Here is a 72,089-nt window from a genome sequence, read left to right on the forward strand (position 1 = left end):
ACTTAACAGATCAATAGAAAAAAATTAGAATTAATTGGAATACTTGTTTAGGAGATGAGATTTATTGATGAATATCCTTTAAATATTTAAATAAATAAAAATAAAATAAAAGGTGATCAAGACAAAGACTTCAAAATTGCTTATAACCACATAATCAAAATGAGGCAAGTCACCATAAAACACAGTGATGCTCCGATGGAGAATGAAGCCGTGGCACCATAACTTTTGAGAGAGAAAGAGAGAGAGATCATGGATGTGAAGGAAGTGCTTTCTATGAAGAGAGGAGAAAGTAGCTATGTCCAAATTCTTTATTAACGGTACATAATTCTAATCAAGAATTGAGACATACAAAAATATTTAAAAAAATTAAAATGAATCTAAATTATAAATTATTTTTTCTAGTATTTTTTGTATCAGAATTTTTAATCTCTAGTATTAGTGTTTTGTTTTCTCTGTGCAGCAAAAAGTGACTTCCATAACAAAACCCGTGTTAGAAAATGCAGCCCAATCTCTGTTCTCAAAATCCTTGCACCTAAATGGAGTTCTCAATGTGGCCGACTTGGGCTGTGCAGCGGGTCCAAACACCTTCTCTGTAATTTCCACCGTCAAGGAATGCGTGGCGAAGAATTGCAAGGAATTGAATTGCCAAACACCAGAACTTCAAGTTTACATGAACGATCTTCCTGGAAATGATTTCAATACCCTCTTCAAAGGCCTGTCGGAGTTTGGTGGTGGTGGTGGGATATCATCACCCCATGTGAGGGGTGATCCTCCATGTGTTGCAAGGTTGGCCATGTTAGGAAGCCAACACACATGAGCTGGCCATGTGAAGCCAACACACAAGATAGCTGGCCATGTGCTGGCCAGCCCCTCCATCCACCTCTTCTGTAAGTGTATAAATGGAAGCTGAGGGGAAGGTTTGAGGGAGAGAGAGCAGAGCAAGCCAATATGTGAGGCGGAGAGACCGTCTCCCTCGGTGTGAGCGAGGGAGACGGGTGAGTGTGTGAGTGAGGAGAGTGTGAGCTCCTCCTCTATTGTAATCTTTCTGTAATATCTCCATTGTTATAGTGATAACCGGCTACTCTCCCGTGGACGTAGGCATTGAGGCCGAACCACGTTAAATATTGTGTCTCCTTGAGTGTGGGTGTGTTTTTCTGCATGGAATAATTTCTATAAGGTCTTGGGCGGGATCCCAGATCCCAACAAGTGGTATCAGAGCCTCGTCGGCGGCGTTTTGAAACAAAACCAGTGCGATGTTTGAAACTGCCCAGAAATCGTATTGCTCGAAATCAGATTTTGAGCATACCAGGAGCAAGGGCTCGACGAGAGGAGTCCAGAAATATAAAGCAGACACCCAGAGGAGTAGCCACGCGCCCTCACGCGCCTCCTGAAGAAGGCGCGTGAGTCCCAGTCTCGGCACGCACCCCCACGCGCCGTGAATGCTGTCGGCGCGTCGGCCTAGTCTCAGACACGCGCTCCACGCGTGGACGAAGGAAGAAGGTGAGTGGGAGCAGCGCCTGTCCACGACGCGCACGCCATGTGGGCCCACGTCAGCAGCGACGTGTCGGCCACGTCCTCAGCCACGTCAGCAAGAGTTGCCACGTCGTTGCCACGTCATCAGCCAGGTCACCACTACGTGGCCTGCCACGTCATCGACACGTGGCCGTAGAACATTGCCACGTCAGCACAGGTGTGCCACGTGTCTGCCACGTCAGCAACTGTGTTGACCAGTCAACCAGAGGCAGGGAGGGATCCAGTGCTACGCGGCAAGGGTGTAGCCGCAGGGAGGAAGGATCCAGTGCTTCGCGGCTAAGGTGCAGCTGCAGATCTGAGGCGTACAAAATGTTTTGGCTAGATCGAAGCCATTTGGAGTCCGTTCTTGGTGATCCAATAGTGGTTTCCGACTATTTGGAGTATTCCGGACACATCTGTACTGTCAGATTTTGGAGACGGAGTTTCTATAAAAAGAAGGCAGATTAAAGTGGCAGACGGCGTCAGGGGTAGTGGACGAAATATTCTGTTAGTACACGGAATATTCCCTGAACTTCTGAAAATTGCAATTTGGCCCAGAATCTTCAGAAAATTGTGGTGTGGCCCAGCTTTCGGGGATAGTTTTCAGTGAGGTCCCCGAAAATGCAGCAAAGATTGGTTCTAGCTAAACGGACCGCTCCAGACGCAACCGCGAGGTCAGAATAGTGAAATTCTGAACGGTTTGGAAAGATTTTCAAAACATGGGTGTTTGCCATCTTCAATACTCGAAGGAAGGTTGCCGGATATTATGGAATGTTGCGGATTCACTGAAGAGGTTAGAATGGACAGATTCTGACCAGATTGGACAACCAGATACAGATTGAGATAGATCATTGAAGACCAGAGGAGATCAGGCTTGATCAAATGGCAAATCAAGGGAGATCAGGATTGGTCAGGGGTGATCAGAGGATTGCAAAGATGATTATCTCCGGAGTTCGTTGGAGGATCTGGTTCAATCAAAAGAGAAGACCATTCATCGACGGATAGATGATTTGGCAACCAGTTCAGGCTCAGGGAAATATTGTGGCTGTTGGAGCTACTGTATACGAGTAAGTACTGGTGGTACGTGGACGTGTAGAACAATAGTTGCAGAGGAGCATACTAAGCGCAGAAGCACAAATGCAGACGTGCAGCAGTGCAAGGGTATGGTAGAGTATCGTACAGAGGCGCAAGAGGAGTATGCAGCAACGGGTTGTTGAAAGTTTACAGGAACTTCCAGACAGAGAAATTGAGACAGGTAAAACGCAAGAGTGCGTACCAAGGAGTGGCAAGTCTTATTTCTCTATGGTGGTTTCTTTAGTTCCATGGCAGTAGATGATAGAGTTGATGCAGATCTCTCAAGCAAGCTTGACGCAGGGAGACTAGAAGCCATGGGTGCGAGCACTATGCACAGAGTTGCATAGTGGTAACTTGTACAGACCGGTGGAAGTTGTCTTGGCAGAAGGGCTAACTGTCAAACATCAGTACGGACGTCCAAGTGAGACAGAACCGAACATCAGGGATTGCAGCACAGACAACGGGCGTATGAGATCGCTGGGAAGTTGTTCTGAAGTGCAGAAAGCAAAGGCTGGTTGTTCAGAAATAAGCTCCGAGCAAGGAAAATTGAGGATGTTGATGTGTCAAACTCTGAAGTTTTCTAGTTGCTCCAGTGTTCATCATGCAAGGAGTTGCACGGTAATGCAAAGGTATCCCGAGCAGGGGGTGCAGGACATCCAATCAGGGGGTGTCGGATATCTTGGTTGCGCAAGTTCAAGCATAGCGTCTCAGTGAAGGCATCCGAGATAGGAAGCGTGGAAGAGATCTGTAGGAGATAGGAGCAGCGGTTCTCTCCAAATCAGAGAGTGGTGTGAGTTGAGTTGAGGATGTAGGATTCCCTCCTCCTCTTGTATCTCTGGTGTATTATCTCTAGCTTTCAAGGGATGCAGCGTCTCAGTGAGGAGATGCAAACTATGTTGAATTTGGGCGTGACAAGATTAACAGCAATGTGTGTTGTGGATCACCTCACATGGGTTGAGGGGGTGATTTGTGGGATATCATCACCCCATGCGAGGGGTGATCCTCCATGTGTTGCAAGGTTGGCCATGTTAGGAAGCCAACACACATGAGCTGGCCATGTGAAGCCAACACACAAGATAGCTGGCCATGTGCTGGCTAGCCCCTCCATCCACCTCTTCTGTAAGTGTATAAATGGAGGCTGAGGGGAAGGTTTGAGGGAGAGAGAGCAGAGCAAGCCAATATGTGAGGCGGAGAGACCGTCTCCCTCGGTGTGAGCGAGGGAGACGGGTGAGTGTGTGAGTGAGGAGAGTGTGAGCTCCTCCTCTATTGTAATCTTTCTGTAATATCTCCATTGTTATAGTGATAACCGGCTACTCTCCCGTGGACGTAGGCATTGAGGCCGAACCACGTTAAATATTGTGTCTCCTTGAGTGTGGGTGTGTTTTTCTGCATGGAATAATTTCTATAAGGTCTTGGGCGGGATCCCAGATCCCAACAAGTGGTATCAGAGCCTCGTCGGCGGCGTTTTGAAACAAAAACAGTGCGATGTTTGAAACTGCCCAGAAATCGTATTGCTCGAAATCAGATTTTGAGCATACCAGGAGCAAGGGCTCGACGAGAGGAGTCCAGAAATATAAAGCAGACACCCAGAGGAGTAGCCACGCGCCCTCACGCGCCTCCTGAAGAAGGCGCGTGAGTCCCAGTCTCGGCACGCGCCCCCACGCGCCGTGAATGCTGTCGGCGCGTCGGCCTAGTCTCAGACACGCGCTCCACGCGTGGACGAAGGAAGAAGGTGAGTGGGAGCAGCGCCTGTCCACGACGCGCACGCCATGTGGGCCCACGTCAGCAGCGACGTGTCGGCCACGTCCTCAGCCACGTCAGCAAGAGTTGCCACGTTGTTGCCACGTCGTTGCCAGGTCACCGCCACGTGGCCTGCCACGTCATCGACACGTGGCCGTAGAACATTGCCACGTCAGCACAGGTGTGCCACGTGTCTGCCACGTCAGCAACTGTGTTGACCAGTCAACCAGAGGTAGGGAGGGATCCAGTGCTACGCGGCAAGGGTGTAGCCGCAGGGAGGAAGGATCCAGTGCTTCGCGGCTAAGGTGCAGCCGCAGATCTGAGGCGTACAAAATGTTTTGGCTAGATCGAAGCCATTTGGAGTCCGTTCTTGGTGATCCAATAGTGGTTTCCGACTATTTGGAGTATTCCGGACACATCTGTACGGTCAGATTTTGGAGACGGAGTTTCTGTAAAAAGAAGGCAGATTAAAGTGGCAGACGGCGTTAGGGGTAGTGGACGGAATATTCTGTTAGTACACGGAATATTCCCTGAACTTCTGAAAATTGCAATTTGGCCCAGAATTTTTAGAAAATTGTGGTGTGGCCCAGCTTTCGGGGATAGTTTTCAGTGAGGTCCCCGAAAATGCAGCAAAGATTGGTTCTAGCTAAACGGACCGCTCCAGACGCAACCGCGAGGTCAGAATAGTGAAATTCTGAACGGTTTGGAAAGATTGTCAAAACATGGGTGTTTGCCATCTTCAATACTCGAAGGAAGGTTGCCGGATATTATGGAATGTTGCGGATTCACTGAAGAGGTTAGAATGGACAGATTCTGACCAGATTGGACAACCAGATACAGATTGAGATAGATCATTGAAGACCAGAGGAGATCAGGCTTGATCAAATGGCAAATCAAGGGAGATCAGGATTGGTCAGGGGTGATCAGAGGATTGCAAAGATGATTATCTCCGGAGTTCGTTGGAGGATCTGGTTCAATCAAAAGAGAAGACCATTCATCGACGGATAGATGATTTGGCAACCAGTTCAGGCTCAGGGAAATATTGTGGCTGTTGGAGCTACTGTATACGAGTAAGTACTGGTGGTACGTGGACGTGTAGAACAATAGTTGTAGAGGAGCATACTAAGCGCAGAAGCACAAATGCAGACGTGCAGCAGTGCAAGGGTATGGTAGAGTATCGTACAGAGGCGCAAGAGGAGTATGCAGCAACGGGTTGTTGAAAGTTTACAGGAACTTCCAGACAGAGAAATTGAGACAGGTAAAACGCAAGAGTGCGTACCAAGGAGTGGCAAGTCTTATTTCTCTATGGTGGTTTCTTTAGTTCCATGGCAGTAGATGATAGAGTTGATGCAGATCTCTCAAGCAAGCTTGACGCAGGGAGACTAGAAGCCATGGGTGCGAGCACTATGCACAGAGTTGCATAGTGGTAACTTGTACAGACCGGTGGAAGTTGTCTTGGCAGAAGGGCTAACTGTCAAACATCAGTACGGACGTCCAAGTGAGACAGAACCGAACATCAGGGATTGCAGCACAGACAACGGGCGTATGAGATCGCTGGGAAGTTGTTCTGAAGTGCAGAAAGCAAAGGCTGGTTGTTCAAAAATAAGCTCCGAGCAAGGAAAATTGAGGATGTTGATGTGTCAAACTCTGAAGTTTTCTAGTTGCTCCAGTGTTCATTATACAAGGAGTTGCACGGTAATGCAAGGGTATCCCGAGCAGGGGGTGCAGGACATCCAATCAGGGGGTGTCGGATATCTTGGTTGCGCAAGTTCAAGCATAGCGTCTCAGTGAAGGCATCCGAGACAGGAAGCGTGGAAGAGATCTGTAGGAGATAGGAGCAGCGGTTCTCTCCAAATCAGAGAGTGGTGTGAGTTGAGTTGAGGATGTAGGATTCCCTCCTCCTCTTGTATCTCTGGTGTATTATCTCTAGCTTTCAAGGGATGCAGCGTCTCAGTGAGGAGATGCAAACTATGTTGAATTTGGGCGTGACAAGATTAACAGCAATGTATGTTGTGGATCACCTCACATGGGTTGAGGGGGTGATTTGTGGGATATCATCACCCCATGTGAGGGGTGATCCTCCATGTGTTGCAAGGTTGGCCATGTTAGGAAGCCAACACACATGAGCTGGCCATGTGAAGCCAACACACAAGATAGCTGGCCATGTGCTGGCTAGCCCCTCCATCCACCTCTTCTGTAAGTGTATAAATGGAGGCTGAGGGGAAGGTTTGAGGGAGAGAGAGCAGAGCAAGCCAATATGTGAGGCGGAGAGACCGTCTCCCTCGGTGTGAGCGAGGGAGACGGGTGAGTGTGTGAGTGAGGAGAGTGTGAGCTCCTCCTCTATTGTAATCTTTCTGTAATATCTCCATTGTTATAGTGATAATCGGCTACTCTCCCGTGGACGTAGGCATTGAGGCCGAACCACGTTAAATATTGTGTCTCCTTGAGTGTGGGTGTGTTTTTCTGCATGGAATAATTTCTATAAGGTCTTGGGCGGGATCCCAGATCCCAACAGTGGTGACAAATGCGATGGAGTTTCGTGTTATGTAATGGGAGTACCGGGATCTTTCCATAGCCGCCTTTTCCTCGGAACAACCTGCATTTGGTGCATTCCTCCTACAGTGTCCATTGGCTCTCTCAGGTTTGTACCAATTGTTTCAACCGGTCAATTGTGTGACGTTCCCTACAAGATTTATGTGGTTGCTTTTAGGGTAAATTACAAACACACTAAGTTTAAAATATAAATTGCTCTTTTTAGTTTTGAAAATTATATTTTATCTCTAAAATTTTTAATTTCATAACAAATAGTGTTTTTTATTAATAAATGATTAAGTTAATTAATAATTTTATATGATGTTAAAATTTTATTTCAATTAATAATTCAAGTAATTTTAGTATTGTACAAGAGAGTAATTAGAAATTTTTATTTTTTTCAGTTAATTTTGTTAAATAAAAAATTCTAAAAAAAGAGTTTTTATAATTTTTTAAATCACAAGAAATAATTTGTATTTCAAATAAATCTCAAGAGGTGCATTGTAATTTATCCATGTTTGTAATAATTTTATGGAAATAATAACACATTTGCAACCATGACCAAGTGAAAAGAAGTCTAAACACACACTCTTCCAAAGGGACAAAAATTAGAGTTTCTCTAGGGCTATAAGTTAAAAAAAAAAAATAAAAAAAATAAAATAAAATAAATCGATCATAGAAGGAGACACTAAATTTATTTGGATAAACAAGATTTTTCATAAATGAAGGATGAGAATTCTTTCACGTTCAAAATTTGAAGTTGACTGCCAAGTTAGTGTCTGTTAGGCCCATCACGAATCCAATTTTAATAATTTGAACAATTTATTTTGTAGGATTCTCCGAACATATCAATTCTAAAAAAATTAAGTAAATTCGATAACTATAACATTTTAATTTTATCACATTTTTGTTCAAAAACATGAAATGGTCTGTTTTTAAAAATATATTTATCTTTCATTTTTTCGAAGACAAATGCATTAAAATGAGAGGGTACAATTTTCATATTGACCTAATTTTTTTCCCATAAATGATATATATGAAATGCTATACAAAATAAACGGTCGAATCATCGAGATAAAACCTATGATGAGTCCCATGGGTTCTAACACGACAGTCACGTTTAAATTTTTAACTAAAAAGAAATCCAATCTTAAACAAATCTTACCTACCACTAAGAAGTTCTGTAAAATCAAAATGAAGGTAAACTCATATGACCCATATGCTTTTGATGTGTAAATAAGCTTACACTAACCATTTCAATGGTTATTTTGGTGGAATAAAAGGCACCAAAAGGACTCAGCAGAAGGCTTGGCATTAAACAAGGGGAAGATTTACATATCAATGACAAGTCCTCCTATTGTAAGAGAAGCCTACCTTTCTCAATTTCATGAAGATTTCACAAATTTTCTCAACTCTAGATCTCAAGAGGTGGTTTGAAATGGTTGTATGGTGTTGATACCTCATGGTAGGCAATGCCCTGATCCTTCAGACATGGAGAGTTGCTTCACTTGGGAATAATTCGCTAAAGCCATTTCTGAATTGGTTTCACAGGTAAAATTGCAACTACTACTCTCAAACTCATTACATCTCTCTACTTTTTCAGAACTTATCCAATCCTAGTCTTATCTCTTTTAGAGACCTCCCAAAATGAGTCTATACATGGGACTGGTTTAAGGATTGCCACAAACCAAATAGACAATTTTTTCTGGCTGAAATAGCCACAAACCAAACAAAGCCAGTCTAGATTCTAGAAGAATCTCCACTATAGGCAATTGGTTTTAGATTTGATGCCTCCAAAATTTCTAACATGATATCAGATTTGGGTCATGGTTAGTCTCTAATTGTAAGCCAGTTTCTCATTAGCCAAATCTTTGTCCTGGTCTATTTCTCGTCTGTTTTCTCTCTATTCCCTCCACATGCTATTAGGTTACACTTGTGGAGGTGTTAGAAATTTATCTCACATAATCTTTCTAAGCCACATAAGTTTTGTCTATATAGTCAAGTGGTCTTTGCATCTATAACCAATTAGTTTTGGGGTTGGATATATTCTTAACAAACTTCATGCTCAAGGTATATTTCATCAAGTATTTTCTTACCAATGACAAATTTGTGTAACACTATATAAAAAAAACATATATACATAAAGTAAGTACAAAACAATGTGACAAATCTTTCTTTCTTTTTTTTTTCTTTATTTATTTATTTATTTATTTTTATAGCTTTATTTAATAAACAAATCACCACTGTGAGATATGTAAAATATCTGAATTGATATTGCAAAATGTTATCTCAGTTGATTACAAGAGGAATGCTTACTTGTAGAGAAAGCACCGAAAGAGAATGTCGACATAATAATGAAGCATAATAAAAAGTGGTGAGTGGTGTTTCTTCTTTACCACCGAAAGAAGAAATGATTCCTATCCCCTATGCTCTGTATCTGATCATATACTATTATATATTATTATTATACTATATCTGATCATATACTATGATATATTATTATTATACTATATACATATATATTACATGATATTACATTATATATTAACAGCCCCCCTCAAACTCAAGGTGGAAAAACATTGACCAACTGGAGTTTGGAGACAAGTTCAATGAAACGGCCAGGAGAATGAGCTTTGGTGAAGGTATCAGCAGGTTGATCAACAGAAGAGATCGGATGGAGATGGACAGTACCACGAGTAACGTGTTGACGAATAAAATGATAGTCAATCTCAATGTGCTTGGTGTGATCATGAAAAACATCATTGTGAGCAATTTGAAGAGCACTGTGATTGTCACAAAAAAGGTCAGTAGCACCAGATGAGGTAACACCCAGATCAGCAAGAAGCCAACGAAGCCAGAGAAGCTCCTGAGTAGTATCAGCAAGAGCACGATATTCGGCCTCAGTATTGGAACGAGCAGTAAGAGATTGTTTCTTGCTGCGCCAAGAAATAAGAGAATCACCCAGAAAAAAACAGAACCCAGCAGTAGACCGGCGGTCAGTAGGATCTCCAACCCAATCAGCATCGGAAAAAGCACGAAGCTGGAGAGAGGAGCGGGCGGAATAATGAAGACCATGCAATAGGGTGCCTTTGAGATACCGAAGGATACGAATTAAGGCAGCATAATGAGGTGTACGAGGAGCCGACATAAACTGGCTGACAATATGAACAGCATAGGCAATATCAGGACGAGTAACAGTGAGATAGACAAGACTGCCAACCAGCTGACGATATAGGGTAGCATCAGAGAGAAGAGTGCCATCAAGAGGTGTAAGATGACTCTGAGGCTCGAGGGGAGTGGAGGCAGTCTTGCAATCCGTAAGACCAGCACGGGTGAGAAGATCAGAGGTATACTTAGCCTGAGAGATAAAAGAACCTGTAGAATCATGGAAGATTTCAAGACCCAAGAAATAGCTGAGAGGACCAAGATCTTTCATCTCGAAATGATGGCTAAGAAACTGTTTAAGGAGAAGAATACCATCGATATCATCACCGGTGATAATCATGTCATCCACATAAAGTAAAAGCAGGGTGGTCCCGTGAGCTGTTTTCCGGATAAAAAGAGCAGTATCATAAGAGCTGGAGGTGAAACCACAGTCATGAATAGTAGAGCTGAACTTGGCAAACCAAGCGCGTGGAGCCTGTTTGAGACCGTATAAGGCACGCTTAAGTTTGCAGACTTTATGAGGTGGATAAGTAGACCCAGGGGGAGGTTGCATGTATACCTCCTCGAGAAGATCACCATTAAGAAAAGCATTGGTGACGTCCAGTTGATAAAGATCCCATTGGCGGGAGGTAGCAACAACAAGTAAGCTGCGAACAGAGGTGAGACGAGCAACAGGAGCAAAGGTCTCTTCATAGTCAATACCATATTCTTGGTTAAAGCCTTTGGCAACAAGGCGGGCTTTGTAGCGCTCAATAGATCCATCAGAACAAGTCTTGATTTTGTATACCCATTTGCAGCCAATGGCAGATTTGCCAGGAGGAAGATCAACAATGTCCCAAGTATGAGTTTTGGCTAAAGCCTGCAATTCAGTAGTCATAGCTTGCTGCCAAAGAGGATTAGAGCGAGCCTCATGATAGGAGGTTGGTTCATAAGTAGAAAAAGCAGTAGAACCAACAATAAAGTCACGAAGACGAGTAGAAGGTTGGGTTACCCGGCGTGGTCGAGCAGACGGAGGAGGAGCCAGAAGAAGGGACTCAGCAGGAGGGGGGGAGCCCAAGGAAGTAAGAGCAGGACCATCAGAGGGAGCAGGGTCATGGGACAGACTAGCAGGCAAGGCGATCTCGAGAGAAGCGGGCAGGGGCGGTGGAGTAGGCGGATCAGAAAACTCAAGAGAGGCTGGCTTGGGTGGTGGAGTAAGATCATCAGAAAACAGATCGGTGGAAGGATCAGTAAAAAAGAGAGAGGGTGAGGGAACGGACAAACGGAAGAGAGAGAGAGAGAGGAAAACATTTCGGTGGTTGCTGGGATGGGTTTGCACACATCCCCAGTGATGATGCGCCAAAGTTTCTTTCCTTTGAGAAACCCAGACATAGCTTGGGCCCATAAGACATAGTTAGTCCCGTCAAGAACAACGGAAATAGGATGATTAGAGGAGTCGAGGCGATCCATGAGGGCAAAATCGTACTTTCGAGGTAGAATTGAAAAAATCCGAGGGTACCAGTGAATTCAGAGGGTCGAAATCAGTAGGAACAGAGTGAACTGACCAAAAAATAGGACCAGAAAGGCACTAAATTGGCTTGTCAAAGTGAGTGGAGTAGTCTGGTCAACAAATCCGGTCAAACAGATGATGTCACGGTCGACAGGGTTGATGTCACAGGCGCGGCGCACGTTAGCAGAGAGGTGTGCGGCGCACGTTAGCAGAGGACAGCAGGCGGTGCACAAAAGCGATAGGGCTGACGTCGGTTGACGTCAGAAACACGCGGCTCACGTTAGCAGAGGAGGCCGCGGCGCACAGTAGCGCGGGACAGTGTATGAGGCGCGTAGAGCACGTCGTAGAACGAGACTGCGTGTGGCCGGAAGTTCTGGCGGCGCGTGGAGGCGCGTGGAACGTCGGCTGGTGATGAATTTTGTGGCGGTGGTTTCGTCGTGAGGAGACGAAGAGACTGGTGTGATCAATAAGGAAAACAGAGAAGGTCGAGATGTGCAACAGTCTGTGATGCAGACGAGAGGCACAGCAGTCTGCGAAGAAAAGAAAAATGTAGAGACTAGGCAAAACACCTGTGCTCTGATACCATGTGAGATATGTAAAATATCTGAATTGATATTGCAAAATGTTATCTCAGTTGATTACAAGAGGAATGCTTACTTATAGAGAAAGCACCGAAAGAGAATGTCGACATAATAATGAAGCATAATAAAAAGTGGTGAGTGGTGTTTTTTCTTTACCACCGAAAGAAGAAATGATTCCTATCCCCTATGCTCTGTATCTGATCATATACTATTATATATTATTATTATACTATATCTGATCATATACTATGATATATTATTATTATACTATATACATATATATTACATGATATTACATTATATATTAACAACCACAAAAGGTAAATGTGGCAAATTTTGATTTTATCAATCTAACTAAAAAGTCCATCAAGGTGCCTTAGATTTTTTAAAATATCACCACCACCTCATTGTGATGATAAATTTTGCATCATTTCATCTCAAATAAAACAAATCCACAATTGTGACTCATAGTTTTAAAAACATTACTTTTAAGCAAATTACTTACATATCATTAATGGCATTGGAATGGAAAGTATAGCTCATGATCTCTAATTTTTTGTTCTTTTCTATAACAGGGCGTGATAGATGAAGTTAAATTAGACTCCTTCAATGTGCCCTACTACATTCCATCAGCAAAGGAAGTACAAGATGTAGTGGAGAGGCAAGGGTCATTCAAAATTGAGAATATTGACACAATTGCAGTAAATAATGTTGGAAAGGGTCTAGACAATGGTGATGTGTGGGTTAGAGGCGAAATCTTTGGCAAAGCGTGTTAGGGCGTTCACGGAGTCGATGATATCGAACCAGTTTGGAGAGGAAGTGTTGGACAAAACATACGAGAAATTTACTTGTATCGCAGTTTCAGATTGGGTGGGCATACAGTCAATAGGAGCTACAACTATTGTTGCTGTGCTTAACAAGATCACATGATAGTGTTTGGAGATGAAGTTGAGAAATTTCACAGTGATATATCTTTACAATAATTGATTGATTATTATTTAAGGTATATTACATCGACATTTTCCACGTAATGAATAAATTTCAATTAGTCTCATATTTTTTTTTTTTAATATAGGTAAATGTCACTTTAATTCATGTAGTTTCAATTTAAACAATTTGAATACTGAACTTTCACTTTTATTGCAATTTGGTTCATCCATCAAAATCACAGCTGATAATGCAGTCTGGTCGGCAGGGTATGGGTCGGGTTGATCTAAGCACTCCACGGGTTGGCTGTCCTTCGTTTTCCTGATCACACCTGCAACAAGTCCAGTAGGAAGGTTCCGAAATAGGGATGGTTCATTCCTATGGACCCTCCGACGATCAAATTAGATGAAAAAAATGGCAAAGGTAAGAATTTAGAGAAATTTAAGCATAGAGGAATGAAGAGAGAGAGAGAGAGAGAGAGAGAGAGAGAGAGAGAGAGAGAGTAATTTACTTGTTACCAAGCGTTCCTCGGAAGCTTCTTTATATCTCTTGTTAATCATTTCCTTGTTCATTTAAGTCCCATGGACCGAAAGTCTGCCATCTACTTGCCGTCGGCCATAGCTATTTCACTATGCTCCAGAGTGAGAGGTCTTATCGCATTTAATACCTTGGCAGTCTTATTTAATGCTTGGTGCGTGGGTTTAATAACTTTAAAGAATCTTTGTTTGTCACGTGACTGGACTCTTACTTGGCACGTGTTCAGCTGGTGCCTGGACTTGACTATTGTGGGTTTTCTATCAAGCTTGGTATTGGACCTGTTCTGGGCTTTATGATAATAATTAATCAAATAATTGTTTGAAGAACCCATAACAAGCATGGGTTGGGCCCTCCTGAGCCATGCCCATCAACCGCTATTGTTCATTTCATATAGGGCTAAGAGATGAACCACATTGGATCAATCGACAACAAAAAAAAAAAAAAAAATAAATAAACAAAAAAATAAAAATAAAAATAAATAAATAAATAAAAAAAAAAACCAAAACAAAACAAAGACGGTAGCCTGGGAATTAGTTATGACCATATCTTTCCTTTGATAAAAAAAACAAAAGCAAAAACAAAAAACGACAACAAACAGGATTGTAGAAGATGGATTTGCAGTTGGCATTATCCACATTATTTTACTTTGTTATTGTGAGTGAACCATCTTTTAGACAAAGGTCCAACCCTGATCCAAGGCGAGCAAGGCTGCCACCTTAGGCTCCCAAATTTAACTAAATTTAAGGGCCTCAAAATATTTGAAGTTCATGTAATAGTAGTAGCCCATATTAGAGACCCAGCCCTTAAATCTAAGGGCCTCAAAATATTTGTAGATCATGTAATAGTAGTTGCCCATATTAGAGACCCAGCCCAATGTTTCTTTAAGGTTCATTTGGGAAGAACTTTTTTAACATGATTTTTTAATTTTTTAGCTAATTTAACCTAATTAAATTAGTTTCGTTTAAGAACTTTTTAGGCTGTGTTTGGAAGGATTTTCAAACTATAATTCTACTCATACATTCTAATACCATGTTGGGATAGGATTTTCAAATTATATTTCCACAACAAACAGAAAACTTTGTGTTAGGCCGGATTTTCAAATTTTTTTTTTTTGAAATTTGGCTTAACCGATTATCCTGCTAGTTATTCGGCCGGTCAACCGAAGCATGACAATTTTTTTTATTTGTTTATTTTTTTATATGTTTAATAAAACAATATTTTCAGATTTTTAAAATTTTTTTTTATAAACTTTTAATAGATTTTTGAGTTGTGTGTTTGATTATGAGTTGTAAATTTCTGTATCAGATATCATATGTCACACCACAAATTTCTCACTCAATTTAAAACTCTTTTCAAAGCTCATTCACCAAACAAATTTTTCACACCCAAATCATAATTCCAGAACTTACAAACTCAAAATATAATTCTATTCTCAAATCATATTTATAAAACTCTACCAAATGCTACTTTAATTTTTTTTGACTTTTTTATAAAAAAAAAAAAATAATTATAATTTAAATATGATATTTTATTTTATTAACTTATTTAACATATTTTATCTTCTTAAATTCACAACACAATTCAGACCGAAGGGTCCAAAAAATTTTGGGGCTGAAAATTATAATATGAAATTATAATATGAAATATAGAGGGTGAAGTTTGTAAATAATAAACTTAATTCTCTTCCTCCACGATTTGTAAGTCTGGCTTAAGGTGTTGAAAACAAAAGGGCAAATCAAATGACGATGAAGCAATCGGCGTCGTGACTTTTATGGCATCGCATAATTGAATCACCAACTATTAGAGCAATTCTACCTATACTCTCTACTTTTTACTAGTTAAAGTATAAAAAAAATATATTTTTTATTTTACCTAATTATTTTAATTATTGTATTTTTTAATCATATTCTTTATTTTAACTGATCATTTAAACTAACATAATTAATTTTTTAAATAAAAAAATACTAATTGTTGATATTTTACTAATATAAATTTGCAAAAATAATAAATTTGTCCATACAAACATACAAAGCCTGTAGAATGAGGAGAAAAAAAAATACAAAATACAAAATAAGTTATTCCGTAATTCATCAAACAGAATTGAAAGAACATATAAAATTGTTATACACACACACACACATATATATATATAAAATATATAAAATTCCAAATCCAAGACATAAATATACAAAAATTTAAAATATATACATACATAATTGTTTGGAGAGCCTATGGGGCTTTTCAATTGTAGCCACAAAAAAAAAAAAGATGGTAAAGTAGCTAGCCTAATAACTAGCCCATTGGAGCTCAAAATTAGACTTACATTGGCTAAAACACCTAACAAGCCTTGTTTAAATATATACATACATACATAATTTTACGCTCTGATACCAAGTTGTAACGCTCTTAAAAAAAGTACATAAATCAGTCATTCACAAGATCTATAGACGTAATAGAAATGCTATATTTTCATTCATCAGAGTTAATATCACCAGAGATATTACATGCATTACACTTTCACAAATGATCATCCTGAAGCTATAACATGTAACTCTGAAGGTTAACAACAGAATAAGTGCCCTACGGGCTTACATCTTTCCAAGACTTTGCTTGGTTACAACAAAAGAAGAGTTCTAACTCTATACATATAAACCCCTCAGCTTGAATAAACATTCAGCACAAAAACGAAATCACAAAAGTGGAGCCTTCAGCCCCTAAGCCTCCCAAACTATGCCCTTGGAGGCGGCATGTCACCTATACTTGAAAATGGTTTCCCAAGTAGAGTAAGCCAAAGCCCAGTAGAGATATGCTAAACAATATATGAGAATTAACGAAAATATGAGCATCAGATAAATGTACAACATTCTTAACCAATACATATTCTTTTCAAGGTCATTCAACATAGATAGCCAATATCTCAATTCATTTCCATTCTTCTATTCCGGATAAATCAATTAACCAAATTCATTATTATCAAAGCAACCAATATGAGACTACAATTCATGACATTCATCAATCCAACACTTCTATTTCTTGCCATTTTACAGAACCACGTCCGAGGGAACTGACATCCATAAATATTTAAGATTTCGGGACTTTCACCCTGGACACTCCGGCCAACTTAATTATCAATGGAGTCCATCCCCTATCTCTTCTTAAACAATGAAGTACATCCCCTATCTCCTCCCAAACAAAGTTACATATACAATGTATTTAAACACTTTGTCATATACAATGACTAATCAAAACACATATTCAATGGTTTAATCAAACTGTTATATTCAATGACATAATTCAATTGATTAGTTTCAATCATCCTAATTCTCATGCAGTTTCTACAATAATCATAACTATCCTCCACTGATAGCCCAAAACAGATATATCTAAACAGATAAATAAATCTATCAATACATAATTTATCAAATTCCATAAAACCAAACTACACCATTCAATCACATTTCACCCAATTTCATAATTTCCAAACCAATTTCATTATTTACATAAATAGTTATTTCAACTCAACTTAGGGCAAAATTTCTCATTTTTTCCAAAATATCAACCCATAAGTCCAAACCTCACCATTTTAACAATAAAGAACATCATACACAAACCCTCAAGGTTATTTTGTAAATCAACATGAAAAACCCCTTTAGTTTAGAACCCAAACCTTAACTTTTACCAAAATCTTCTCAAATCCCACCATTTATACAAAATGACAAATATCTAGGTTAAAGCTCATATTAAAGAGTATAATATCCCTACCTCAAGCATAGATGAGAGAGAAGAGAGAAAGCTCAAAATTCGATGGCAACGAAACCACGTTTTGCCCCGATCAAAACGAAGCCATTGACAAGCTCTACACTTTATCTCAAAGGAGCAAGGTGAAAAAATCACTATAGGTGAGTAGATCTAGAAATTTAAGTGAAAAAGTTTGGGTTTAGAAAGAGAAGAGAGAAATCACGGTTTACGAGGAAGAAGGGAAGGAAAATCATGGGTGAAAAAAGGTTTGGACCAATTTATAGTAGTGAGGAAAAGCCCAAAGGTCAAATAAAATAATAGGCCTAAAACCCCCCTTAGATAGGGCCTATTCGGACCTCAAAAATCTGAAAAAAACATGCAGGGGTCGACCCTATCTTCCAGCAACCAACACACAGACATAAAAGGGTCGACCCTCTCCCAGTCTGGTGTCTACCCTACCTTCCAGCAACTAACACACAGACATAAAAGGGTCGACCCTCTCCCAGTATGGTGTCTACCCTATCTTCCAGCAACTAACACATAGACATAAGAGGGTCGACCCTCTCCCAATCTGGTGTCTACCCTATCTTCCAGCAACGCTCCCAGAAACTTCACCAATAGGTAATGGTCGACCCTTAGGAAGGCTAGTGTCGACTCTAGAATAGAATTTCCAAGTCTCCTAGGAACTTTTGACAAGAGTAAGTGTGAACAACCAAACCCAACAAGTTTAAATCGGATTATACTCCTCCAAAACCAATGTACAACAACACCAAAGATTTTCAAAATAAAAATAAAGGATTCGAATACACTTTCCCAAAAGATTTGAAAGATACATGTGCTACATTCCTGTTGTAAGAGAAGCCAACCTTTCTCAATTCCATGAAGATTTCACAATGTTTCTCAACTCTAGATCTCAAGAGGTGGTTCCAAATGGTTATATGGTCTTAATACTTCAAGGTAGGTATAGCGATCCCGGGTTTTCCTCTTTATGTACAGTATTATGGACTTAGGTTCCGCGGTTGAGTATTGTTGCATTTGTTTCATTTCCGTCCTTTAATTCCTTATATTTGAATTTTAGGATGTGTTGGGCAGGTTTGTATCAGGTTGGGAGTGTTTTGAAACAAATGGTTACTACCCAGATTTTGGTGTCTTCGCTCGAGCGAGCTCTGTGTTTTAGATCCTTTGCTCGAACGAGAGTTGGGTGATGTGTCTGGTGGCTCGAACGAGAAGTCTTGTGCTCGAGCTTGCGTCTGCATCTGGTTCTGGACCTGAAGGTTGCAATTCTTCGCTCGAGCGAGCTTTCCTTCGCTTGAGTGAATGAGGTCTATGTTTTGGGTTTCTTCGCTCGAGCGAGCTTTTCTTCGCTCGATCATGCTTCTGGGTTGCAGACCTGAAGCTTCGATTTGTTGGTTCGAGTGAGGCTTTCTATGCTCGAGCGAGGTTTCTTTGTGTCTGGTCGCTCGAGCGACCACTCCATCGCTCGAGTGAGCCTTGAATATATCAGTTGGCAGCAGCGGGTTACACTTCCCTTTTTCATCATCTTCATTTATAAAAACCCTAGACCAACTGCTCTTTCTCTCTTTATATACCTTCTCTCTAGGGTTTCATCTAGTTCTAGTGGTCTTCTACCCTAGTCCCTTTGGAAGAAAGGTAGAGCTTCACGAGGGCTTCGCTTTAATCTAAAAAGTTGTGGATTTGGAGCACTTTGAGTTTCACCTCTCTTCTCCTTTAAGCTTCGAAAATTAAGGTAGGGATAACCTACTCTATTCTATGAGTTTTAACATAAATTTTGGTCAATTTGATTAGATGGTGTTGCTTAGTCATTTTGAGAAAGTTAGGGTTTGATTTGAGATTATAAAAAAGAGGGTTTCAAATGTTAAAACCTATGTGTGTATGAGACATTAAAAAATGAAATTGTTGTTGTTAAATCGATGAAATTGAGCCTTTGGGCTAATATTGAGAAAAAGGGAAAAATTCCCTAATTATGTTGAATAATTAATTGAATAATTAATTTAGGAAAATGTGAAATTGAAGTGAAATTCATGATATTGGAAAATTGTGGGAGTAAATGGTGTAGTTGGATAATTTAATCACTCACCTATGAAAATGTCGATATTTTATCTGTTGATAAATTTATTATCTGTTTAGAGATAACTGCTTTGGGCTATCGGTGGAGGATAGTCTTGATTGTTGTAGACATTGTGTGATGATTAGGGAAAACTGAAACTAATCACATTGAATATGCCATTGAATATGACGGTTGGAATAATACAGCAAATGTGTGTATTGATTGATCATGGTATATGATAAGTGTTTAAATACATTGTATATGTATATTGTTTGTGAGGAGATAGGGGATGTACTCCATGGCTTGAGTAGATGACGAAGACGTTTGAGATGCTTGGCATCGAAGACGGGGCTTTGAAGGTGACCTTGGCGTCATTCCAGCTGAAGGGAGACGCGGGTCAGTGGTGGAAGTTTGTGCGAGGTCGTATTGGAGGGACTTGGGAGGCTTTCGTTGATTCTTTTCAGGAGAAGTTTCTGTCTCCCGCTGTCAGGGAGAAGTTGAGGGATCAGTTTTGTTAGCTCAAGCAGTTGAGTACATCAGTGGCCGAGTTTGAGGCCGCATTTACTAGCTTGTCTAGGTTTGCACCTGAGCTAGTGGCGTCTGGGGAATGCCGTTGTCTGGAGTTCGAAAGGAAGTTGAGGCACAGACTCAAGGTTAGGATTGCTGGGTCCATGACTCGGGAGTATGGACGGCTTGTGGATGTTGCGGCCCATATGGAGATTATTATGCACGAGGAGGAGGAGGAAAGGTTGAGGGGCTCCAAGAGGAGTCAGGATGGCCAGGGGGACGGTAGGAGGCAGTGAGGTTCTAACCCTCAGCAGTCCCAGGGTGCTTTTTTGAGATCTACCTTTCCAGTGCCGAGTTCAGGTTCTGGGAAAGGCAGTCAAAGAGACGTTACTTGTTACAAGTGTGGCCAGCTGGGCCACAAGTCTCCAGCTTGCCCGCAGAGGGGAAGTATGCAGAGAGCAGCTTTATATTCGGCTCGTCCTCAGAGCTAGAGTTAGGGCAGAGGTCAGTCGATTTCTTGTTACCAGTGTGGTCAGGCGGGGCACCTGAAGAGGTTTTGTCCGCAGTTGAGTGGCACATCTGGTGCATCTGGTTTGAGGCAGACTCAGAGCCATCAGCCAGCTCAGTTAGTTCAGGCCTCGAGGGCCAATCAGGGAGTCTGAGTCTCATCGTCTCAGTCTGTATAGCAGACTTTTGCTCCGAGAGGTGAGCAGGTAGATCAGGGGCCTACAGGGCGCGTGTATGCTGTTACCGCGCAGGATCTTGTACTGGCTCCATCTGTTGTGAGAGATATCTTTTTGTTTTGCAACTCGGTTGCTAATGTGTTGATTGATACGGGTGCATCCCATTCCTTTATATCTGCTGTATTTGCATCTGTTTTGGGATTGGAGTTGGCACAGTTAGCATCTCCTATTTGTGTTGTTTCACCTGTTGGGGGTGAATTGATTTTGAAACAAGGGTGTAGAGGCTGTGATATAGAGGTCGTCGACCGCCGGCTTCCATTTTCTTTTGTAGTTATGGCTATGTCGGGTTTTGATGTGATTTTGGGTATGGATTGGTTATTGTCATATCGGGCTATTATTGATTGTTACCGCCAGAGGGTCATTGTATGTACCTTGAGCGGGGATTGTTTCCATTTCTTAGAGGATCGGGTTGGTAGTGTTTTGCCACTAGTGTATGATCCGTGAGGGCGGAGTGAGCTTAGTTATCTTCTCACTAGCTGTATGAGTAGTGAGTATGATGAGACCCAGACTGTGTTGCCGAAAGTGGTTTGTGAGTACTCGGGCGTCTTTCCCGAAGATCTTGTTTGTTTGCCACCCTATCGAGAGGTGGAGTTTTCTATTGATTTAGTGCCCGGCACAGCGTCGATTTCCATGGCACCTTACCATTTTGCCCCAGCTGAGTTGAGTGAGTTGGAGATTCAACTCTAGGAATTGCAAGATAAGGGCTTTATTCGCCCTAGTACTTCGCCGTGGGGAGCACTGACCCTCTTTGCTAAGAAGAAAGATGGGGCTTTGAGACTTTGCGTTGACTACCGAAAATTGAATCGGGCTACGGTTAAGAACAAGTATCCTATGCCCCATATAGATGATTTGTTTGACCAGTTGAAAGGGTCCCGTTGTTTCTTTAAGATAGACTTGAGATCGGGTTACCATTAGTTGAGGGTCAGGGAGGAAGATGTTCCGAAGACGGCATTTCGTACGCGGTATGACCACTATGAGTTTCTGGTAATGCCTTTTGGGCTCACCAATGCACCGACAGTGTTTATGGATTTGATGAATCGAATATTCTAGGAATTCTTGGATCGTTTTGTAGTCGTTTTCGTGGACGACATCCTGATTTATTCACCTTCTGAGGAGGAGCATGAGGAACACTTGAGGGTGGTGCTTGAGTTGCTTAGAGCCCATAGGCTGTATGCCAAGTTTGGGAAGTGTGAGTTTTGGTTAACAGAGTTTAAGTTCTTAGGCCATGTAGTCTACGGGGAAGGGGTGTCTGTTGATACATCCAAGATTGAGGTAGTGCAAGATTGGGCACAGCCTAAGAGTGTTTTTTGAGATCCGCAGTTTTCTGGGATTAGCTGAGTATTACCACCGATTTATGAAAGATTTCTCCAGGCTAGCTTCACCATTGACTAGATTGACGCAGAAAGGGGTCAAGTTTGTATGGAGTGAGACGTGTGAAAAGTCGTCCCAAGAGCTGAAAGTTAGACTTACCACCGCTCCGATTTTGATTATTCTGGAGAGAGGTTTGGGCTATACGATTTATTGTGATGCCTTACGAGAGGGTCTGGGTTGTGTGTTGATGCAAGAGGGGAAAGTGGTAGCCTATGGCTCGTGGCAGTTGAAAATACACGAGAGGAATTACCCTACACATGACCTAGAGTTAGAAGCTGTGATTTTTGCCTTGAAGATTTGGAGGCATTACCTGTATGGTGAGAGGTTCGAGGTATTCTCGGATCATAAGAGTCTGAAGTATCTGTTTACACAGAAAGACTTGAACTTGAGGCAGAGGAGGTGGATGGAATTTATTGAGGATTACGACTTCGAGTTGCATTATCATCCGGGGAAGGCCAATGTTGTGGCCGATGCCCTTACCAGGAAATCCATTAGTGATGTAGCTTGTATAGCCATCCGAGAGTGGGAGATGTTGGGTGCACTTGGCGAGTTTGATTTGCTTCTGGGCGAATCTGTTGAGTCTGCGGCTTTGTTTTCAGTAGTTGTGCAACCTACACTTGTGAATCGAGTGTTAGAGGCACAGAGTGGTGATCTTGAGGTAGAATCCCTCCGGGAGAAGATCTCCAGTGGGAAGGTTGAGAAGGGTGTGACTGTGTATCCTAACCTGAGTGTGAGATACCGAGATCGTTTGTTTGTGCCGGAGTCTTGCCTAGAGGAGGTACTCTGAGAGTTTCACCATTCACGCCTTGCGGTGCATCCGGGAGGTACTAAGATGTATCGTGATCTGGGTCGCCAGTTTTGGTGGTGGGGTATGAAGAAAGATGTGGCAGTTTTTGTATCTAAGTGCCTTACTTGTCAGCAAGTGAAGGTCGAGCATCAGAGGCCAGGGGGTTTGTTGCAACCCTTGCCTATAGCCGAGTGGAAGTGGGAGCATATCACTATGGACTTCGTTGTAGGTCTTCCGAGGACTCAACGGGGTAGTGATACTGTTTGGGTGGTTGTAGACCAGTTGACTAAGTCGGCGCACTTTATCCCTATGCGCGTGAGAGATTCGGTAGACCATCTTGCCGACTTGTATGTTCGGGACATAGTGAGATTGCACGGGATCCCAGTGTCGATCGTCTCAGATAGAGATCCACGTTTTATTGCTAGGTTGTGGCAGAGTTTGCAGAGTGCCTTGGGCACTAGGTTGACCTTTAGCACGACTTATCATTCTTAGACTGACGGGCAGTCCGAGCGTACTATACAGATCCTTGAGGCTATGCTTCGAGGTTGTCCTTGACTTTAGTGGGTCGTGGGAGAGGCACTTGCTCTTGGTGGAGTTTGCCTACAACAACAGTTTCCAATCGAGTATTGGTATGGCACCATTTGAGGCCTTGTATGGCCGACCGTGTAGGTCTCCAGTTTGTTGGGCCGAGGTGGGTGATGCACCTTTGTTGGGCCTAGAGTTGGTTCAGGAGACGACGGAGAAAGTTGAGCTTATCTGTAAGAGACTTGTTATAGCCAAGAGTCGTCAAAAGTGTTATGTCGACCATAGGAGGAGGCCTTTGGTATTTGGGGTGAGTGATCATGTTTTTTTGAAAATATCATCTAGGCGGGGATTGATGAGGTTTGGTAAGAGTGGGAAGTTGTCCCCTCGATTTATTAGCCCTTTCGAGATCCTTGAGAGGATTGGCGAGGTTGCCTACCATTTAGCTTTGCTGCCGCAGTTGTTCGGAGTGCACGACGTGTTTCATGTTAGTATGCTTCGGAAATATGAGCCAGATCCATTGCATGTATTGGATTGGACTGACTTAGAGGTAGATGAGAATGCCTCGTATGAGGAGAGACCGGTTCGGGTCTTGGATATGCGGAATCAATTCTTGCGAGGCAAGATGATACCCTCGGTGAAAGTTTTGTGGAAACATCACGGGGTTGAGGAAGCCACTTGGGAACGCGAGTTGGAGGTCCGAGAGAAGTATTCGAATCTATTTGTGGATGTATGATCGTATGTTGAATATTTTGTTGTATTGATAAACTTTAAGAGCATTGAATATGTCTTAAGTTGTAAAACATTGTATATATTTCGATTTATGGGAGTATTATGGTAAATGCCTTGAAAATGAAAGTTAATGTAGCATTGTATATGTTGAATGTACTGTGGCAATGCAAATATATCTTTAACATTGAATATGTTATGAAATGGTGGAATATGATATTGGAAATTTTTGAATTTCAAAGAAAGGCATGTTGTTAATGCATATTGAATTATGTTGTGAATTGCCTCTTGAATAGAGATGGGATGACCGGTAATGGGTCAAGATGTTGGTTATTGAATTGTAATATTGTTGGGAATTGAGAAATCATGTTTTTTTGAAGCTTATATCTAATTTTGGGGATGAAATTCTTTAAGGGGGGAAGGTTATAGCGATCCCGGGTTTTTCCTTTTATGTACAGTATTCTGGACTTAGGTTCCGCGGTTGAGTATTGTTGCATTTGTTTCATTTCCGTCCTTTAATTCCTTATATTTGAATTTTAGGATGTGTTGGGTAGGTTTGTATCAGGTTGGGAGTGTTTTGAAACAAATGGTTGTTGCCCAGATTTTGGTGTCTTCGCTCGAGCGAGACTTTTGTCGCTCGAGCGAGCTCTGTGTTTTAGATCCTTCGCTCGAGCGAGAGTTGAGTGATGTGTCTGGTGGCTCGAGTGAGAAGTCTTGCGCTTGAGCTTGCGTCTGTGTCGGCGTTTGGTTTTGGACCTAAAGGTTACAATTCTTCGCTCGAGCGAGCTTTCCTTCGCTCAAGCGAGCGAGGTCTATGTTTTGGGTTTCTTTGCTCAAGCGAACTTTTCTTCGCTCGAGCATGCTTCTGGGTTGCAGACCTGAAGCTTCGATTTGTTGGCTCGAGCGAGGCTTTCTACGCTCGAGCGAGGTTTCTTTGTGTCTGGTCACTCGAGCGACCACTACTTCGCTCGAGTAAGTCTCGAATATATCAGTTGGCAGCAGCGGGTTACACTTCACTTTTTCATCATTTTCTTTTATACAAACCCTAGACCAGCTGCTCTTTCTCTCTTTATATACCTTCTCTCTAGGGTTTCATCTAGTTCTAGTGGTCTTCTACTCTAGTCCCTTTGGAAGAAAGGTAGAGCTTCGCGAGGGTTTCGCTTTAATCTGAAAAGTTGTGGATTTGGAGCACTTTGAGTTTCACCCCTCTTCTCCTTTGAGCTCCAAAAATTAAGGTAGGGATAACCTACTTTATTCTATGAGTTTTAACATAAATTTTGGTCATTTTGATTAGATGGTGTTGCTTAGTCATTTTGAGAAAGTTAGGGTTTGATTTGAGATTATAAAAAGGGGGGTTTTCAAATGTTAAAACCTATGTGTGTATGAGACATTGAAAAATGAAATTGTTGTTGTTAAATCGATGAAATTGAGTCTTTGGACTAATATTGAGAAAAAGGGAAAAATGCCCTAATTATGTTGAATAATTAATTTGGGGAAATGTGAAATTGAAGTGAAATTCATGATATTGGAAAATTATGGGAGTAAATGGTGTAGTTGGATAATTTAATCACTCACCTATGAAAATGTCGATATTTTATCTGTTGATAAATTTATTATCTGTTCAGAGATAACTGCTTTGGGCTATCGGTGGAGGATAGTCTTGATTGTTGTAGACATTGTGTGATGATTAGGGAAAACTGAAACTAATCACATTGAATATGTCATTGAATATGACGGTTGGAATAATACAGCAAATGTGTGTATTGATTGATCATGGTATATGATAAGTGTTTAAATACATTGTATATGTATATTGTTTGGGAGGAGATAGGGGATGTACTCCATGGTTTGAGAGGAGATAGGGGATGGACTCTCAAACCTGTTTGGGAGGAGATAGGGGATGGACTCCACTGATACAGGAAATCTGTCTATCACTTGAAATATGGAAGTGTTGAAGTATGGAAGTGTTTTAATATGAGTTATATTCTCATGTGAATTGTGAAGTATGGAAGTGTTTTAATATGTGTTATAGTCTCATTGAACTGTTTGGCCAGGTTCTGAGCCATAATTATGAATCGAAACTGTAGAAGTGAAGGAAACTGAAATGAAAAATGAATGTACTTGATGTTGAATTGAAAAGTGTTGTAAGTTGGTTTATAAGTGTCAACCATATATCAAATGCTATTGTTTTAGTTATTTCTCATACTTGGTTTAGTATATCTCTATTGGGCATTGGCTCACCCTATATGGGACATCATTTTCAGGTTCAGGTGATATGCCACCTCCAAGGACATAGCTTGGGAGGCTTAGAGGCTGAAGATCCCTTTTTGTCGTTTACCTTTTTGTGTATTACATGTAAATTCAAGCCGAGGGCTTAATGTGTATGAGTTAGTACTCTTTTTTTTTTTGTAACCAAGTGTTGGCTTGGAAAGTTGTAAGCCCGTAGGGCATTTACTTTTGTTGTCAACATGTAATACTTTTGTAATAAATACTCTGATCAATAGATGTACACTTTATTCTCTTGAATACATTGTCAATTTCTTGTATCATGAAAGTATGAATTATGGGTTTATTTTGAGGGCGTTACAGTAGGCAATCCCATGATCCCTCAAACATAGAAAGTTGCTACAAGTGGGAACTATTAGCTATGGCCATTGCTGAATTGGTTTCACAGGTAAATTTAATTTTTGAAACATCATTTTTGTCATTAAATATACCTTGACTTGATGCTCATTTTAGACACTTCATATTGACACAACTTGAATACACTTTCCTGTTTCTCATGTGATGAGAAATAAAATGAACAAAATCTTAGGAGCAATGCTAGAGATCTTATACTTATTATCAAAATTTCTATCAAATGTCTTACATCGATGTTGGACTTACATGAGACTCATATGGTGTGGGTCCAACACTCATGTGAGACATTTGATAGAAATTTTAGTAAAACTTTTGAAGTCTTTAACATTTTTCAAATCTTAATAAATTTGCAATAAAGAGTACTTTGATTTTATTTCAGGCATGTACAAGTACAAACTTCCGGAACACAAACAGTTGACCTTGAAGATAAGCAAGCAAAGCAGTTACCTTAGATCCCAAATTTTGTTTAAAAATGAAGTTCTATTGAAAATATTTAAAAAACAATTGAATAGATAAATTATTTAAAAGTAATAGATAGTTATTTGCCAATTATATAGATTATTTATAGAATATTGCTAAGTATACTAGTTGTAATTCTATGTTTTGAAAAATATGATCGGATCATATAAATGGTGTGTTGTTTATCCCTTCATTGATCCCTTGATCAAAAGTGGGGTCCCATTTTTTTCCCTTTACACCCTTGCTATTGGATAAATACACAACCAATATAATGTTTAGAAAAAACATGATAATTACTAGTCAAATTACTTGACAAGTGCATGGTCTATTGATTGTCTTTCATTCATTTCTTGACAACAAGGATTGATGGATGAAGATAAGCTAGACTCGTTCAATGTGCCATACTATTCTCCATCATATGAGGAAGAGCAAGATATAGTGGAGAGGGAAGGATCATTCACAATTAAGCTTATGAAGGCTTTTTCACTTGATGCTATGGACAAGCAAGAGAAGGATGTGAGGGCTAAAGTGGGAAAGTATGCCAAGGGTATCAGGTCCTTCACAGAGTCTATGATCTCAAACCAGTTTGGAGATGAAGTCATTGACAAACTATATGATAAGTTCACTCATATTGTAGTTGAAGATTTGGCCAAAAAGTCACCAAAGGCCACAAGTATCATTGTGCTTACCAAGATTGTTGGATAGTTTAGTGTTCCAAATCATTTTTATTGTCCACCTTTATAAAAATAAATATGACAAAATTATAAGACTACTACTATGGGATCAATTTATTTATTTTCATGAATAATCTGTTCACATATGCATAAAAATAAACTGATTAAATTATCAAAATAGACTTTATGGTGAAGCCCAATGGCTCAGATATATGATAACATTATGAGCTTAAACAAAACAAAATATCTATAAGATGCTTTTTAATGTTAAAAACATAAATAAAGAAAAATTCATTTTCTTCTTTAATTATGATCATTTTTTTTTAGTTATGACTTATGAGATCTTTGGTTATACCTCATGTGATTTTTGATTATGACTTTTATTTTTTATTTTTTTATATTTATGACTCCGAAACTATGGAGTTATGACATTATTTATTTATTTATTTTATTTATGGTTAAAAGGTACATATGGGTGTGTACTAGTCTTTCCCTGCCCCTATCTATTTATAAATTAAGGAAAATGAGATTTTTAATGAGAAATTCTCTAATACCTCCAAAGTCTTAAATTAAATTTTTTGATTTTTGATAATTATAAATTCACTCTATTTCTTGCGTGGCTTATTCTTCTCACTCAATCCTTATTTTTGTTGATTTTTTGAATTTTAAAAAACTCCACCAAAGGCACAATCCCTTCTCTCAAACTTCTTTCCACTCTTTCATTTACATATATTTACCTTTCCGTTTCTCTCCTCCTCTTCTTCAATTTCGGTTTTCAAGTTTTCATAGGCTTGTGCTGTTGTAGGAATTGGGGTTGCTGCTGCGCGGCCCGCGCAGCAGCAACTGTTGTGCATCGAAATGGGTCCATTTTGATAATTCGAACCGTTCACATTTTAGAATACATCAAGTAGAACATACTTGCCAAAAATCAAGTTAATCGGACATCGTTTACCCATTCATCCACTCACATTTGTATCTACAAAAATAAATAATAACTATGATTTAAAGTATTAAAATAAATATAAATGTGAGTGGATGAATAGGTAAACGAAATCCAATTAACTTAATTTTTTGCAGACATGTTTTACTTAATGTATTCTAAAATGTGAATGGTTCAGATTATCAAAATGGATCCGAAATAGGTCATTTCGATGCACAACAGTTGCTACTGCGTAGCAACCCCAAGTCCCGTGTTGTAGTGACAAAAGGAACAAAGTTGAGGACTGTAATGGGAGCACCAATGTATATGTGTGTATACACTTTGCATTTGAGTTTTGGAGAGTAGGATGTGATTAGATGCACCATGTAGTACGATTGGAAATATATGGTTTGGGAGTTTGTGTGCAAGAGTGATTGATATGTGTTCTTATCGATTAATCTAATTATGTTAGCGGGTTCGTTACTCATTCATCAGGTAGTGAGTATTCTTGCATTTTTCCCTCTTTCTATGCTACATTCAATTTTATTAGAATAAGTTTATGTGCACAGAAACAAAATACAGAATGTGACACAACCCTCTTACAAGAGATAGGACCAACATATGTGGGACTCACATATATGTGGGACCTATCCCTTGTGAGAGGGTTATATTTTGTTATGTGTTTGATTTTTGTATTCTTAACATTATTGTTTTAATTATTTATTTATTTATTAATTATTTCTTTTTATAATGAAACCTACGCAAGGTTGTAATCCTATGTACACTTTATTGTCATTTTTTTTTGTTTAATCTATTTGGATAAAAATTAAATTTAAACTATTTATTTTATTTTATTTTATTTTATTTTTTGACTTTGTTTTGAACAAATTTTTACAAAATTGCTTTGTGGGATAGAAAACTATAATGATTTTTCATCTAAAGTAGCTCTAAAACATTAATCTAAATCTCTTAATTTTTTTAATATTAAATTTTAGTAAATACACATGCTAAAAATTTAAAATCCTCAAAATAAAAAGTCAAAAAAGAAAGAAAGAAGGCTTTTCTAACTCTTTTCTAATTTGAAAGTAAAAAACTTTTAAAAGGAAATTTCAATGTAACTTTAGTCTTATATAATTTCACATTTTAAAAATATTCATTTCTAAATTTTTTGTTATATTTTTAAAAACTAAATAATACATGTGGTGTCTAAAAATTTAAGAACTTATTAGGCGTCAATATATTACAACACATTTATTAATAAAACAGAAAATTTAGCATGACACGGAGAAAAGGAAAATTATATATATATGTACGTGTGCCCGCGCGCGCGTGTGTTTAGTCAATAATTTATGTTGGGAAACACTATGGTGCACACATTCAAATGGTGTGCATCATGTGCACTTGTAGATCGCCCGGAACTTCGCTCTCCGCGTGTAAGGGCGTGAATCGTTTTGTTCTTAGGTACTACAGTTCGTACTCATGTCACGGTTCTTAATCTAATCTCGCGAAGTGCAATGCAAGATTGATAAATCACCAAAGAGTCCAAATCCGGCAAATCGTTTTGGAAAATCGATTTTAATAAAGAAGTGCCAAACATGGACTGCTTTGCCAGATACAGAGTCGCTACCTAAATGTTTTGTTTTGGGAAATTTAGGAAACCCTGACTCGTGCCTAAGGCCACGTGTCCGTCATCACCAAAGTTACCTCGGCTCGGGAACTTGGGTACGAGAGGGGAAGGTCATGCAATGAGCACCCCCGTTCGCCCGACCAAAGATCGGCCTTTACTAACATGATATTTTGTTTTTGAAAACACATGTGTTCTTATTTTGGTTATTAACCTAGAATTACTATGTGATGCGCACAGCATACAAGTATAGACTAGATCGCCAAAGTTGGAATAAAACATTTCATGTTCGTTTGTTTGAAAACGGTTTGAAGATTGCTACTCGCAAGTAGGCTAAGACGCGGATTTTGCCACCCTCAAGTGGGCTTAGAAAACATGGTGATTTGCCACTTCAAGTGGGCTTAAAACTCGCATTTCGATGAATTGTTCCAACTTAAGCAATGAAGCCTTCATCCACAGTCATTCATGCAGTTATATCAGTTAAGCAAATAGCCTCATAGCAAGCATGCTAACATGGCAACATATATATCTCATGCAGTATGCTAAAACATAAACACTCACAGTGTACTCCGAGCCAAAACAGAGAACTAGTTAGAAATCATGTGTGATCCTAGTTCATGTTGAGATGGCTAATGCAACACATGCAAAAATGCAACTAAGATAGGCTCGGCTATTCTAAGATGTCATGTGAATGCAACACTTGATACATGTATTCAAATAGGAATTAAAACACAATGCAATTTGTATGGTGCGCCGAGCTCGGTGCATGCAAGACAGATGAATGATGCACGCATGCAAACATAAGTATGCTAATTGAAATATGCCCTAAAACTAACCATCAAAAGCTCTTAAATAAAAGGGAGAAAGACGTGGGGTTGGAAGACATGCATCACACACACGCACGCTTATTACAACAGTGTGCCGACGGAGGGTCCGAATGAATTTTAGCTAACTAGCTACACTAATTAAACTAATTATTACAAAATAACTAATTAACTAACTTAGCTAATTAACTATTACAAAACTTTAACTAATTAATCAAATTAATTAAATTACAAAACCAAATAAGTAAGAAACTAAACAGGCTGCCACAGCTCTACCTTGGAATGATGAATAATGCATGCTTGGTCGCGTCCTCTGGGAAATCCACCACCGTGCCTCGTGATGCCTTTGTTTGCACTGTTTTAGACTTCTGAAAATCATGCTAACCTCCAAAATACTTCTGATCCACCTCATGGACAAACTGAGAGGTGGTCGGCCAAGAGGAATGGCCATCGGCCATGTGTCATAGTCATCGACCAAATTTCAAGGCTATCGGTCAATTTTGATAGCCGATCGGCACACTTGATAGCCGATCGGCCACTTCTTCCTGCAAACTTCTCCTTTTGCTGGAACAGAGCACTAATAGCGGCATGTCAGTGTATTTGCAAGAAAATGTGTGCGCAACCACACTCCTTATCATGTCTCAAGCTCAAAGGAGTATAGTGCTCGGCTCTCGAGCCATCAATCATGCATCTCGATGCATGATGGCCAAAGAGGTCGAGTTGCACAAGTCAATGGAAAATGAATGCACAAAAACACATAAATGCCTTAACCTCTATCATGCATGATCAAGAGGGTCGGTGACTGAAAATTGAGGCATGTTTCATCACTTCAAGTATGAAATGTCCCTCGTTTCTCGTGTTTGGACTAACACCCTATCCAAACACAATGCAATGCATGCACAAGATTCTAAACGCAATGCAACATATGCACACACAATGCAATGCAACATGAACAACCTATCAATGCTAATGGCATGCAAACATGAGGCAATGTAACAAGCATGTAACAACATTCAAACCACATGCTCAATGGACTTAGACCGAATATGGACATACCTCAATCATGCCCAAAACAGTGGCCAATAGTACGGAAACGATGGCATGAAGAGCATGAAAAGGCAAGACAAGCATGTATGCCAATTGGCTCAAGAATTAAGGCACAAAGATGCAACTCTTAAGAGCACTTAAAGAGTGAAAAGCATGGACGTGTGATGACACTATAAGCTCTGAAATCATGTATGGAATGGTGTCAAACCACTCAAACAACACAAGTATGGCATGCAAGAGGGCTCAAAGCTTGAAGCTAGCATAGGTACTTGCACTATAGCTCTACAAAACACGAAACATATGGCCAAGACAACCCAAAAAAGTCCTAGAACATGTCAAAATGAGACTAAAACATGCATTGAAGAAATCCAAAATAAGCTAGCATGGTGAGCATGAAGCATGAAATATGCAAGGCCAAAAGGGAGGATTACACTACACCTACGAAGACCAAGCATGGGATGGCTTCGCCAACAAAAATCAAAGTTATATCATGGCAAAATAACCCCAAAAACACACTGAAATGATAGCTTGCAAGCTTAGGCATGAAGGCATACACAATGACTCATGTTTAAGGCACAAAGCATGAACCTTCCAAAGCATGGAAAGAGTGACAAATACAAATGTATGACCACACTACATGCACTGAAATCACGTGTGAAATGATGCCAAATCATGTGAATAGCCCAAGCAATGCATGCTAGTGGCTTGGAAACTCAAGGCTAATGAGCTAGAATGAACCATGACTATACAAAGCAATGCATGCATGACAAAAACAACATAAATCAGACCTTAACCATGATAAAACATGGCCAAAAGCTTCTTGGAGTTAAGCCAAAACATGCTAGAATGATGGTCCAAACACATGATGCATGTTGGGCTATTATGCAAGGTTGCACTACAAGTATGTAAAGCATGCAAGATGCTATCAAACCAACCTAAAATAGAGTAGAGGCATGCTAAAATAACACCAAAAACTTGCTGAAATGGAACCAATACATGCTAGACAAACATACCACTTTGATGAGCCATCTATGCAAGTATGCAAGACACAAGGAGAGGGGGTGACCCTCTTCTATTTAAGACCTCAAAATACACTTTCCACCACTGAAATTCCTCTGGAATTCAGTGGTTGAAAGGTCATGCAAAGACTAAAACAAAAGCCTAAAGAGGTGGCCCAAAACAAGGCAAAACAAGGCACAAGTGAGGGTAGACCACCCCCAACACCAACAAGACCTTAAGAAATCATTTCAAACACATGAAAATGAAGCTTTTTACAGTTGAGAGTTAAGCCAAAATAAGCATGCAAATAAGGCTAAGTAAGCAATGAACACAAAGCTTAAAAGAGGGTTAGTGACTCAGCCTTGTAGAACAACTTCAAAGAGGCAACTCCAGCAACTTTCTGAGCTAAAAACCAAACTTTGAGTTCAAACAAAACCCTCAAGTCCCTCAGTAACAAGAGTATGGTGTTTGAGTAGGTGCTTTAGTGCAAAAGTGTGAAGAAATTACACTTTTGAGCACAAACAAGTGCAAATATAGAGAGAGTGATATATATCTTGTATATCAAATTTCAGAACCTCTGGAAAGGGAGAGGGGCCTCCCTTCTTATAGAAAATCAAGTCCCAAGCTTGTTGAGCAAGCTTGGAACTTGTTAAAATCCATCCATACATGTGTATGGAGGATACACCAAGTGACCAACAGCTGGCACCAGCTGGAAGAAAAATATTTGCAAAAGCAAACAAAGGGGTCTAGGCCAAAAAAATGGCTGATCGACCAAAAAGAGTGTCGACCGGCCAACACTTATGGCCGATGGCAAGAAGGAGGGACCGATAAGCACAGGGCCTGGCTGATGGGTTGTAGGGCTGGCCAACAAGCCACCCCCTTCCTTCAGAAACAAAGCCACAAGCTCTTGGTCCACAACCAAGCACAAAACAGACAAGTTGAGAGGCTCCAAGGCAAGGCGCGCGGCCGAGACCTTCAGAAACTCAAAATGAACACGAGCATGGATGATCATCGAGTGTTCAAACGATGATGTCCAAGTCTTGAGGACGGTCAAAAATGGGGTGTCTACAGTTGCCCTCTTTGACAGAACTCGAAAGTCATAAGATGACGGGAGTGAATGTCAAAACCTAGAGACGACCCATTTTTGACAAGGCCGAAGACTTGGACAAACATACAAGATAACAATAAGATGCACCCGCAGGCAGGGGCAAAATGCAAAAGACATGCACGATGCAGAACATAACTTATGATTATGCAAAGAGGGCTATAATGAAGCATTCATGCAAAACAAATACAACATTTTAAGCAAGCGAGTAAGAAACAACAGTCTCACTCATTTCAATAGAAAGGATGTAAGAAAATTATACAATTATCACTGTGTCTCACGCGGAGAAGGCTAGAAGCAACTATCGGGAACACCCAAAGTCTCAAGCGAAACACCTCCCAGCGTGTCAAACGCAAAAGAAGAAGGACTGTGCATGCAAGGGCAGTCATCCAAACGCGCGTCAAACGCGAGAGGAGAAAGGTACGTCCAAACGCATGCCAAATGAGAGTGGAGAAGGGTAGCAGTCAAACTGAACCGAAACTTCTCTTGAATGAACCGTACATACAATATCATCTGGTTTCACCAACTTCAAACGAACCATACATACAATATCGTGCCTGCACAAAAGAGAGATTTTGACAAGTACAATAGAACAGGAACATATGATCAACGCTATATCAAGATACAATATCAACACAAGATAAACGCATGCACATATGTTGCCGATGGAAATATGCATAGCAATGCAAGGGAAAAGTGCATAGCAATGCAAGTGAAAAGGTGCATAACAATGCAATGAGTGTGCGTGACAACGCAAGTAACGAGGTGCATATCAATGCAACCGAAGTGAGCACAACAATGCAACTGAAAGAGTGCATAACAATGCAGGCGAAACGTGCATGACAACGCAAGTGAAGAGTGCATAACTAGGAAAAGCATAACAATGCAAGTAGAGACATGCACGACAACACATGTAAGGGGATGCATGACAATGCAACTAGGACAAGCATAACAATGCAAGTAGAGAGATGCGCGACAATGTATGTAAGGGGATGCATGACAATGCAACCTAAGTGTACGTGACAATGCGGGTGGAGGAGTGCATGACAATACAACCTAAAAGTACGTGACAACGCAGATGGAGGGCTGCATGTCAATGCAACCTAAGAGTGCGTGACAACGCGGATGGAGGGGTGCATGACAATGCAACCTAAGAGTGCGTGACAATGCAGATAGAAGGGTGCATGACAATGCAACCTAAGAGTGCGTGACAACGTGGATGAAGGGGTGCAAGACAATGCAACCTAAGAGTGCGTGTCAACGTGGATGGAGGAGTGCATGACAATGCAACCTAAGAGTGCGTGACAATGCAGATGGAGAGGTGCATGACAATTGTGATAACCCTGTCCCTTATTATGTTAATTGGTCCTTAATATGAATATGATTATGTGTTTGATATGATTTTGTGCCATTATGTGAAAATATGTGGTTTTGAATTTCTATCTGTTCACCGTAGGGATATCTGTTTGATTATCTACTTTGGAAATTAAATTGAAGGCCTTATCGGCCACAGAACCCGAAATTGATTACGCCATTGTGATTGGCATAATTTTTAGAACCTACGGTGAAATTTAATTAGAAATTGATTCAGATCAAATTAATTAGATTAAATTAACGGATTAAGTGCCCAATTTTTTTGTATTAATAAATTGGAATTAGTGGGACTTATGTAAGGAAAGGCACTACACCCAATTCACTTACTTGAGCTCAAAAATCAGAATTTGTGTCTTAGAAAGAGAGAGAGCTGACCTTGAGAGGGAAAGGAGGCATCTTGGTGTATTTTGGCTTATAATTTGTGAATTGGGAAGGCTAGGTGCAAGACTTGGCCACAATTGTGAGAATCAAGGCTCCTAGGTGAGTAACCAACCATTGACTCATGGATTTTTGTTTGTAAATTGTGCATTCAAGTTTGATTAATGGTCAAGAACACGAGTTAGTTTGATCATAAGGAAATTGGGTTGATTTTGCTGTATTTGAAGTCATGGAATGCATGCATGTGCATAATAACCATGAATTTGCATAATTGATCATGAAAAATATGATCCATGTAAAATTGTGGCTAGAATCCATGCTTGTGACCACCATTTGTACAATTTGAGTTGAAATCGAAGTTATATCTCACATGCATATACCATTCATAAGAGGTATGAGCTTGAATGTATGAAATTGTTATGCTGAAAGTGAATTTGGTGTAGATTGGGACATGCATGTGATTAATTTGTGAAATTGAGCTCCATTGTGTTGTAATTTAGTGTTTGTACCATGTTAGTACATGTATATATGAAGTTTGAGCCAAAATTATGAGTTTGGAACCTTTGGAGGTCGAATTGAGCTCAAGAACAAATTCTGGAAAACCCAGAATTCTTGATGTCTGCTCCTAGCATATTTTGTAGACATGGCGTCCGCTCGAGCGGGGAAGTTCACGCTCGAACGAGGAGCTATGTAGACAGATCTTCAGCTCGAGCGGCCGAGTTCGTGCTCGAGCGTGAAATTGATGTAACCAGTACTTTTGCAGACCTCATGGGTCCGCTCGAGCGGGGAAGTCCACGCTCGAGCGGGGGCCCTGTTTTCTGAAATTTTGAAAAGGGCTTCTGTGTTTCGTTTTCTATTGTCTTTCACTTTTAAGTACTCTTAGGCATACATTGAGCATTGTAATTCAGTTAAAGAGATAAGAATGAAGCCTAAAGAGGAATATGTGAATTAAAGAATGGATTGAATTGTTTGTGACTCATATGTGCTATATGATGTGTAGGGTCAAGCTCCAGGGCAAATCCACAAGCCGATCACTGTGAATATTATCTTAACAAGATATTTGAAATATGTTGTTGTCCAATTGTTTACTTCTATGTAAGTTTTGTAAATTCATTAATTTGAATAGTGGACAATGATTGACATAAATGATTGGGCCGAAGGCCGATTGACATTGATGATTGGGCCGAAGGCCGATTGACATGAATGATTGGGCCAAAGGCCGATTGACATAAATGATTGGGCTGAAGGCCGATTGACATTGATGATTGGGCCAAAGGCCGATTGACATAAATGATTGGGCCGAAGGCCGATTGACATTGATGATTGGGCCGAAGGCCGATTAACATGAATGATTGGGCCGAAGGCCAATTGACATAAATGATTGGGCCGAAGGCCGATTGATACAAGTGATTGGCCAAAGGCTGTCTGCTGTAACTGTTTCAAAGATTGCTTATGTATCTTCCTTATTCGATATTATTTACTGGGCTTTCGCTCACGCTCATTCATGCACATATAGGTGAGCCAAGGGACGTCCAGAACTAGCCTCGTTGAAATTGTGAGAAACAGTCAGAGTTTTGAGGAGTCAGCCCAAACGTGCGTGAGACTGTCTTCGCCTTGAACCGTGTCTTTGCCTTTGTCCTTTGTTGATAGTTTTGTTATGTTGGCGAAAGCATTGGACTACTTTTGTATATAAGTCTTGGATTCAACTGACTTAAACTTGTATGATCCTGTATGTACAGTGTTCTGTGTTAGTACATATTTTGATGTGAGTTATTAACATACAAATGTTTGGAATGTTATTGTGTACATATAAGCACAGCTCTATGGACAAAGTTTTAAATTTGCTTTCGTTTGGCCCCTTTACTCTGATGAGTTTTGTTTTATTTGGTTTGAGGCCGTAGATAATCTCGTGATTACTAGCCGATTATGGCCTTAACCTATAGGGGGCGGGTTCGGGTCGTGACAACAATGCAACCTAAGAGAACGTGACAACGTGGATGGAGGGGTGCATGACAATGCAACCTAAGAGTGCGTGACAACGCGGATGGAGGGGTGCATGACAATGCAACCTAAGAGTGCGTGACAACGCGGATGAAGGGGTGCAAGATAATGCAACCTAAGAGTACGTGACAACGTGGATGGAGGGGTATATGACAATGCAACCTAAGAGTGCGTGACAACGCGGATGGAGGGGTGCATGACAATGCAACCTAAGAGTGCGTGACAACGCGAGTAAGGTGTGCATGACAATGCAACAACATAGAGATGCACATATTCAATGTAAGCATGGTAAAGGCATGTTATCCACAATGTTGAGATGCGACTTCAAAATGAGATGAGGCATGCTCAATGTAAGAGTGAAAAGGTGTATAACAAATACGCATCTTACAAACATGACAAAACACTTGTAATGCAAAATATTCAAAAGCAATTCTCGAATCTTGCAATATACAAAAGGATACGAAAAAGGATACACCTCATGCGTATTGAGTGCCGCACACGGAAGACACGGTTCGAGGTCATGACGGAGGCCGCTTAAGCTTCAAAAGTGTATTTTCTTGCACTTTCTTGAGAGATGAGGGTACCAATCAACAGAACTACCCCAAACAAGGGCATTGGAGGTGCATCGGCCACAAGGGGAAGCCATCGGCCATCCATCGACCATCAAACAACCTTATTGGCCAACAATTTAGCCGATCGGTTAACAATTTGGCCGATCGGCCAAAAGTGGCAGATTCGGGACAGTTTTGTCCATTCACCTCGGGTCTTTAAGTATAGGGTTTCAAACCCTATACTTTCACTTCTCCTTTGCTGAAATCCATTCTCCTCACTCTCTAGATTGTTTTCCTCCCTTTAATCCGAGCTTTACACATTTTTCCAAGCATCCCACAACTTTCGATTCGTGAAACCCTCGTTGTTTTACACACTTTGAACCGATTGAAAGTGTCTTCGGTGCTCTTTTCTTGATTTCCACCACTTGGGGTTTGTCTCTCCCGAGTTATCCTTGGTTTTCGTGCCCTCTTCCGAGCCTCGACATTTTCTTCCATTTTTCACCCCTTGGGGTTGACTTTCGGTTGACTTTTGGCATTCTCGCCTATTTTCCATACCTTCAACCATTTTCTCCCTCTTCTCGAGATGGCGGATGATATTCTAGAGGGTGGGGCTTCTCTAGGGATGGAGATAGATCCCGAGTTCGAGCTTTTGCCACTCAGTGTTTGACCTTTCGACCCGGCGATGTACGAGCCTGAGGTACATGTGTTGCCTTCCGATAGTATTCGCCAGTTCAGGAGCTTCGCGCGAGGTGAGCCAGGGGAGCTCTTGCTACGCGAGCCGGAGCTACACTTGTCCTATGGCGCCACTGAGGTATACTCTTTCCCTATACTTTTTGCAATATAGGTCATATACTTCGGATAGCCAATACTGCTCTTTATCTGATAAACCCAGATATACCTGTACACTGCATGCTTAGTTCACCCTGAGTAGATTCATACATGATATCTATGTCAACTCGAACATATGAACACACACTTCATCTTTATCAATTCTGAACACATTCAAACACCGTATTTCTGACACTGCTTCGCATCTGTTTGTCTTGAACACAGGGAGATTCTCATGCCTTCCGGGGGTATGGGAACACCATTGCCCGGGGTTAGCATATGGAGTTACCTGACGAGGTTTGCCATATCGTCGACGAGGTCGGTTTCGGCATTTTCTGCATGGGACTCTCGCGCCTCACTGCGAGTAGGCCCTTTCTTAGTGCGCTAGTGGAGACGTGGTGGGACACCACCGATTCCTTCCACCTTTCTGCTGCAGGGGAGATGACGATGACTCCCTTTTACTTCTCCATGCTCACTGGCATCGGAGGATGGGGTGATCTGATCCCCTTTGACACCGACATGGGCAGGTGGGATGCTGTCCAGATCTTCTTACTTGGCGCTTGTCCACCTTTCTTTCGGCCAGGGTTCGTGAGGTATTCATGGTTCGAGGACCAGTTCAGAGCACAGACACCGACGACCCGCGAGGAGGTCGAGCAGTACGCTTGAGGGTTCCTTATGTTCATGCTGGCCACTACTCTTTTCGTCGACTGGGCGAACACTGTTGGCCTCTATCTGTTGAGCGCGCTGGTGGACGTGACTTAGATCCGGCGCTATGAATGGGGTGGCGCAGGATTGGCCACACTGTACGGGTACATGAGCTCCTCATCTCGTCAGAGCGGGCATCTACTAGGAGGCTACTGGCGAGCCTGGGAGGTACCTTTTTCCCTTCTGTTTTTACAGCTCTGCTTTACACTACCTGTACACCATATACACCGTATGACACGCAATCTGCTTTACACTGGCTGTACACACTGCACACACACGATCTGCTTTACACTGGCTGTACATTGCACACAATTCTCTGATTTTTGCTTTATCTACATACCGCTTTACTGATAAACATACTCATTATTACCTTGTTACATTCTGTAGTTGTGGGTGTATGCCTACTTTTTTAGGCTTGCTCTAGAGCCAGAGGTGGAGATACCCCTCGTTGTTCCATATTCTCACAGATATGACGTGAGGTGCGAGCGGAGGCCACGAGAGTCTTTCTTGTTCTTCCGCAGATATTTTGATACCATAGCCGCAACAGAGGTATTTCAAACCTTACAGTTCATCTGTATTCTTACTTTATATTGCACTTTCAACAGTAGATAACAAACTGTACATTTTGTCATTTGCAGATCACTTGGTGGCCCTGGACAGTGCTGCCTGACGCAGTGAGAGACCAGTACATTGGTGCTCGGGAGACTGCCGGATTCCGAGTTTTGCTGGAGGGTCCAGTTTGCCGGGCGTGGTACTTGGGAGAGCGCTTCTTGCGACAGACCCTCGGCTTGCCAGAGCAGATAGTCCCGAGGCCACCTCCCACCCATATGAGGCATACAGAGAGGTACACTCCGCAGGAGATGATCGATTTCATGATAGGTTGGGACGCCGACTTTTTCAGAGATGATGGTGACTACACCGACTTCATCCAGACTTATCTCATGCGACCTCTGTCCAGTGCTTGCTGAGGTGAGAGAGAGAGGTTTGCAGCTCCAGTAGGAGGAGCGAAAGCATCGAGGGCGACTCAGGCCCGTGACAAGAGTGGTTCTTGGAGGGGATAGAGAGCAGAGTGGCCAGACTTGCCCACCATTATGACATACCGAGGACAGGGTGGGGAGACTTATCAGATACCCATCGTTCCTCCTCCGGCTGATCATGAGCTCGTCGGAGTTCGGGGCTCGACCCCAGTACATGCAATTCTTTTCATTTTGTACATTTATTTCATTTCAGTTGATATCCTGCAGATTACTAATTGCCTCAACACTTTTGCAGGCTTCTATCGAGTACACTGGGCAGGCCCTGGAGCTGACGGCTTCGGTGATGGGGTTGCTGCAGAGGAGCATGGACCTGCTGAGTATCTACAGTATCCCTGTCATGACCCAAACTCGCCCCTATGGGTTAAGGCCATAAGAGGCCAGTAATTGCGAGATTACTTACGACCTCAAATCAATTAAAACAAAACTCATCAGAGTAAAGGGGCCAAACGGAAGCAAATTAAAACTTTGTCCGTAGAGCAGTGCTTGGCTGGGTATAGAAATGTTTGATATGACCCGGCTGATTACACACCCAGTAAGTAAGTGGTTCCCAAGTACGTGACTGGTTCAAGCTCTGAACTGATGGGGATCCCAATGACTGCTTCCCTAATGAGTACTCGATTGTTCCAGATCCTGCTTGGCTAGATGATCCTGGTGGTGCAACCACTAGCTGAACTATCAACCCTTCCCTCTTCCTCCTTGGACAAGCCGGAGACTTATGGCCCAACTGACCACATTTGAAACAAGTGACATCCCTCTGCTTACCATTTCCCGAACCTAGACTCGACACTGGAAAGGTAGAGTTAGACTGGGCTCTCTGAAACTGTTGTGGGTTAAAACTCCTTTGCCACTTAAAAGGCCTACCAATGCCCCGAGTTACAGGAGTCGCCGAAATGGCCTCCTCCCTATTTTGTCCCATGGTTAGCACCGATGTCTCTACATGAGCTACCGCCTTCAACAGCACACTATAACTCCTATGCCAAGACCCAGCAATCCTTTCTCGGATATCATCACACAACCTATTCTTAAACTCTGAACAACGAAGTTCCTCAGTCTCCACTAACTCTGGAGCAAATCTCGACAGGTTAGCAAACCATGCTTCAAACTGTGCCAAAGGTGTAGTACCTTGGCATAACTCCACAAACTGTTTCCGCAACTCTTCCCGCGTGGAAGGAGGGAAATCATCACTTCCACATCTAGGCATCCTAGTGAAGGTAACAAAGATATTAGCATACTTACATATGCGTTGAGGCTATATCACTCGCGTCCTAATACAATGGACAACTGTAATTCATTCCACATAACCACGTAATCACATAAACACATATGAATTTCGTTTCCGGCTAATGACCGTTCTGTGGCGTTGCTAGAGTTCCAGTTAGAAACGACAGTGATCAAGTGCCTTTCCAACAGGACTCCCAGAAACCCATGGACCTGATCAACATCTTAGAAACTAAATTCCATACCCATATAGTCACATAAGCATGTTATCATATAAACACATAACATCATACATAAGTCTCTAACAAGCGAGACAAACCCATTGTGGTACTAACCACTTCCTACGTACCCAAAGTATTAAAACCTGGTACGCTCTGATACCAAGTTGTAATGCCCTCAAAATAATACATAATCATCCATTCATAAATTCCATAAGACATAATAGAAATGTGACATATTCCATTTATCAAAATATTCTTTACAAAGGTATTAAACAACTAAATGCCCTGCGAGCTTACAACTTTCCAAGTAATAACTTGGTTATAACAAAAGAGAGTCCTAACTCTATACACAGAAAGCCTTTGGCTTGAATATACATTTAAACATCAAAACAAGATAACAAAATGGAGTCTTCAACTCCTAAACCACCCACACTAAGACCTTGGAGGCGGCATGTCTCCTGTACCTGAAAATGGTGTCCCAAAAGGGTGAGCCAAAGCCCAGTAGAGATATGCTAAATAGTATATGAGAATTAACTAAAACATTAGCATCCGATAAATGTTTAATACATGTAAACCAACTTACACCATTTCCATCACTAACCAACATTAACATCCATATTTCAATCCACTTCCATTTATTTATTCAAATCAATGCATTGACATCGTTCATTTTTATCCAAACAATTCAAAATGAGACTACAACTCATATTATTAGCACTTCAATCATCAACATCCTTCAAATATATATAAGATTTCAGGACTTTCATCCTGGACACTCCGGCCAACTTAATAATCAATGGAGTCCATCCCCTATCTCCTCTCAAACAATGATACATATACAATGTATTAGAGCACAAAATCACATATGGAATACATCTCCTATCTCCTTCCAAACAATGATACATATACAATGTATTAAAGCACAAAATCACATATGGAGTACATCCCCTATCTCCTCCCAAACAATGATACATATACAATGTATTAAAGCACAAAATCATATATGGAGTACATCCCCTATCTCCTCCCAAACAATGATACATATACAATGTATTAAAGCACATTGTCATATACAATGACCAAATATAACACATATTCAATGTTCATATCCAACCATCATATTCAATGACATGTTCCAATTGATTAGTTTCAATTCACCTAATCATCATGCAGTTTCTACAACAATCATGGCTATCCTCCACAGATAGCCCAAAACAGATATATCTAGATAGATAAATAAATTTCTCAATAGATAATTTATCACATTATCCATAAGTGAGTGATTCATTAGCCCAACTACACCATCTAATCACAATTTCCTCCAATTTCATAATTCTCAAATCAATTTCATATTTATACTAAATAATTTATTTAATTCCAATTAGGGCAAACCTTCCCCTTTTCAAACATCAAATCCTAAAACACAATTTCATCAATTATACACAAATGAACCCAACCTCAAGACCTCACATACACCATGAAACCTAAAAACATGAAAACTCCTCTTCTACCATTTGAAACTCAAACCCTAACTTCACCCAAACTTCTCAAATCCCACCATTTATACAAAATAACCAATATTTATGTCAAAGCTCATATTAAAGAGTAGATTAACCCTACCTCAAATGGAGAGACTCAAAGGAGATGAAGAGAGAAACTCAAGATGCTCCAAATCCACTCTTTTTCGGATCAAAGGATAGCCCAGGCCAAGCTCTACCTTTTTTACAATGGGACTAGGGTAGAGAGACCCAAGAACAAGGTGTATTTGTAGAGAGAGAGAGAGAGTTTAGAGAGACAGATAGTCGGATTTAGGGTTTGGAGATAAAAATAGATCAAAAAGTAAGAAAGAAAACTGCTGCTGCGATCTGATATATGCGAGGTTCGCTCGAGCGAAGGAGTCGTCGCTCGAGTGACCAGACACAACAATGGACCTCGCTCGAGCACAAGAAGCCTCGCTTGAGCGTGCAATTCAAAGCCGCAGGTCTGCAACGTGGAAGCACGCTTGAGGGCAAGAGTTCTCGCTCGAGCGAAGGAACATAAAACATAGGACTTGCTCACTCGAGCGCAAGAAGCGTTGCTCGAGCGAAGAGACGACACCCAAGGCTCGCTCGAGCGACAAAAGCCTCGATTGAGCAAAGAAGCAAAATCCTGTGCAACAACCACTTGTACTAACTCATAACCAACCTGCTCCAAACTAACCCGACACGTCCTAAAGATCAAATACAAAGGATTAAAGGACGAAAATGAGATATAGACAACAACACACAACCACGGAACCTGTGGACGCGCCCCGAGGCCCCCATGCTACTCCACATTTTGGACTCATTTGTGTCACAGTTCTTAATCTAATCTCGCAAAGTGTAATACGAGATTGATAAATCACCAAAGAGTCCAAATCCGGCAAATCGTTTTGAAAAACTGATTTTTAGAAAGAAGTGCCAAACATGGACTGCTTTGCCAGATACAGAGTCGCCACCTAAATATTTTATTTTGGGGGAATTTAGGAAACCCTGACTCGTGCCTAAGGCCACGTGTTCGTCATCACCAAAGTTGCCTCGGCTCTGGAACTTGGGTACGATTGGGGAAGGTCATGCAATGAGCACCCCCGCTCAGCCGATCAAAGATCGGCCACTACTAACATGGTATCTTGTTTTGAAAACATATGTGCTCTTATTCCGGTTTATTAGCCTAGAATTGCTACGTGATGCGCACAACATACAAGTATAGACTGGATCGTCTAAGTTGGAACAAAACATCTCATGTTTGTTTTTGAAAGCGGTTTGCTACTCGTAAGTAGGCTAAAATGCGGATTTTGCCACCCTCAAGTGGGCTTGGAAAACACGGTGATTTGCCACTCTCAAGTGGGCTTTAAAACTCGCAATCGATGAATTGTTCCAATTTAAATAATCCAACCTTCACCCAGAGGTATTCAGGCAGGTATATCACATAAGCAGTTAGCCTCATGGCAAGCATGCTATCATGGTAGTCACTCACACACATGTAAGGATGCTAAAGCATAAACACTCACCGAGTACTCCAAGCTAAAACAGAAGCTAGTTAGTAATCAATGCATGATCCTAGTTCATGTTAAGATGGCTAATGTAACACATGCAAAATGCAACTAAGATAGGCTCGGCTATTCTAAGATGGCATATGAGATGCTACAGATAACATGTATTCAACTCGGAATTAAAATACGATGCAGTTAGTATGATGCACCGAGCCCGATGCGTGCAATACGAATGAATGTATGCAAACATGCTAACATAAGGTATGTTAATTGAACATGACCTAAAACTAACCATCAAAAGCAGATAAGTAAAAGGGAGAAAGACGTGGGGTTGGAAGACATTCACACACACATGCACACTTATTACATATTCGCCCTCTCGACGGAGGGTTCGAAAGAATAATACAAACCGAATAATAAATCAACTATCCTAGCTAATTAATTATTACAAACTCTTAATTAATTAACAAATTAACTACAAAACAATCTAAGTATGAAACTAAAGAGGCCACCGCAGCTCCGCCTTAGGATGGTTGAATGATGCATGCTCGGTCGCCTCGCTCGAAAACCCGTTGCCATGCCACATGTTGCCTCTGTTTGCACTGCTTTGTATCTCTGAAAATTGTGAAAATCCTTGGGAAGCTCCTGAACTACTCATTGAGCACTGTGGGAGGTCACCAGCCAAGAGATGAAGTCACTGGCCCTAGGAAAATGATCATCGACCAAAAGTGGAGCTTTCGGCCAGGTTAATTTAGCCGGTCGGCACTGAAGATGGTCGGTCGGCCATCCATTCCTGCAGAATACTGTTTTTGCTGCAGCAGAGGACAGACAGTGCATGGCAAGGTGTTTACAAGACAATGTGCACACGACCACCCTCTCTATCATACTATGAACTTAGAGGAGTATGGCTCTTGACCCTCGGACCACCAATCACGCATTTCAATGCATGATGGCCAAAGGTGCCAAGTGTGCAAATCAATGTGGAGTGAATGCAACAAAACACATGAATGCCTAGAACTCTATCATGTTTGATCAAGAGCGTCGGCGACCGAGGATTGAGGTACGTTTCGTCACTTCAAGTACGAACGTTCCTCATTCCTCGTGTTTGGTTTCACACTCCAAACCGAACACAATGCGATGTATGTATGCCAAATACAATGCAATGTGGAAAAGCAATGTTATGCAACCTAAGCATGCCAAATGCAATAGGACTCAAGTATGTACACAAGACTAAGGTAGCAAGCATGCCAAATGCATTGCAACCTAAGCATGCAATTTAAGCTAATACAACATGGGCACACCAAGTATACTACAATGCTATGTAATGCAATTAGCTAAATATCATGCGATATACCAAACATGCAAACATGATGCGATACAAGCATGCAAATATCATGAAAGCAAACATGCTCAAATGGACTTAAACCAAAAGGGACCAACATGCGAAACAAACATGTACACATATTGATCTAAACGCTATGCAACAATGCACAACCCTCAAACATGAGCAAAATGGGACAAACATGAGAACATGACAATGCAATGAACTCTGAAATCATGTGAAGAATGATGGCAAATCATATACACAAGTGAAGCATAACATGCCAATGGGTTCAATACTCAAAGCTAGTCAAGGAGCTCGTACCATGGCCATGTCAACAAAGCCCCCAAGGGCCAAAGTGACCCAAGACAGTCCTAGGGCAGACCAAAACAAGACTAGAACACGCATGGGATGAGGCCAAAACATGCTATAAAGGCGAGCACAAAACAAGACGCACACAAGGCCCAAAAGGGCAAATGCACTACACCTACTACAACCAATCATGGCATGAATTAGGCCAATAAAATCAGAGTTATAATACGTCAAAATAAGCCCCAAAACCAAATGAGAAGGCCTCCCAAAGACCTAATCATGGAGGCACATACAATGGTCCAAACATGGAGCATAAGACAATAACTCTTCAAAGCGTTGAAAGGATGGCAAATGCAAGCATACAAGCATGAAACATGGACTGAAACATCATGACAAGTGATTCCAAATCACTGAAATGGCCCAAGTAAAGCATGCTAACGACTCACACACCCAAAGCTAATAAGCTAGAATGCATGGTGGCTATACAAAGCATGGCAAACATGACCAAGACAACACTAAACAGAGCTCAAGCATGATAAAACAAGGCTAAAAACTTCTCGAAGTTAAGTCAAAACATGCAAGCATGATGGTTTAAATGCAAGATGCATGTCATGCAAACATGCAAGATTACTCTACAAGTATGTGAAGCATGCAAGATGCCAACAAGCCAACATGGGATAGAGTTAAGGCAGGTCCTAAAAGCCACTAAAAAGTGTTGAAATAGAACCAAGACATGCTAAGCAAACATGCTAATGTTATGAGCCATTTATGCTAGCAAGTGAGACACAAAGGGAAGGGGGTGTCCCTCCCCTATTCAAGACCTCAAAACCACTTCTCCACCACTGAAAATCCACTAGATTTCAATGGTGAGAAGGTCAAAACAAAAAGGGTTCCAAAGCCAAAAGGAAGAGGCACAAAATGAGGCCAAACAAGGCCTAAGGGGGGGTAGACAACCCCCAACACAAAAGTGACCTTAATGAAACAACTCAAGCATGAAAATATAGAACTTTTTTATGTAGGACACTAAACTTAAAATAGCATGCAAGTATTGCTAAAAGCTTAAGCAAAAATGGGGAGCAAAAAGAGTAGTTTCTCACCCTTGAAGAACACTTCAAGAACACCAACTCCAACACCTCTTTCTGATAAAAATACAACTCAAAAACTCTGAAATCAAACCCTTAGCACCTCAGTAACTAAAGGATAGTGTAACACTAGATGTCTTAGTGCAAAATATGAACAAAAACACCCTTTAGAACACTATTACACACAAATATAGAGAGAGAGAGTGATGTATGTTCTCTCTTAGATTGTTCAACCTTTGGAAAGGGAGGAGAGGCCCTCCTCTTATAGAAAATCCAATTCCAGCTTCCAAAGGAAGCTAAGTGTAAGGACAGCTGGCACAACTGGCATGCACAATGCCTGAAAAAGGAAAAGAAAATGCCTCGGCCAGAAAAAGTGGCCGATAGACCAAAACAATGGCCGGTTGACAACTAAAGTGCCGATCGACCAATATATTTGGCCGGTGGCAAGAAAACAAGGTCGGTGGCTTCAGGCCATGGTCGGTGGGTTGAGGGGATAGCTAACAGGTCACCCTCTTCCCTCAGAAGCAAAAACACAAGTGTTTGGTCCACAACCAAGCACAAAACAAACTAGTTGAGAGATCTTGAATCAAAGCACGCAACCGAGACTTCTGAGAACTCAAAACGAACACAAGCATGGATGATCATCGAGTGTTCAAACGATGACGTCCAAGTCTTAAGGTCGGTCAAAAATGCGGTGTCTACAGTTGCTGCTCTTTGACAGAACTCGAAAGTCATAACAATGACGGGAGTGAATGTCAAAGCCCATAGACGACCCATTTTTGACAAGGCCAAAGACTTAGACAAAGCATATAGAATACAGATAAAGATATGTGCCTGAAGACAGGGGTAAGATGCAGGAACAATGCACAAAGCCTAGCATAACTTATGATCATGCAAATAAAGCTGTAACGAAGCGTAACATGCAACAGTTTTAAGCAGGCATATACAAGTCTAACTACATTACATGAAAAAAGGATGTAAGAGAATTATACAATTCTCGCTACGTCTCACGTGAAGAATACAATACCGTGCGGTTCGTCTGGTCTCGCCAGCTTCAAATGAACCGTACATACAATATCGTGCCTGAAAAAGAAAGAAAACTTAACAGGTACAATATTGTTAGAACCATGCATAGTAATGCAAGTGAAAAGTGCGTGACAACGCAAGTGAGGGGGGTGCAAGACAATGTAACCTAAGTGTGACGCATAACAATGCAGAGTGGATGCGAGGAGGGCATGCGTGACAACGCAAGCCGAGTAGGATTCATAACAATGCAAGGAGGTGGCATGCGTGACAACGCAAGCCGATGATGGTGCATAACAATGCAAGGAGGTGGCATGTGCGACAACGCAAGCCGGGTAGGATGCATAACAATGCAAGTTTTGAAACATAAACACATGCAAGTAAAGCATACGCGGCAACGTATAGCAATATGTGAAGCAAGAAAGGGATAAACACATGTAAGTAAAGCATACGCGGCGACGTATACAATGTGTGTAAAAAGCATGAACACACGTAAGTAAAGCATGCGCGACAACGCATACAATGTGTAAAGCAAGAAAGACATAAACACATGTAAGTAAAGCACACGTGACAACGCGATCAATGTGTGTAGCAAGGAATGAAATGTACACATATAAGTAAAGTACATGCGACAACGTGTACAATGTGTAACAATGTGGAAATAAGCATAAACACATGTAAGTAAAGCACACGCGACAACGCGAGCAATGTGTGTAACAATGCGGGAAGGTGCATAAACACATGTAAGTAAAGCATACGCGACAACGCATACAATGTGTATAGCAAGGAATGAAATGTACACATGTAAGTAAAGCACACACGACAACATGTACAATGTGTAACATAAGAGGAACTTGAAACTATAAGGTAAGATGAAGCATGTTAAATGCAAGAATGAAACAAAGTATAACCATTATGCGCTTATTATAAACACGACAATACATTGTAATGCAACACATTTAAAGCGATTTGCGGAACTTGCAAGATACAAAAGGATACGAAAAAGGATACACCTTGCGCGTATTCGAGCATCACACACAGAAGGCATGGTCCGAGGTAAAAAACGGAGGCCGATTAAGCTTCAAAAAATGCATTTTCTTGCACTGTCTTGAGAAATGAAGGTCCCAAACATCATAATCGACCCAAACAAGGGTGTGAAAGGTTCACCGACCACAAGAGGAGGCCACCGGCCATCCATCGGCCATCAAATAAGACAATCGGCCAAATATTTAGTCGATCGGCCAACAATTTGGCCGACCGGCCAAAAATGGCTGTGTGAGGGCAGTTTTGATATTTTGCCTTTGGTCTTTAAATATAGGGCCTTAAACCCTATATTTTCACTTCCTCTTAGTTCGAAAATCCCTTATCTCTCTCTCTAGGTGATTTCCCAACCTTTGATCCTCGTTTTTCCTTGGTTTTCGGGCCTTTTTCGTCGTTTGATTTGCGAAACCCTCCCCATTTCGCACACTTTGAACCGAACAAAACTCGGTTTCGGTGACTTTTCCTTGGTTTCCACCACTTGGGGTTTGTTTTCCCCAATTTTCCTTGGTCTTCGTGCCTTTTCCCACACTCTCACCTTTTCTCCAATTTTTCACCCTCTCGGGGTTGACTTTTCAATTGACTTTTCGCATTCTTGCCCATTTTATACATTTTCGGCCATTTTCGCACTCTTTCTGAGATGGCGGACGACATTCCATAGGGTGGGACTCCTCCGGAGATGGACGTAGACCCCGAGGTCGAGCTCCTACCTCTCCACATTCGACCGTTCGATCCGGCGACCTACAGGCCGGCGATACACGTGCTTCCTCCTGACAGCCTTCGTCATTTCAGGAGCTATGTGCGAGGCGAGCCACTGCAGCTTCTACTGCGTGAGCCAGAGTCACATCTGTCCTACGGCGCTTCTGAGGTACACCCTTCTCTGTTCTATTTTCTGCAATATAGAACACATAACTACAGTAGACGATTCTATTCTTTAACTGCTTAATTCAGACACACTGATACATCACATGCTGTAGTTCATTGTGAGCACACCCATACCCAATATCTGTTTAAATCTGAACTCATGTACACATACTGCATTCTCATCAATTTTAAGCGTATTCAACACTGTATTTCTAACATTGCTTCGCAACTGTTTGTTTTGAACACAGGGAGATTCCCATGCCTTCCGGGGGTATGGAAACACCGCCGCCGGAGGTTGGTATATGGAGCTGCCCGATGCGGTCCGTCGTATTGTCGACCGGACCAGCTTTGGGACCTTCTGCATAGGACTCTCGCGCCTCACTGCGAGTAGGCCCTTTCTTGCTGCTTTGGTGGAGAGGTGGTGGGACACCACCGACTCCTTCCACCTTTCGGCCACCAGGGAGATGACGATGACTCCCTTTGACTTTTCCATGCTTACAAGCATTGGAGTAGGGGGTGATCCGATCCCTTTTGATACAGATATGGACGAGTGGGACGCTGCTCAGCTATATTTGCTCGGCACTCTGCCTCCTCTTGCCCGGGCAGGATTCATGAGGTACTCGTGGTTCGAGGATCACTTTTGGATCCAAGCGCTGTAGACGTCCCCGAACGCCCCGGGAGGGTGAGTCCCGTTCTGTTCATTTGTGGGGTCATTATAGCTCGGACTCGATTTGTGTCACGGTTCTTAATCTTGAACCAAAGAGTCCAAATCTGGCAAATCGTTTTGAGAAACAGATTTTTGGAAAGGAGTGCCAAACATGGACTGCTTTGCCAGATACAGAGTCGTCACCTAAATATTTTAAAATGGGGAATTTAGGAAACCCTGACTCGGTGTCGAAGGCCACATGTCCGTCATCACCGGAGTTGTCTCGGCTCGGGAGCTAGGGTACGATTGGGGAAGGTCAGCTATGAGCACCCCCTCTCGCCCGATCCGAAGATCGGCCTCTACTAACCATGATATCCATTTTTGAAAACGTTATGTGTTCTTATTCCGGTTATTAGCCTAGAATTACTATGTTATGCGCACAGCAAACAAGTATAGACTAGATTGCCTACTTTAGAAACAAGCATTGCATATCCGTTTGTTTTGAAAAGCGCTTTGGAATTTGCTACTCGCAAGTAGGCTAAAACACGGATTTCAGCGAGTTTTTCCAACTCAAACAATCCAACCTTCACCCACAGGCATTCAAACAATTTATAACACATAAGCATCCAGCCACATGGTAAGCATACTATCATGTTAACATTCACACGCATGCGAGATGCTAAAGCATAAATACTTACATCGTACTCCGTGCCAAAACAATAAACTAGTTAGCAAACATGCATGATCCTAGTTCATGTCAAGTTGACTAATGCAACACATGCAAGATGCAATTAGAGTAGGATCGGCTAATCTACAATGACATGTGAAATGCAACCAATTGATGCACGTATTCAATTTGGAATTGAAATACAAATGCAGTTAGCATGATGTACTGAGCCCGGTGCATGCAGGACAAATGAATGAATGCACGCATGCATTGCATAAGGTATGCTAATCTAAACATGCCCTAATCTACCATCATAAGCAGGTAAATAAAAGGGAAGAAAGAAGTGGGGATTGGAAGACATACACACCACTCACACACACTTATTACAGATTTGCCCTCGCTCGGAGGGACCGAAAGAATAATACAGTTCGAATAACAAATCAACTATCCTAGCTAATTAATTATTACAGACCCTTAATTAATTAACAAAATAAATGCAGACAGAAGGTGGCCGCAGCCGTGCCTCGGAATGCGCAAATGATGCATGCTCGGTCCATTTTGCCCGGAAACCCATACCATGCCACTGCTGCCTCTGTTAATGCTGCCTTGCTCCTCTGAAAATTGCCAAAGTCTCAGGGTATCTTCAATGAGAACTGCATAACACCACCGGCTAAGTGAAATGACCACCGGCCATGGGAAATTTCCATCGGCTGCTTTCAAGTCCATTGGCCTCATATCCTTTGCCGGTCGGCATTCTTCAGTGCCGGTCGGCAGAAACTTCCTGCACAAGCTGGTTTTGACAGCAACAAGGACAGACAGTGCATGACATAGAGTTTCAAGCACATGTATGCATGGGCACACTCCCTATCATGCAAGGGACTCAAGGGAGCATGATCCTCGACCCTCGGGCCATCAATTATGCATGATGGCCTAAGAGGCCAAGTTTTGCAACTTTGATATCAAATGAAATGCAAGCACAAAACACATCAAAGGGCCCTAACCCCTATCATAATTGATCAAGAGGCAAGGGATGCATGCTCAATGAAATGCAACCTAGGCATGGAGGCTACATGAACATGCAAATGAGCAATGTATACTGGGCGCGCAACCTAAACATGTAAGCAAACATGGCATGCAACAACATGCGATGATGGACTTAAACTAACATGGATAGCTCGCAAGCATGCCAAAATCAGTGGCCATTAGATGAAAATGAGACTCTCGAAACGCGTGTACGCATGCACGCAAATCGAGGACCAAACCTAAGGCATAGTATGAAACTCTAACAAGGCATGGCGAGGCATGAAATATGGCATACAAGCATGTAATTTCAGCACTGAAATGTGGTATAAAACAGCCCCGAATCACGGCAAAATAGCACTCGATGCATGAAATGAAACCGAAATGCAAAACTAGGCCCATGCATTGGGCTATAGCTATATAAAACATGCATTATTCGATTATGACATGTGAAGATAGATTCTAGGAAGCCCCAAAACAAGCATTTTTCAGTTTTAAACAAGGCCAAACAGCAAACACACATAGGGCAAAACTAGCATGCAAAAATGGCCCTAAATGTGAGATAAAGAAGCAACTCACAGCTGCTAACCCCAAAAAGATTAGGGCCCTTCAACAATGTTGAAGAGGGGCCCAAAATATGACCTTTTACAGTTGATGGCCAAGCCCAAAACAGTATACAAGTATGCTCAAAATACTATGCAAGATTATGGCCAAAAAAAGAGCTACAACATAAAGTATACAAAGGGTGTCTCAAAAAGCCATGGACCCTTAATGAAACATGAAGAGGGGGTCAAAATAGGTCCATTTTCAGTTTGGACCAAAGTCCAAAAATAGAGACACAATAGGCTAATAAATCATGCAAAAATGGGGACCAAAGAGGGGTATAATGACAAGTGGCACATGGAGGTCCCAAACAGTGATGAGTCCTTCAATGTTGAAGAAGGGCTCAAAATAAGCCTATTTACAGTTTACATCATGCTCCAAAACAGATCACACATAGGCCAAAAATACTATGCAAGATTATGGCATACAAAGGGGTAATGAAGCAAGTGCAAGATGGGGGTCCCAAACAGGGTAAGACCCTTAATAAAACAGAAAAATGAGCTCAAAAAAATGATATTTCCAGTTATGGTCGGAGCTCAAAACAGCAAGCAAAAGGGGCTAAGAAAACTTGCAAAAATGAGCTAGAAAGAGGGAGAAATCAACTCACCCTTGAAGACCAATCCTTTGCTACCTCTTGGACCAAGAAAAGCTACCTCCTAGCCTCTAAGAAGGCCCTCCAAGCTGTTGGAATGGAGTGGTGGTGTGGTGCTATAGGGTGTAGTGCAAATAGGCCAAGAACAAGGGTCTTTGAACACTCTAACACACCCAAATGTAGAGAGAGAGGGAGATATAGAGAGAGAGGGTGATATATATGTTATATGTATGTATTAGGTCTAATTTTTCTGAACCAAAACAATGGAGAAGGAGGCTTTCTTATATAGGCAAAGGGAAGGGCTTGAAGCTTATAAGACAAGCTAAAAAGAAAGGGTCAAGGGGGGCAAAGGGGGCAAGGCTTATAGAGGAAGCTAAGGCAGCTGGCCAAGCTTCTTGAGGAAGCCAAGACAAGGGGTCAAAGCTTCCTCAAGAAGCCTTGAGCAAAGGGTGCAAAAAGAGGGGTCAAAGGTGGTCAAAGGTGCAAAATAGCCACACCCGTGCATGGGGGGACGGGTCTGTACACTCCAGCTGGCACAGCTGGAATGCACCATGCTTGAGGGATGCAAAAGGGTCATATCGGCCATGAAAGGAGGTCATCAGCAAAATAAATGGCCGGTCGGCATAATATATTGCCGACCTGCAATTTATACTGGCCGGTCGGCTAAATAGAGTGCCTATGGGTGGCTGATGAGGTCAAAAAGTGCCGGTGGATGTCCAGATTGAAGCCCCGGAAGTTAGCTTTCCAATGGCGCAAACCTTGCATTAAAATTCCTCCTGTGGAAAAAGTTATGCCCATTTTGGTGAAGCCGCGCAGATTCGATCCAACCGGGATGATGCCCAACTTCAGCTGATCATATCTCCCCCACCCGGACTTGGCTTTAAGAGATTCTTGAGTGAAAAATGAAGCCCCGGAAGTAAGATTTCTGATGGTGGTGGCCCCATAGCTAAACTCCAAGTGTACAGACAGATAAGCGTGATTCAGCGAGGGCTGCTCGACTCGCTTCTACCCGGATTCATGCTGAACTTCTCCCAAACTAGTTTTCTCCTCTCCTTTCCTCTCTTTTCTTCAACTTCAAACCCCTAAGCAAGGTGTTTTGAAAGATTTTTTAGAGATTTCATCTCTCTTACATTCATTTCCACTTCGTCCCTGCTCGATTTACTGAAAAGCGCAACGTTTGACAAAATGCGAGCCTCGGAACAACACAGAAACTTTATTTCAAAAAAAGTTTTGAAAGAGAGGGTTTTAAGGTCTAAAAACCATCCAAAATAGCTTTGGTCCAAAACGAGGTGTGAATTTGAGACTTGTCTCTCTCCTTGCCGAAGAAACTGGATCTTTGCCCTGCACACCTTTTATCACCAAGTAAACCATCAGTAACGCCCAAGTCTTATGGGCTGTCAAAAATGGGGTGTCTACAGGCGCCTACTACTCAGGAGGAGGAGGAGCAGTATGCCCGTGGCTTTATTATGTTCTTGCTGAGGACCACACTCTTTGCCGACCGGGCGAACACCGTCGCCCTCTACCTGCTGAGCGCATTAGTGGACGTGACACGGATCTGCCGCTACGACTGGGGTGGCGTGAGCTTAGCCACTCTTTATAGATATATGAGCTCATCCTCCCGTCTCAGCAGGCAGTTGCTTGGGGGCTACTGGTGAGCCTGGGAGGTACATGTTCCCTTTTTTGTCTTTTTAATTCTGTCTTTTCATTGTCTGTACATCACGCACACTGCGCGCACGCAATCTGCTTTGCACTGGTTGTACACTGCACACACTACACAAAACACTGCACATACTGCACTCTGCTTTATCTGTATACTGCTTTATCTGATAAGCATACTCATATCTGTTCTGTCACACCATACAGTTGTGGGTGTATGCCTACTTCCCTAGGCTTGCCCCAGTGCCAGATGAGGAGATGCCCCTCGGTGTTCCATTTTCTCACCACTTCGATGTGAGATGTGAGCGAAGGCCATGGGAGTCCCTTGTATTCTTCCACCGCTATTTTGACACTATCACCGCAGCCGAGGTATGCCAAACATTTCAGTTTATTTAAGCTTCGCTTTATTTTGTACTCTCAATATTAGTAGATAACAATCTGTGTTTTGTTTGCAGATCACCAGGCAGCCTTGGGCTCCATTGCCTGACGCAGTTCGGGAGCGGTATGCTGGTGTTCGGGAGACTGCCCGATTCAGAGTTCTGTTAGAGGGCCCAGTCTGCCGCGCTTGGTACTTGGGTGAGCGCTTCTTGCGGCAGACCCTCGGCTTACCGGAGCAGGTAATCCCGAGGCCGCCTCCCACCCATATGAGGCATACCGAGAGGTATACTTTCGAGGAGATGATGGATTACACCATCGGCTGGGACTCTGAGGTCTTTAGAGACGAGGGCGACTACGTGGAGTACGTCCTGACCTATATTATGCGACCTTTGACCTGTGCCGGCCAAGTTGAGAGAGAGAGACCAGCAGCGCCTGCGGCGAGAGCAGGAGCATCGCAGGCACCTCAGGCCCGAGGCAAGAGTGGGTCTCGAAGAGGGCAGGGAGCTGGATGGCCAGAGCTGCCCACGATGATCACATGCCGAGGACAGGGTGGGGAGACTTATCAGATTCCCTTCGCTCCTCCTCCGGCTGATTATGAGCTTGTCGGAGTCTATGGCTCGACCCCGGTATGTACTGCTAGACTTTGCATTCTGTACAGTCATTTCATTTCATTTGATATCCCGCAGAATACTAATGACTTCAACTCTTTTACAGGCTTCCGTCGAGTACACTCGCCAGTCCCTGGAGTTGATAGCCTCAGCGGTAGGGATGCTGCATCGGTGCATCGACTTGCTAACCATTTACAATATCCCGGTAAGTTCTTTCAACTGCAGTCTTCAAACTCTGCACAATCAACTTCATACATAAACCGATGCATCACACTATCAATACGACACTTGATTCACAACACTCATGGTCACTGATACTCTGTAACCCACATATTGCTTACAGCGTTGCTCACGGCATTCATACGCTGTACTCATACACTGCATTCTGTATCGATATACTGTTCACAGCATTCATATACTGCACTCATACACTGTATTCGGCATTCATACCCTACTTTGCGTAGCATAATTGATGCATTTGCCCTTTGTCCTTTTCAGGCCCCATTTCAGATTCCAACCGCAGGAGGTGCTCCAGCTAGACCATCTGTTCCTGCTCGCAGAAGAGGGGGAGCTAGGTGGGGAATGACTATCCACAGCTGAGGCAGAAATAGGCGCACCTATGCTGAGAGCGGTTCGCGAGAGACTTCCCTCGATGATTCTGATGAGGAGGCGGCGTCGTCCTCGGGTGAGGCCGGAGACGGCTCAGATTCAGACTATGGAGCTGGCAGCGGTGATCCTGGACCCTCGTCCAGGAAGAGGACCAGGACGGACTCCCGTGCTTGAGATGACTGATACTGATCCAGACATTTGCTGCTTTTCTTTTTTTTGCTTTGTTCAGCCACTTTGTTGCTTTTCTCCTCTTTTGTTTTGCTTTATTTTTCTTTTTTACTGGTAGTTTGAGCACATTGTACTGCCTCATGCATGTTTTACTTTCTCAAAACTATGTACTTTTGCAAAAGTTATGATGAAATGAAACAACTGTTTTGTTCAAAAAGTGTTACATTTGTACATTTTATGCATCGCATCACATCGCATCGCATTACATAACAATGTAAATGGGATTTGAACCTTTGAAAATTAGGCATTTGCACCATAATAATCAGGTAGTGAATCGAGTAACGACAAAAACAACTTGATAATAAAAACAAAGAACTCGATAAGCTAACTAAGTGTAAATACAACTCACTTAAAGAATGTGAAATACAACTCGATAAGCAAATGTACAATAACTCGATAAACAAATTGCAGTAACAGGTGCGACTTTCCAAAATCATCACCTAAAGGTATTGGAAGTGGGATCAGTTACAAGTTCTCAGCATATTCTATACACGATCAGCTTAGGGAACAAGAAGGAAGGCCACCAGCCAAGGGGAAAGCCCACCGGCCATGAGAAATGGCCATCGGCCACAACTTTTAGCCGATCGGCCAAAAAGGATGGTTGGTCGGCACTAATTTTGGCCGATCGGCCAAAAATGGCAAGCAACTCCAGAATGTTGATACCTGTCTTCCACTCACCACCTTATCCTCTACAAAATCCTCAGCTTCATGGTTTTCCTCATTTCAACACTGTTTTACATCAAAATGGAGGCATTTCTCATCCAAAATCTCACAACTTGGATTGCCACCTTAGACGGCTCGGAAAAGTTGAACTCCCGAGGCTTCGGTATTAATGCACTATTCACGCTGAGTCGCACTCCACTGCACCTTCCATTTCTCCATGCCGCGGCAAGATTTTGGAACCCGGTAACGCACGTCTTTAGTTTCGGCGGGCAAGAGATGTGTCCTACCTTCGAAGACTTCCAAGCTTTGATGGAATCTGAGCGCGACGAAGAAGTCTTGCCCCAGTTTCGCTTTGGCCATGCCCAAGCCTTAGGACGAATGTATGGGCTCACTATGGACGACGTTCGGTCATTGATTTGTAACGGAATGCTGGACATTCCGAGTTTGATTCATTAGTTTTTCGATGCCGGTGACCGTGGTGACCATCATTGGCAGGGCTTTCGGCGACATGCGCTTTGCTTGTGCATGCTGTCCCGTTTCCCAGGCTCAGGAGGGTTTAACACTTGTTTGATCGAAGTTACCCAAGGCTTAAAAGAGGGCAAGAGCTGCGTTGCCATGACATTGGCCGAGACATTGATGGGTTTGGACACTTTTCACCTTCGGGAGACGACCAGATTCGCAGGGAGTCCACTACTACTGCAGTTAATGTTTCCCACCCTGTCTCACATGTATATTACTCACATCACTCTGCCCGCAGGCTCGATTTTTCTCTCAACACCCTTTTCTCACTTTTCTCTCATCGTACATCTCTCTATTCTTTAATCTCTCATTGTTCATCTCCCTAGGTGTGGTTGATGGATAAGTTACAGGTTGTGGACTCATGCCCAGCGTGTTCAGCTCGCGGTTATTTCTTCCGACGATGTCTGGTCGATGCCCTTGATAAGGGATGGTGGTTCAACTGGATGTGCAGTTTGTCCGCATACCATATTGCTTGGCGTTGTCCTTGGCTTAATCTACCTGTAATGAGCTACAGCATGTCCCGGCAGACCAGGATTCAGTTGATTGGCCTGATACACTGCGTGTTCTACTTTCCTTTCTGGTTCTAACGCCAGTTCGGCCATGATCAGATTTGCCTAGCAGAGGGGATAGAGTACCCAGCTGCATTTCTGGTCTAAGGTGCACAACTAGCTCGGCATGCCGCGGCATGGAGGACGAGAGAGCTTTTGGCCCCCGCTCTCACTTTCAGTTATACCCTTTCTGATGAATGTATAGATTGGCTCAATGAAGAGGCATAGATAGGGCCCACTTTGGCATCAGAGGCTTCGACCAACTCTGGGAGGGGACGTAGGAACACCTGACTATGCCTCGGATTTATTTGCTTTAATCAGAACTTTCAAGTTTTCTTTATGAATGTAATGAAAAACAACTTCAATTTTGTATGCAAGAGCAGAAGAACTTTGTATTGAAATTGTGTGGAAGTGGTTTGGAAATACCCTTTAGATCCTGGGAGACGCTAGGACTCCTCAGATAGTCACCTGAAAGGAAATAAACACTCCGACATGGGTGCCGGAATTAGCACTCCGACGGACAAGTCAGTCTCAAGCTCTAGGTTATTTGTATTCTAAGTCAAACAAGGAGATTCTTACCCTTCTTTTTTCTCCTCTTTCTTTATTTGTAGTGCCTGCATTTATACTTGTTTCCTAGGCCTCGGGGCCAGGGCCTACTCGTTACTCATTGTCCTCCCTCATATTCGGCTCCATGGATTTACGCTTATCTGGCCTATCTATTGTATTCGGCCTCCTAAGCGCACCGGATAGAGCCGAATAGTGTCTGTTCTACAGAGTACGCTCTTCCCGGCATTGCCAATTATTCGGCTCCCACAATTGCCCCCCAAACTCACCATTGACAGTGGTTAACTGGCGTGCTTGGTTTTGATTCTGAAAAGCCAAGACATAAGTTAGGCGGCTCTGCCTATCCCAATGTGTCAGAGCGCGCACATCTTTTTGGTCATCATTATGCTTTCCCGCCTCATTCGTGCACCTTTTGCATTTAATACGATTTGAAACTTCAGTCCTTTCGAGTGCATGCTTTTCTCGAATACTTGGGCCTCCTGGAATCCCAGCCGGTATCGCTCTTCTGACGCTTTTCTCTGCAACTCTCGTCCGTCTATCCTCGTCTTCTTCACCTCTCGTAAGTTTTCTTTTGTTCTTTGCGATCCTATTTTCCATGCTTACTTTAGCTTTGGTATATCCTCGGATCTTTGCTAAAATGGCTAAGCACCTGAAAGACCTCCTTTCCGAAGGTCGTATCTCGGGATTCTAACGACATTTTTCTATTCCTGATGATGTTCATCTATCTCTAGTGACGAACAATACTCTGGATATGGAGAGAGAGGATCGCAACACAATCGTCTTGCCTCTCCTATCCATTGCGGAGGGCGGAGTCCGTTTTTCCTTACATCCATTCCTTAGGGCCGTCCTCCGCCATTGGGGTCTGATTCCTTCTCAGCCCAATGTGAATTTTTTCGAATCATAATGGGGATTGTAGAGTTGAACCGGTGCCTCAGGATCGATCTTGGCATTCCGGCTATTCGGCACTGCTATGCTTTAGCTAAATCTTCCGGTCGGCTCAGGCGGTACTTTCTTAGGGCCAAGGATACTGACCATCATTTGGTATCCATGCTTGCCAGTTCCGGCAAGCGAGTGGATGACATAATGGTCAATGTCCGAGGGAACTGGGAATTTGGCGAAGGCGAGGATCGCCTAGACCCTATTCCCAGACGGAAGGGTGAACCAGGTGGCTGTGTATCTCCTTGCGTTTATTGAACTTTTCTTTTACTTGGCCTTATCTCCAAGTCTAACCCTTTGTCTTTGCAGGCAGTAAGTTGAAGAAGATTCTGACTTCTACTGACGATGTAATCCTTGCGCAAATTGCGATTGCACTCGGGTTGTAGACGTCCCCGAACGTCCTGGGAGGAAATTCCCCCCCGTTTTGTTCATTGGGCTCACTACAGTTCAGGACTCAATGTCACGGTCCTGTATCTAATCTCGCAGAGTGCAATGCAAGACCGATGAATAATCAAAGAGTCCAAATCCGGCAAATTGTTTTTGAAAATAGATTTTTTTTGAAAGAAGTGCCAAACATAGATTGCTTTGCAAGATACAGAGTCGCCACCTAAATTTTTTATTTTGGAAAATTTAGAAAACCCTGACTCGTTGCCTAAGGCCACGTGTCCATCATCACCAAAGTTGCCTCGGCTCGGGAACTTGGGTACGATTGGGGAAGGTCACTTCGTGAGCACCCCCGCTCGCCCGATCAAAGATCGGCCTCTACTAACCATGATATCGGGTTTTGAAAACATTATGCATTCTTATTCCGGTTATTAGCCTAGATTTACTATGTGATGTGCACAGCATATAAGTATAGACTGGATCGCCTGAATTGAAACAACACATCTCATGTTTGTTTATTTTGAAAATGGTTTGATGGTGCTACCCGCAAGTAGGCTAAGACGTGGATTTGCCACCCTCAGGTGGGCTTAGAAAACATGATGATTTGCCACTCTCAAGTGGGCTTAAAACTCACAATTGATAAATTGTCCCAATCCAAATAACCCAACCTTCACCCACAGGCATTCAGGTAGGTATATCACATAAGCAAATAGCCCCATGGTAAGCATGCTATCATGGCAGTCACTCACACGCATGCAAGGATGCTAAAGCATAAAACTTACCGAGTATTCCAAGCCAAAACAGAAGCTGATTAGAAATCATGCATGATCATAACTATACAGAAATTCCTAATGCAACACATGCAAAATGCAACTAAGATAGGCTCGGTTATTCTAAAGATGGCATATGAATGCTCCGACTAACAAGTATTCAACTCGGAATTGAAATACAAATGCAGTTAGTATGATGCGCCGAGCCCGGTGCATGCAAGACAGATGAATGAATGCAAACATGCTATCATACTGTATGCTAATTGTAACATGCCCTAATCTAGCCATCATAAGCGAGTAAATAAAAGGGAGAAAGATGTGGGGTTGGAAGACATACATCACACGCACGCACACTTATTACAATTGTGCCCTCGCTCGGAGGGTCCGAATAAATAATACAGTCCGAAATGAATAACGAATTACAGCTAATTATTACACATCCACTAACTAACTAACAAATTAGCTAAGTAAGCTATAAATTGGCATGCAAATGGACTGTCCCGGCTCTGTTTTGGATGACAATGAATGCATGCTTGAGTTGCTTGACGCAGAAATCCATTGCGATGCCCCGATTCGCCTCTGTTTGCAATTAATCCCAGAATGCTATGCAAGGCTTTAGAAAGCTATTGAGTTCTGATTTGCTGCAACAGAGAGCAAGAAAGGGGCACAGCAAAGTATTTTCACAAATGTATGCATGACTACTTTTCAGGGAGCGTAGTCCTCGATCCTCGTGCCACCAATCACGCATATCGATGCATGATGGCCGATGAGTCGAATTGCATGACTCAATATGAAATGAATGCACATGAAAACATAACAAGACCTAAACTCCATCATGGGTAATCCAGAGTGTCGGCAACAGGGAATTGAGACACGTTCCGTCACTCGGGGTACGAAACGTCCCTCGTTTCCCGTGCTTGGGCTAACTCCTATCCCAAACACAATGCAAAGGAAATGGCATACACAATGCAATTAACATACAACCTAGCATATGCAATGCTATGAGATGGCATACATAATGCTCGATGTAACATGGCATACACAATGCACTAACACGCAACCTAGCATACGCAATGCTATGAATTGAAAAGGCATACACAATGCATAATGGACTTACACCAACATGAGTGGACCTCAGCCACACTCACATCAGTGGCCAGGAGATGGAAAAGAGACAACCGAAATGCGTGCACACATCCATGTATACCGAGGACCGAACCTAAGGCATAAAATGCCACTCTACCAAAGCATGGCGAGGGATGAAAGATGGCATACAAACATATAATTTCCAGAACTGAAACATGGTGCTAAATGGTCCCGAAACATGGAAATATGGCACCCGATGCATGAAATAAGCCCCGAAACTCAAAGCTAGGCACATCTATTGAATTATAACTATGCAAAGCAAGCATTATTTGGCCATGAAGTACAAAGACAGAGCCAAGGCAGTCCCAAAACATGCACATTTCTAGTTTAGAGCATGGCCAAAAGATGCTAACATGATGGACTAAAATAGCATGCAATATTCGCTAGCAAGCATGATTTACATGGCATGTACATGAAGCAAATGAGAACTCATCAAACCAGCTGAAAACAATGAATAAAACATGCCAAAATATGCCCAAATAATCACTGAAATGTAGCCAATGCATGGAAAAATGAGGGGCTTCTTTGGAAGGCCATTCAAGGGGTTGTTAAGCACATATAAGATAGACACTTAGTATGACCAAACCAAATCTAGAAATGAGTTATGACAACCCTAAAACTCACAAAATTGGCCCTAAAATCAGTCAAGGAAGCATACGATGAAAGGCCCCCTCAAAAGGCCTTGAATGGAATTGTTCTACACATGCACTATAGACATAAAATATGATCAAAAGGGCCCTGGACAGACCTAAGGCAAACCTTAAAACCCACATAATTGGGCCCAAAAAGTGACTTCAATGCATGAAAAATAGAGCCCCTTTGGAAAGCCAATGATGCTAGTAAAGAAAATGAGGGGTGAGAGGGTCACCCCTCTATGATTTCAAAGCTCAAAACCTCATCAAAGCCACTAAAAATTCCCTGAATTTCAGTGTCTAAGAGGCCAAAACAAGCCCAATGCGAATGCTCTAATGCATAGCCCTAAATATGAAGGAATGAAGCATGCAAGGAAGGAGATGACTCCAAATAGAAAAGTGACCTCAATAAAACTTAAATAGGAGGTCAAAAAAAGGATTTTTCCAGTTTATAGTAAATCTCGAAAATGCTCACAAGTAGGGCTAAAATATGATGCAAAAATAGCCCTAAAAGAGAGATAGAGGGTAAGGGGAAGTAGATGACCTCAAACAGCAAAGTTCCCTTAAACAAAGTTGAAGAGAAGCTCAAAATATGACACTTTCTAGTTTATGACAAAGCCCAGAAATACTTGCAAATGAAGCTAAGTAATGAAGCAAAAAAATACAAGTTTAAGGGAAATGGACACTTACCCTTGAAGAGCCGACCTCTAGCAGCTTTTGGACCAAGTTAGTGAGCTTTCAACCTCTGAAAATGACTTCCAAGGTGCTGGAATGGATGATGGAGGTGTGGTGCTAAGGGTTGTAGTGCAAATGGACCAAGAAAACTAGGGTTTTGGAGCTTGGAATAGTGACAATGGAGGAGGGGGGTTATAAGCCTTAAGCAAAAATGTCTAACCCTTAGATATGAAGAGGAGGGCCTCTCTTATAGAGAAGAGAGGCCAAAGCTTCTCTTGGAAGCTTCAAAGATCCTCCATACACGTGTATGGAGGATGCACCAAATGGTCTCCAGCTGGCACAGCTGGATTACACTCAGAGAGAGCAAAAGCAATAAGCAGGCCGGCCAGTTCAAGTGGCCGGCCGGCCACTCCCCCTGGTCGGCCGACCATGGGTCAAAAGGTTCAAGCAAAATTGCTGGTCGGCCTACCCAGAAAGGTGGCCTCCCAGATGAGTGCAACACAGCTATGTAGTGAAAAACTAGAAAAAGTGACCCAGGAGAGAGAAAAGCTAGCTTTTAAGCAAGGTTCAAAAGGGTCAAGGTGAAATTATGGCCATCCTACCCATATTGGTGGCCTCCCAGATGAGTAGATCACAATGGTGGTATGAAAAGCCAGAAAATGTGGCTCAAAAGTGGGAAAAACCAACTTCCGGTCAGAAAAATCGGTTTTTGGAGAGAAAATGAGAAAACTAGTTTTTCAGGGGAAGAGGTGGCCGGCCACCATCCTACCACCCTCCTAATAGTGAAAATAGGGTCTCTACCAAAAATGGACCAAAACGGATGCAAAACGAAGGTTCGGGGGCCAAAACGTGCGGTTCGGGGGCCCAAAAACAGGCTGTTAGGCACTGGAAGTGGTGTATGACCACGAAGGTGGTCTCCTACGCTACAGTGTCCCTCAAAAGGGAGGAAATAAAATGTGTGCCAAAAATCGGAGTAAACGGAGGTAGCTAAGCGGTCCCGAACTGAGGCACACGGCCGACGGCTCCGAAAATCGGAAACCGGGCTCCAAACGGGAAAAATGGCCTACGACCACGAAACGTAGCCTACGGCCACTGAGAGATGGTCTACGAGACCTCTCCCTCCCTTCGAGAAGAGAAAACGGAGAAAGCAGGACCCGGTTCGCAAACTGAGGCAAGGCACAAAAAGAGCCCCGAAGTCCGGAGGCAAGGCTCGCAGCCGAGACTCTGAAACCTCAGAACGAGCACAATATACAACATCACCAAGTGCTCAACTGGTGACGTCTGAGTCTTAAGGTCGGTCAAAAATGGGGTGTCTACAGGGTACTTCGGCCGTCCAAATGTACAGAAGCAAGGGAGAGCGACCCACATACTTCTTAGATATGAGCCTACTTATACTTTTTCGGCCGCGGACAACATTCCAATTCCAACCGGCGATCAACACCTTGCGGCTCTTATCTTTCCCAGCTTCAAGAGCCTTAGGCAAGTTGGTCTCGAAGCTTCTGATTTGGGGCGAGATGTGGCGCTGGTGGTAGAGGTAGTCACCGAACCAGCCAGAGAGTTCGCTGCAGAGGCTGAAGAGATCGACGAGGACCTAAACTCAGCGTTTGAGGTAGCCGGACTTAATCAGCCTGCCTCACCGTCCGCTTCGGGTCGGGCGGAGTTTTCTTTTGGAGATATTTTTACAAGTTTGGGAGACCTACCCGGCGATTTTTTTGAAAGTATGGCTGGGGAAAACCTCACGTAGATGGCTCAAAAGAAAAATGCCGAGCGAATGGTCTCCCGGAAAAAGGCCGAGGCCGCTCGTTCTGAACCCATCTTGATTGAGTCTTTCAAACCTGTTATTGAAGAGCCGGTTCAGATTGTTGCGGGCGGAACGGCGAAAGAGGTTGAACAACCGGTTATTGAAGAACGGTTGATTCCGGAAGAGCAGGGCAAGAAACGTAGCGCCGAGGGAGAGGTCGGTTCAGAAGATAGTCCTGCTGACAAAAGGCCTCGCTTAGAAAATTTAGACGTGGTTGTTCCTTTCATTGTTCAGCCAAAGATGAGAGACACGCTAATTTTCTCTGACGCATCCATCATTACCGACCTAGCAGTAGCATTGAGCTTGGCGGCTTCAGTCTCCCTACCGACTGATAAGGCATCCTTTCATGCCGTGCCAGATTTGGTGGCCGTAGCCCTATCTGCGCAATCGGCCCTTTTGGTAGGTGACCTTAACTTGTTTTGATTTTGCTTGCCTATGGTATCTGACGATCCCAAATCGTTTTGTAATGGTCGGCAGGATCACCGACTTGGGCTGCCGCCTACATGATGCCCTTGAGACGATTGACTGTTTGCAGTCAGAAGTGGATGGTCAAAAGAGCAGGGCCGAGTTTGAGGTTATGAGAGCCGCAATGGAGACTGCGCGAGCCGAAGTCGAATTAGAAAGGGCTCGGTCTGCCGATCGGTTACGTTCTGATGCCGAAGATAGGGCGAATGCGAGCGAAGAATCGCTTAGGCTAGCCAAGGAGGCGCTTAACAAGGTGGAGACTGAGTTAGCAGAGTTGAAGGCGGCCAAGGAAAAAGCCGAATCTGAGGCTTCTACAGCATTTGAAGCAGGAAAAGGCACCGCCTTCGAGGAATATGTAGATGAAGTCCCCAAGTTTGAGAATCGGGGATTCAAACATGGGTGGCCCAAGGCCCTTGATGCCGCTGGGGTTACATTGGGCTTGCCAATTCCATATGAGCAGGTGGACGTTGAGCCACTTGAGTCTGACCCCGAGGATTGATCTGGGAGGCATTTGAATTTTATGAAATGCTTTCACTTTTGATGTATGTTTTTGTTTTAAGGACTTTTGTTGGTTCCGAGTAGTTTTCATGTATAAATTGGTTACTATCTGCGCTCAATTTATTAATGAAAATTACCTCGACGAACTTAAGAGTTCTGAAGAATTGATTCATGGGCCGGCTGGGGCGCATAAGCCGAATATATTGATGAATCTGCCCTTAAGCCGATTAGATTAATAAATCTGCCCTTGCCGTAGGTGGCTCATGGACATGATACGCCGGATGGGTGCATAGATTCCGCCCTTGCCCCACGAGGGTTGACTCAGTCGGTGCCGGGCGATTGAGGTTTTCATAATTAATGAGATTGCCTCGAGGGTGCTGCCTCCGTAAAGGATAAAGGAACAAAGGTATAACTTTTATGAGCTTAGTGAACAACTGACTCCAGCTCTTGGAGGAAGATTCATCGTGTGAATGTCGAACAGACTCTTTTTTAACATTAGAGGGGAAGCAAGGACGCTAGCTGAGCTGGGCAGAGATATGAATCGAGGTGGTGAACCTTCGCGCATAGGAAGTAGGAGTTCTAGGGATCAAGAGAGGCATCAGTCTCCTCGACGTCGAGGCAGGTCGCCCAGGCGGGACAAGCAGTCGCAGGGCAGATCTCCGCAACCTCGAGTCGAAAGGGGATCTGACGTGAATCTGTGCCCATTAAGCTTTGCGGTATTTGTGGGGAATAAACCCATGACAGAGATGGACTCAATCGTTCGAGACCCAAATGTAGTGGTCGAGTTTGCTCGACAAATTTTTCCTCCTGAGGTTCAGCAGTCAATGGTAGGTCGACAGGACTACGAAGTATTTCATGAAGGCATTCACGGGGCGGTGAAGGGGCTTTACACTGCCTATGAAATTGGCATGCGGTTGTGCGCTGCCCGCCGAGAAATGGAGAGGAGGGAAGAACGTATTTGAAGTTTGGAAGCTCGCGTGGAGGCATCTGATCGTGAGTTAAGGAAGGCCAGGGCGGCTCAGGCACAACTCGTCGGGTAGGGAAACCCAATCGTGGAAGAAAGGGTTACCCAGCGGCTCGTCAGTACCCCGCTCGCCGATTGTGAGACGGTGAGTATGTTCGCAATGGAGTCTGTGAAGGGGAGGGCCTATGAAAAAGGTTTTCATGGAGGCCAAAAAGTTGGAATCGAAAAGACCAAGGAGAAGCTTGCCGAAGAGGTTTGCCGATGTGAAAATCGTGGATTTAGGCATGGTTGGATCAAGGCATCTCAGGCCGCGGAAGTTCTTCTAGCGTCGGGCATTGATTTGACATCGCCACTCTACCAGAGTAAACATTTTTCGTTTTCTGCTTTTGAAGTCGAGAAGAGTGAGGATGAGGGTGACGCCGTATAAGGATACTCATTGTAAGGTTGAAACGTAGATTACGTTCAAAACTATAAAAATTTATTTTTTGATTGAATAAAAACGTTCTATTTATAAATATTTCATTGTAGTTTGTATTCGGCATATACGTGTTTCGTTTTATTGCATAAATGTTTGAATGAATGTATAAGCATTGATCGGCCCGAGTATCTGTTAAATGTCCAGTGATACGCCGATTTATAGGCAAGGTCGGCCCATACGTGATAGCTGTTTAGTCTTGAATGAGGCCATTGTAATTGGGCCATTTGTAACTAGGCCATTTATCTGTGATCGTCATCTAGATAACTAGGTCATTGTAGCTTGAGGAAACCGAAAACCAGTGAGTGGAGTGGCTGCGGCGAATTCGTCCCGGCTCGGGGCCTGGATGTTTGGCCGGTTGGATTGATAATTCTGTCCTTGCCCAGCCAGTGCATGTGCTTCAAAAAGCCGTTTGGATAACTAGGCAGTGGTGAATGTCGACCGACATTCATCTCATGGAGTTTAGCGTTAATGAAATTGCCTCAGGATTGGGGCCTCGAGATCGCTACCAGTATTGAAAATAAAAGAAGTGGGCGCCTCGCGCAAATAAACACGCTTGATTCCTCATCACTTGTTATGTGGGGTGAGATAAGTTGGGGTGTTAGTTAGAGAAGCTCGAACTTCGGCTAAGCTTGGTGTTGCAATGGATCGCAGCAGAGAACCCACCTGTATGGGAGGTAGGGCGTCCAAAAGATGGCATGAGTCTTCAAGTCGTCGAAGCAGATCGCCCCGAAAGGAGAGACAACGACCGTTGAGTTTATCCTTCCATGTCCTGGATCTTTGCCTTGACATTGTCAATGGTATCAGGGGAAGTTTGGCAATGTGCAAGTCATGGGCTTGGGCACAGTTGGCTCAAGGCATTGCAAGCCGTGGAAGACTTCCGGGCGACGGGCGTTGATTTGGCGCTGCCGCTTTACCAACGTGTCTTTTTTCCTTTTTTCGCTTTTGAGGTTGAAAATGGATATTGTAATGTTCAAATGCGGGTTGCGTTTATGTAACTACTGTTTTAATCAAATAAAATGTTTCATTTCGAACGTTTGCGCCTTATTCTGGGCGTTTTTATATATTCAATTAGGCACCTCATTTCGCATATTGGCATATTTTGTTTCGTTCATGCGGACTTGTAGTTTGTGTAATAATTTTCGTATGTAACAAGGGGTCCATAAGATGTGCCCAATTCGCTAAGTTGACGAATGGAATTGTGTTCAATTATAATCTGATTCGGCTCAGCTTAGGTACTTGGCTGACCGACGTAATGAATCAGCTTGTGCGTGCGAGCTTTAGGAGCCGAATGGGGATATGATTTGCAGAAGGGGCTCAGAATTCGGAGGCTTATTTGAGCCAATCGTGATATCCACGAAGGGCGCACTCACGTCGAGAGTAGCTCGCGGGCTCCAGTCCCTGATGACGATGACGAGGAGTCGGAGGCGGAGGCGGAGGAAGAATCGTCGTCGTCGGAGATCGGAGACGGCTCGGACTCGGACTCAGATAATAGCGCTGATGATGCTCCTGGACCTTCGTCCAGGAAGAGGACTAGGACAGACTCACAGGCCTGAGATCCTTTGTCATTGATCCAGATTTTTGCTGTTTTTCTTTTTCTTTCTCTTTTGTACCTTTTGCTGGTAGCTAGAGTACCTTGTACTGCCGCAGGTCGATTTTTATTTCCAAAACCATGTACTTGAAAAAGATGATGAAATGAAACAAACCTTTTGTCTGAAGAAGTGTTGTATTTGTACATTTCATGTATTGCATCGCATTGCATCATGTTGCACCTTAATGTAAATGAAATTGATCTGTTGTCTGAAAATTGAACACTTGCATTGTAATAATCAGATAACGAACTAGCTAACAGCAAAACAACCCATACCAACCACTGCACATCCTGAACACTCGGCTCATACTCTACTGGGGATTAATCTGCATACAGCTCATAACACAGCGCTTGGCTCATTTTGCACAGCGGATCCTGAACAAACAGCCCAAATCTGACAAGACGGACCATGAAGGTTGAATCTACTGAAGTTGAAACACACTCAGATGCGATCCGAAACCCAGAAGCTTCAAAGAGGCTCAGGTTTTCCTATTCACACTTATCGGGGGTGGACCCTACAGTTGTATGAAAGAACCAAATCATGTTTTTGCACAAATGTGGAGAATGGCACAGCATTCTGAGCACAAAACGATTAATTTTCGAATTTAAAAAAAACTGGGGTAGTGAGCCTACAACTGGACATAGCGAGAATGACTCAACAGCGGAGACAAAAAAAAGTAAACAACCTAAGCACAACGAGACGCACTCGGAAAAGACTCAAAACAAAGGTTGAAGTAAACAAGACAAAAAGACACGACATACAGACGCGCTAACGGAGACGGGGGACCTCAGATCACGAGGAGCGTGTTTCTCTGGGTTTTGTTTCCCACCCTTTCTTATTTATGATTCTCACATCCCTCTGGCACTCAAGCTCGGTTTTTTTTCTCTCAAAACCCTTTTGGCTCACTCTTTCTCTCAACTTACACCTCTCTATTCTTTATTCTCTCATTTTTTTTTATTCGTCCCTGGGGTGTTTAATGGATGAATAGGAAGTTGTGGGTTCATGCCCAACATGGTTAGCTTACGGCTGTTTCTTCCAGTGGCGCTTGGTCGATGCCCCAGGTAAGGGAACGGAGTACCTTGATCCCTTCAGTTTCGTGCTTCGCACTTGGTTCGATACCTCGTTGCTCGGAGGTTGAGAGAGCTTTCAGCCCTTTAATGACAGCTTGAGTTGT

General features: G+C 42.5%; 1 pseudogene; it reads left to right on the forward strand.

Annotated features, from left to right (window-relative positions):
* Positions 1-18,128: 18,128 nt before the first annotated feature.
* LOC114274590 (1,3,7-trimethyluric acid N-methyltransferase CkTcS pseudogene) lies at positions 18,129-27,826 on the forward strand (annotated as a pseudogene).
* Positions 27,827-72,089: the final 44,263 nt, after the last annotated feature.

The sequence above is a fragment of the Camellia sinensis genome, chromosome 1, assembly GCF_055761805.1.
Source record: "Camellia sinensis isolate YWXY chromosome 1, ASM5576180v1, whole genome shotgun sequence".
Classification (NCBI taxonomy): Eukaryota; Viridiplantae; Streptophyta; class Magnoliopsida; order Ericales; family Theaceae; genus Camellia; species Camellia sinensis.